General features: G+C 39.6%; 1 protein-coding gene across 6 annotated transcripts; it reads right to left on the reverse strand.

The window, feature by feature from the left end:
* Positions 1 to 2666: 2666 nt before the first annotated feature.
* On the reverse strand, positions 2667 to 41585 carry LOC118396710 (chromodomain-helicase-DNA-binding protein 2-like). Of its 6 annotated transcripts, none has more exons than XM_035791079.2 (42): positions 41346 to 41580; positions 39692 to 39755; positions 39485 to 39544; positions 37821 to 37873; positions 33319 to 35103; positions 32867 to 32978; positions 27613 to 27838; positions 27309 to 27395; positions 27026 to 27087; positions 21651 to 21758; positions 20800 to 20955; positions 20555 to 20688; positions 20075 to 20300; positions 19875 to 19975; positions 19687 to 19728; positions 19389 to 19570; positions 19116 to 19240; positions 18714 to 18930; positions 18524 to 18613; positions 18164 to 18354; positions 17845 to 18033; positions 17553 to 17712; positions 17172 to 17324; positions 16375 to 16446; positions 15795 to 15944; positions 15417 to 15565; positions 12749 to 12845; positions 12493 to 12585; positions 12198 to 12371; positions 11478 to 11656; positions 11210 to 11391; positions 10978 to 11116; positions 9930 to 10080; positions 9698 to 9814; positions 9393 to 9515; positions 9082 to 9213; positions 8747 to 8860; positions 6663 to 6841; positions 6386 to 6485; positions 5220 to 5424; positions 4825 to 5074; positions 2667 to 4665 (listed from the first exon to the last, which is right to left on the reverse strand). In XM_035791079.2, exons 6-42 carry the CDS (start codon positions 32923 to 32925, stop codon positions 4374 to 4376), a joined length of 5406 nt encoding a protein of 1801 aa, XP_035646972.1. In that variant the 5' UTR covers positions 32926 to 32978; positions 33319 to 35103; positions 37821 to 37873; positions 39485 to 39544; positions 39692 to 39755; positions 41346 to 41580; the 3' UTR covers positions 2667 to 4373. The 6 variants fall into 6 exon arrangements, 5 of the variants coding, with proteins under 5 accessions (XP_035646972.1, XP_035646973.1, XP_052321715.1 ...); XM_035791080.2 differs by having other exon boundaries at positions 11487 to 11656; positions 41346 to 41579; XM_052465755.1 differs by having other exon boundaries at positions 33319 to 36599; positions 41346 to 41578.
* Between the last annotated feature and the right edge of the window lie 19363 nt (positions 41586 to 60948).

Raw genomic sequence — 60948 nt, forward strand, 5'->3', positions numbered from 1 at the left:
CATTTCAAGAACTTAGATAGGTTCTTCAACTGCAGTCACAAAAACCATCAAGCGCTATGATGAAACTGGCTCTCATGAGGACTGCCACAGGAAAGGAAGACCTAGATTTACCTCATTAGAGTTAACTGCACCTCAGATTGCAGCCCAAATAAATGCTTCACAGAGTTCACACATCTCAACATCAACTGTTTAGAGGACACTGTGTGAATCAAGCCTTCATAGTTGAATTGCTGCAAAGAAACCACTACTAAAGGACACCAATAATAAGAAGAGACTTGCTTGGGCCAAGAAACACGAGCAACGGACAATAGACTGGTCAAAATCTGTCCTTTGGTCTGATGAGTCCAAATTTGAGATGTCTTTGTGAGATGCAGAGTAGGTGAACGGATGATTTCTGCATGCGTGGTTCCCATCGTGAAGCATGTGTGATGATGCTTTGCTGGTGACACTGTCAGTGATTTATTTAGAATTCCAGGCACTCTCAACCAGCATGGCTACCACAGCATTCTACAGCGATACTCCATCCCATCTGGTTTGTGCTCAGTGTTTTTGTTTTTCAACAGGACAATGACCCAACACAACAAGCTGTGTAAGGGCTATATGACCAAGGAGAGTGATGGAGTGCTGTATCAGATGACCTGCCCTTCACAATCAGCCGCCCTCAACCCAATTGAGATAGTTTGGGATGAATTGGACAGCAGAGTGAAGGAAAAGCATATGTGGGAACTTCAAGATAGTTGGAAAAGCATTCCAGGTGAAGCTGGTTAGAGCAGTGGGCAAAGCTGTCAAGGCAAAATATTTAGATTTGCTTAATACTTTTTTGTTACTACATAATTTCATATTTGTTATTTCATAGTGCTGTCTTCACTATTATTATACAATGTAGTAAATAGAGAAAATAAAGAAACTATTGAATGAGTAGGTGTCCAAAATGTTGACTGGTACACACAGTTGAAGTGGGAAGTTGACATACACCTTAGCCAAATACATTTAAACTCAGTTTCACAATTCCTGACATTTAATCCAAGTAAAAATTCTGTTTTAGGTCAGTTAGGATCACCACGTTATTTTAAGAATGTGAAATGTCAGAATAATAGTAGAGAGAATGATTTATTTCAGCTTTTATTTCTTTCATCACATTCTCAGTGGGTCAGAAGTTTACATACACTCAATTAATATTTGGTAGCATTGCCTTTAAATTGTTTAACTGGGTCAAACGTGTCAGGTAGCCCTCCACAAGCTTCCCACAATAAGTTGGGTGAATTTTGGCCCATTCCTCCTAACAGAGCTGGTGTAACTGAGTCAGGTTTGTAGGCCTCCTTGCTCGTACATGCTTTTTCAGTTCTGCCCACAAAATTTCCATAGGATTGAGGTCAGGGCTTTGTGATGGCAACTCCAATACCTTGACTTTGTTGTCCTTAAGCCCTTTTGCCACAACTTTGGAAGTGTGCTTGGGGTCATTGTCCATTTGGAAGACCCATTTGCAACCAAGCTTTAACTTCCTGACTGATGTCTTGAGATGTTGCTTCAATATATCCACTTTATTTCCCCCTCAGGATGCCATCTATTTTGTGAAGTACACCAGTCCCTCCTGCAGCAAAGCACCCCCACAACAGGATGTAGCCACTGACGTGCTTCACATTTGGGAAGGTGTTCTTCGGATTGCACGCCTCCCCCTTTTCCGACAAACATAATGGTCAATATGGCCAAACAGCTATTTTTGTTTCATCAGAACAGAGGACATTTCTCCAAAAAGTACAATCTTTGTCCCTATGTGTAGCTGCAAACCATAGTCTGGCTTTTTTTATGGCGGTTTTGGAGCAGTGGATTCTTCCTTGCTGCTCAGCCTTTCAGGTTATGGTGATATAGGCCTCATTTAACTGTGGATATAGATACTTTTGTACCCGTTTCCTCCAGCATTTTCACAAGCTCCTTTGCTGCTGTTTGGGATTGATTTGCACTTTTCGCACCAAAGTACGTTCATTTCTAGGAGAGAATGCGTCTCCTTCCTGAGCGGTATGACGGATGCGAGGTCCCATGGTGTTTATACTTGCCTACTATTGTTTGTACGGATGAACGTGGTACCTTCAGGTGTTTGGAAATTTCTCCCAAGGATGAACCAGACTTGTGGAGGTCTACAATTTTTTTTTCTGAAGTCTTGGCTGATTTCCCCATGATGTCAAGCAATGAGGCACTGAATTCAAAGGTAGGCCTTGAAATTCATCCAGAGGTACACCTCCAATTGACTCAAATATTGTCAATTAGCCTATCAGAAGCTTCTAAAGCCATGACCATTTTCTGGATTTTTCCCAAGCTGTTTAAAGGCAGTCGACTTAGTGTATATACATTTCTGACCCACTGGAATTGTGATACAGTGAATGTGAAATAATCTGTAAACATTGTTGGAAAAATTACGTGTCATGCACAAAGTAGTTGTCCTAACAGACTTGCCAAAACTACAGTTTGTTAACAAGACATTTGTGGAGTAGTTGAAAAATGAGTTTTAATGACTCCAACCTAAGTGTATGTAAACATCCGACTTCAACTGGACATACATACACAAACTTGTAATAATATAGGCAAGAACTGTCCAAGACGCGAAGCATGCGGATGGACGCCTTTAGGTCTTTGACTATACTGGATGAAAAAACAACAGTGAACATATGTTTTATAATGTAGCAAAGTTTAATACATATGTCTATAAACATATTGACAGTATATTTCACGTGGAGTGGCTTTCTCACAAATATAAATTATTTAGGCTTGTTTTCAAAAACACAACTCCAGGGACTGTAGTGTGGAGAAAAGGAAGGTGGTGTTGGTTGGCTATTCCTTCTATCAGATATGCCCACAGAGGACATAACACTGATTCATCATTTTTGATAAATCATTTTCCCAAGATCTTTTGGGGAGTTGCAGAAGAACATGACAAACAATATCATTTTGTTCCCACCACCAGTCTTCGCTTAACAAGCATGCCACGTTACACAATCATCCATTGAGAACAATCTCAAGAAATGACTGTTTAATACTGCATCATCTCTGTAGAAGAGTACAGTAAATGTCCATAACTCATCCCACTGGGTACACACATTGGTTAAATCAGTTGTTTCCATGTCATTTCAATTAAATGTGTCCAGTAGGATATACAGTATGAAAATATTCACAGAAATAAGGCACAAATGGAGAAGCACACCAGAAATCATAAGAACCACAGCAGGGCCAGTCTCTGGTTTGGCACTAAAACAGAATGACCAATAACAGCTTGTCATCAACCACATCTGTAAACACTCAAGTGTACCTTAGAAAATCGATCAGTGGTTACACTGCTGTCACTGTCACATAACTATAGAAAATGAAAAAATGATTTCCAGATTCTTCTCAAACATAGCGCAATACTTTTACGGGTTGACTAAGCCAGTAGAGTGCAGTACTAATTGTGCAATGTAAGATGCAAAAGTACCATTCATACATAGGATAGAGAGAAATATGGTTTAAATGACAAATTCTTTGCACACCTACAAATAAACGTGGTTAGGGATAACTTTAACAGTCAGTGTTCTTCTGAAGCTTTGCACAACTAATTACCTTAAATAATGTTTATAAACATGTCCTTCTCATTAGGTCCTTAACCACTGATCCGCTACTAAGTTATCATAAACAAAACAAAAAGACAATGAATGTCTTTACAGAAGAATGATTATCAACACTAATGACAAATGCTCATTAAAACACTTTAAATAGCAATTCTGAGAACTAGGTACTGGTGTGACTAACTTACTATTCGTCTTCAATTTAGACAGAAGGATGCACTTATTTTTATTTAGGGAAAGAATGAATCTCTATGAAATTATGATAGTTTCATAACCAGGTCAAGATGAATAAACATTACTTTTATTATAATGGCATAAAGCTAAACAAAAAAAAATCAAAGTATTTGGGAATAATCCCATACCGCTAACATTTAAAAGGCTAAATACTTCAGACACTTCAATGATTCCAGATCAGTCATCATCAATTTTTCCCCACATAATAGTCCATAGGACTAACTATCCATAGGCATTCTACAGACTCATCACTAACACTGACTGGTTGTCATTTCAACAACAAAAACATTGCTTAGTGTGATACATACTCCATAATGTTGAACACTTTTCTACATGGGCACAGACACAGATCGTTACCACAATCACACCTGGGGGAGGGATGTGGAGAGTTTGGTGTTTGCTGGTAAACAGAGTATTTGTCAATTCCGTTTCCGACTGAGGTTGTCTGGCCAAGCGAAACAGTGAGTCTAGCCAGCCCAGACCTGTCCTTCAGCAGCACCACTGTGTTCCTCACCTGGACAACACCTTTCCATTCAGTGACAGGCCTCATGTCTTCCTGTTGTTCCAGTTTAAATCAGCCCCTGCTGCTTTACGCTCTGCAGTCCGCTCTGCGTTTGGCGAGCGTGAGTCCTGGGGGGACTTCTGAGCCTGTGGGGAGCGTGGGTCCAGCAGGGGAGGGGGTTTGTTGTCTGGATAGGGCCGGGTGAAGTGTTCTTGCCCTGTTGGCCCCCTTTGCTCCAGCATCCTCCCCCTGAAGTCCTGGGGATGGCCTCCTCCACTCCTGAAGTCTTGGGGAGGACGGAAGTCATCGCCGCGTCTACGCTTGGCGTCTGGATGTCTGAAGTGAGAGGGATGATGTCTTACAAAGCTTACGACTACAGAGCTACAAGATACCACAACACTTATGGTTTTAGCATTACATTCCAATATTGACAAATAAATAATCTAGACATTATTGGGTTTGAAAAGATGAGACCTAATTGTGAGTGTTTCTCACCTGTCATAATAGGCCCGGCGGTCCCTGTGATCCTGGTCGTTGTCATACTGGTCATATGGCCTCTTCCGCGGGGAGTTGCTGCTGCCGCTACGGTAACTACTACAGCTACTGCGGTAGGAGTCTTCACGTGGATGACGGTCGCCATAGTGATGGTCCTTATATCGATGGGCGTCATATGGGTGATGTCGCTCACCTTGCCAGGATTGATTGCTATTTCCAGGGTAGTTGTATTTACGATCTCTCTGCCAATCTTCTCGATCGGTCATCATGAGATAAAATACAGTGGGCCATGAGATATGTTGTGCTCTTTTCTAAAATTAGAAATCCTCACAATTGCTGCCAAGTTGTAGAATTGTATACTTCAGATTTGATAAGACCAAATAAACAGCTCTTACCATCATTTCCAAAGTGTCTGTTGTTGGATTTGTTATAGCCTTCTCTGTGGTGACCTTGGGGGGATGTGGGAGAGGGGCGAGGCATGCCTGGATGAGACTTAGATGATGGCTGGGTGCCGGTGGAGTCTCGACTGGAATTAGACGCCTCTGCTCTGAAAGACTTCTTCTTGCCCGACGGGTCATCCCCCTTTTTTTTATGCTCCTTCTGAAAATGAGCAAAGGACAATGGAAGGGTTAAGCAGAGGACCGAGCAAAAATATCAGACAAATGATTGGCTGACTGTACTTGTTACAAAAACCTGAAAGTTTTGATTAGTGCTGAGCGATTAATTATTTGTGAGGACATTGTGATTCTTAAAAAGTAATCATGGTTTTCAGTTTCAATAAACATAAAAAAATGTATTATGAAATAATGACGGTATAATAATTTTAGACATTTTACTGGAAATTCCAAAGCAAAAAGTTGCAAACATTCAATTGGCAAAACATAGAAGATACTCCATTGTCTCCATCAGGTCCACATCGTATAGACATCAATAGAAAAATAGAAATTACTATGAAATAATAAAAAAATGTCAGTTGTGTATATTATTTCGTTTTTATTTAATGACTACTCTTTTTCATTCCTTAAAAGTAATCATCTCATCTCAGGCACTAACAGTCAGCCAGCCAGCCTGCTCATGCCGCAGAGCTGTTTTGGCAAAATAGTTTCACTATTTCTTCAAAGTGTCTCTGTCCCTCTTGTCGTTATGTTGTGTACATTGTGCTCACATGCGTTCTGTGTGAATCTAACGTAGCGGGTGTAAAAGTGTATCTGTCCAGAGATCTGTATACAATGACGAGATGCTCATGTCTATGCCCTAATAATGCTAGTCGTCATCCGAAAGGCAGGCTAAAAGTTCAGGTCCAAAATAAGTCCACAGAAACACATTGGGTTTATTTTGGACAGATTTGGCGAGAGTGTAACCCTCTGGCTTCGCCACTTTCTGTCTGATCTGTCTACGAGCTGGGCTAAACTAGGTTGAATATTTAGGCTCACAAAAAAAATGGAATTCAAATAAATGAACCGCTGCCGGGCAATTAGTTGTTTAATAACCAGAAAAAAGCGAACGATTGGTCTATCACTCAGCACTAGTTTTGATACTGGGAGAAAAGAGATCAGATCACCTCCTCCTCCTGAGACCGCTTCTTCTGAGCCATCTTGTACAGCTTGTGAAGTTTCCTCGCTCCGAACTCTGTGAACTTGGACACAAAAATCCAGAGATTCCTGCCAAACAAAGAGAGACATCTTAGTAAGAGTTACCCTTAATATGGAGAACGATTTTAATGAAACTCAAATGGTATCAGAATTAATAACATAAGACTGACCTAAATGACCACGGAGTAGGTTTCATAATCAAACCTTCAATGCAAACAACTATCTTGTGGTTGAATGAGGGCTTACCGACGCCATGTTTTGACATGCTCTGAGTCGCTGTAGGCTTTAAGGCACTCAGTGATGCGGTCTCCTATCTTCAGCAGGCAGGTGCGTGTGTGTTGGAGCTGCTCCTGAACAGACAGGCCCTCGTCAGGCTTATCCAGCTGCTTCAGAGCCTTCTTCACCGGCCTCATGCGCTCCTTACACTGGACAGACACACACAGTTTACTCAGCTAAGTAAAAGTGAGCTCTTAGTCAAAAATGATCCATATGTTTCAATTATCCTCCGCTGTACAGATGTAGGATCTGAATTTGATCCAATTTGCTACAGCAGGACAATAATCCTGCAGCAACAGTAAATGTGAATTATTATGTGGATTATAATTAATGGACATTTTTGTAGGGATTTAAAAATTTTTCGTGAGGTCAAATCAAGTCAGATTTCAAAATTGAAATTACAAACTTTAGAAGCCTTGTAAAAACTAAAAACACACTACAAGTTTGCATTTCCTGCTGTCCAGAACAATTCTCAACAACAAAAGAGTGATCAAATGAAGATCTTACATTTGTAACGGCACCTCCATTATGCTTGTCACGTTAAATGGCTTATGGTTGGCGGCAGGTAGCCTAGCGGTTCAGAGTGTTGCTCCAGAAACTGAAAGGTCACTTGTTCGAATCCCCAAGCCGACTAGGTGAAAATTCTGTTGTGTGTAATTGCTCTTATAAGTTGATCTGGATAAAAGAGTCTGCTAAATGACTAGTTTGGCTCCTGAAAGCCATGGTATGAGATACAATTTACCAACATTATGACGCAAAACTAATTGTTTACTGTTCTAATTTACATTGGTAACCAGTTTATAATAGCAACAAGGCACCTCGGGGGTTTGTGTTTTATGGCAGCCCTTAGTTGCCCTTTAGAACAGCCCTTAGTTGTGGTCATATAACCACACCCACTCCGGGCTTTATTGCTTAAAACCTGTTGCGACTTTTCATTTTTGGATAAAAAAACGTTTCCGTTTTAAACAAGATAGTTTGTCATGAAAAGATGCTCGACTATGCATATAATTGACAGCTTTGGATAGAAAACACTGACGTTTCCAAAACTGCAAAGATATTGTCTGTGAGTGCAACAGAACTGATGTTACAGGCGAAACCCAGATAAAAATCCAATCAGGAAGTGCCACATTTTTTGAAACCGCCTCATGCCATTGACTCCTTATATGGCTGTGAATGAGCTACAAATGAGCTTACGTTTTCTACGTATTGTATTCCCCAAGGTGTCTACAGCATTGTGACGTCTTTTTACACATTTATGTTGAAGAATAGCCGTAAGGGACCACATTTAGCAAGTGATGATGGCTCCCGCAGAAAATCTTGCATAAAGTACACAAGTAGCCATTTTTCCAATCGCTTCTTATGAGAAACCAATTGTCCTGACGGATATATTATCGAATAGATATGTGAAAAACACCTTGAGGATTGATTCTAAACAACGTTTGCCATGTTTCTGTCGTTATTATGGAGCTAATTTGGAAAAAAGTTCAGCGTTGTCGTGACTGCATTTTCCGATCGATTTCTCAGCCAAACGTGAAGACCAAACGGAGCTATTTCGCCTACAAAAAATAAGTTTTTGGGAAAAAAAGGAACATTTGCTATCTAACTGGGAGTCTCCTGAGTGAAAACATCCGAAGCTCTTCAAAGGTAAATTATTTAATTTGATTGCTTTTCTTATTTTCGTGAAAATGTTGCCTGCTGGTAGCAGAGCCTAGCCATAGCATTATGCCATGATAAACTTACACAAATGCTTGTCTAGCGTTGGCTGTAAAGCATATTTTGAAAATCTGAGATGACAGTGTGATTAACAAAAGGCTAAGCTGTGTCTCAATATATTTCATTTGTGATTTTCATGAATAGGAAGATTTTCTAGGAAGATTTATGTCCGCTGCGTTATGCTAATTAGTTTGAGGTTATGGTTACGCTTCCGCGTGCGGGTTTGAGAGTCATGAGAAGTTAAATGTAAAATGTTATTAACACCTACATTAGTCTTGTATGTAGTGAATAATATATCCTTATCCTGTCCATGTCAGTAGGGACATGGTGTAATGACTCACAATGCTGAAGGTCTCCTGGTCCAGCTCGTCGTCATCCTCTCCGATGGGAACAGGGTCACTTCCAGCAGTAATGTGGACCGGCCCCTGGGGCTTCTTCCCTTTGGCTCCTTTAGCCTGAAACAGACAAACAGACACCACTCAGCAGGGCAACACAGATCTTAACACCTGCACAGCAACACTTCAACCTGCTGGTCCAAGAACAATCTGATAACCTAATCTGTTCATCCACCCATCTAACAAAAGTTCCCCATTTGTTCAGACACAGGAAAGGTTAGTGGGTGTGAAATTGTATACTACCGCAGAACAATGCATAAAGTTCACGACTGCTAAAGTACCTTTTCTTTTTTTGTCTTGGGACGTTTGTCTTTTTCCACCTCTTTTTTAGGAGTTCCCTGTTTTTCTTTGTTCTCTTTGTTATCCTTTTTCTTCTGTCTCTTCTTTGAGGGAGTTTTTTCTGTCCTGTCATCCTGGTTAAATAAAGAGCAGAAAGGTAAATAAGTAAACCAGTTCTGGTGGATTACAAAGACTGCATCATGTTGCTATTGTGTTCTCTATCCCGGTATTCTGTAACCAACAGGGAATTCCCTTGTAAAAAGGCAGGTGGGTTTTATAGGCAGGTTGCGCTGGGTCTTTCGAGGTGACTTACCCTCACCTCCCCTTCCTCGGAGGGGTTGTCTGACAGGCGAGAGGGGGAAATGTAATTTCCCTGCTCATCTTTAGGGGCCTTGTTCTCTTTCTTCACCCGAGGCTTCCTCTGCTTCACTTTGACCTGGGGGGGATATGATCAGCCAAGGGGATATGTGCTCTATTGTGAAGAGACCAATACCAGACAGAATGTAAGGAAGAGCATTATTGAATGGATTTGCATATAGATAATCCAAGGGGATCAGATGCATAGGCATTACCATTCCCTATGGTCCTGATAAACAGAGCAGCGAGGTCTTTGCTTACCTCGTCCTTAGTGACTTCTTTACTCTCCACTTCTTTCTTCAACGTCTTCAGAAGATAGTCCACTCTGCCCTGCAACTGCTTCCCTTGGGGTTTCTTATCTGGGTCATCGGGGATAATCTGGAATACAGATTTTAATACAATTTGTTACCAGAAGAATAAAATGCACCCACACTGCTTTACTGAGTTCCACAGCTATCTGAGAAATATTTGATTCTGACATTCTGATGGTTACCTTGTCTGCAAGTTTGAGATCCGGATCGGTCTTCATCAGATCCCAGTTGCCGTAGCCATGCTCATAGACCCCCAGCAACAGTTGAGTGTCATCCTGCAGATCCCAGTCCACGTCAAAGTGTGGCACCTTCACTCTGCAAGTCAGTTGGAACCTATGGCAGGAAGAGGAGGAGAGGTGGTCAAACCCTCTGCTACTGCTGCCCATCAAGATAATGCTCTGGTGTCTGCATCAGTTGTTACAACTTTAACCCTTTACAGTCGTGGGAATTGGCCTATATGGATAGGGATACATTGAAATGTTTCTAACAGGAAAAAAATCTGGAAATGCATAACCATGGTAGAAATGAAAAGGGAACAGTTAGGAGATTATGGTAAATTATTAGACTAGAGGTACAGACAACAGTTCACCTGACAATCCAAACACTACACTAGTTTTTTGTGGATTTTACATTTACTGTATTAGACGTATTTGTTGATAACGAAATCTGAAAATACTCAGTCAGTAACATGGTAAGAATTTTCTTAGAAATTAGAAATAAGACAAAAAAGGGTTTGAATGAGAGATCCACACACCTCTCCAAAGTGTGCACAGTTCCTAAGTAATTTCAATGCACTTATGACTCAAAGAAAAGTCTTAAAAAAAAAAAAAAAAAAATTGAGCTCTCCTGGCTGTGCCGTTGATGAACTAGATAGAGTAAGCACACTTCTAATTGTTTTGAACACAGCCCCCCCCCCCTCCACATAATTACTGTTTACGCAATTCAAAATCTATTACAAAATCGCAATCTGCAAATTCAAGTTCAAGTTGCTTGTAGAGGCTCAAGTTCAGAACGGCTGTCAGTCAAAACCCATACAGAGCTGTGAAGCGGAGACCCTACGCTCTGTCGTCATGTATAGCATGTTACTGTACAGCCACTGTGTTTCGATTTACTCACTTATTAGTGTCCAAAGCTACCATTTTCAACCCGAATAGGAATATTTATTTTCTCTGCATATTCATCTGATAAAATGATTCATATGCCTCAGATATACCTGCAATGGTATCTTACTTGTTTCTCTCAGCAGGATTAGCTGGCACAACTTTGTGCAGTGGCTCAAACTCCTCCTCATGCTGAATGATGGACTTCGCATTGACCTGCACTCCTGAGATTTTTATGTTTATACCTCTGCGCTTCCCAGGACCTTTGGCTAAAGGAACAGGGTATACATGAGTAAAAACAACACACTTGTTAGCCATAATTCCCCCAAAACAGAGTCATGCAGACAGTCAGAATGTCACACCTTCACTGGGGTTCTCTCTGAGGTGCTCTTCGTGCTCTTGGACAGCCGTCACACAGCTGTTGTGGATCAGCTCTCCCAGTCTCTTCAGGTCTGCCTGGGATTTTTCCACCAGCTCAGAGTCCCGGGCAATGCACTCCAGCCTTTCAAGCGGAGCTGCAAATTTCTTGTAAGCCTTGATGAACCTGATAAAGGAAAGAGTAAAACATTAACCTTAACTATTTAATGAAACTTTGAAAAACCATTTGGTTTAATGTATAAAGACACCTACATACTGTACCTGCGGATCTCTGCATCAGTAAAACCCTCCACGTTGTTCTTGCGGGCTCTGGGCCTTCCTCTCCTCTTTGGCTTCTTGTCATCACCGCTGTCGTCCGTCTCGCTCTCAGAGCCTGAGGAACGGTGCTTCAGCTTGGAGCCAATGTCACTGTCACTGTCGTTAGCCTGGGGCTGCAAGACACAAGACAACCTTCAGACACAACAAGCAAAACCTAATTCCTACAGAATGTAGTTGCCAAGTTCCCTTTTGTGTTATGGATACTTCTAAATGCTTAAATTATGAGCTTTTACAATAATAAGAAATAAAATCATGATCAAATCTAATCGTCAATAATGATAATTTATCTCCATATTGAATCATTTTGAGATGACGCTTCCATGCATTTAGATCTTCAACAGGAGAGGATATTATCTGTGTGATAGAAAGACCCACTGAAATAAAACCTAATGATTTATTAAGGGAAGCTTCTTATGCGGTAGATTCACACACAGTGGAATCACCTACACAGGCAGTAAAAACCTCATTACTCATGACCACCCCATCATATCCCCCTGACTGAGATCAGTAGAGTACACAGCTCAGCAGCACACTAGGAAAGCCCCTTCACTCACACAGCCAACTGTGCTGCACCATGTAGCAGTCACATCGTGCTCCTGCTCTAGAGAGAAGACCTAATGTGAGATATGTGTATATGTGTTCTCTCCTGCTTACCCTCTTGTTGGAGCTCCTGCTCCTGGGCAGCATGTAGATGTCCTCCATCTCCTTCTGCTTCTGCTCTTCCTCCAGCTTCCGCCTTTGGTCCTCAGGGATGATGTCGTCCCAGTCAGGTACCGTCCGCTCCACCAGGTCTGGAGCACTCTCCTCCATGTTGGAGAAGTTGGCCACCTGGAGGAACACAGAACACATGTACTGTCAGACTGGGAGTAGAGTGGCTAGTGTAGTAGCTAAAGATATTCCTGCAGATTTGGTTCAAATCAGGCTCAGAGTTGGATCAACTTCTAGGTACCTTGAACTGAGAGAGAAGCTCATCTGTGGCACTGGATCCGTGGTCGCTTTCTCTGGTTTCAGCCAACCGCAAGATCTCATCGATATCCATCTCCTGCGAGGGCCAAAAGAGAACAGCACAAGGTAAATTACAAATAACACAGACATTTGGCAAATATGGAAATATGGAAGTATGAAAATCTGTCATTAATACTCTTACGAATTACCGGTTTCAACACTTTTCAAAGCACATAATCAATAGAAATGTGTCTATGTACCGTAGGTTCAGTCTCCTCTCCTTCTGCCTCTTTGAACAGATCTTCAGCTCCAAACTTCAGGATGGCAGTCAACTCATCTTTGTTGAATGGGTTGGAACTGGGAAAAGAAGTTGAGGTTGTTAACTTCACTAGGGTAGGGGGCAGCATTCGGAATTTTGGATGAAAAGCGTGCCCAAAATAAACTGCCTGCAACTCAGGCCCAGAAGCTAGGATATGCATATAATTAGGTAGAAAACACTAACCTTTCCAAAACTGTTAAAATAATGTCTGTAAGTATAACAGAACTGATATGGCAGACGAAAACCCGAGGAAAATCCAACCAGGAAGTACTATTATTTTGAAAGGCTGTTTTTCCATTGAAAGCCTATCCACCATACAAAGACTTAGGACCCAGTTCATAAGCTCTATGGCTTCTTATGCATGTGGCCAGTCTTTAGGCATTGTTTCAGACTTTTACTCTGAAAAATTAGGGAGATACAGCACTTTCAATCAGTGGCCAGTGGAAATTTCCAGACATCAGCCATGCTCCTGATGGGGAACTCGCCTTTCTTGTTTCTCTTTGTCTATTGACAAAGCTTTTGTCCGGTTTAAATATTATTGATTACTTATGACAAAAACAATTGGATGGTTGATTTTAAACATTGTTTGGCATGTTTCTAGTAACTTTTATTGTACATTTATTTTTACCTTTCGACTGGACTTAGCACACGCTCCTTAACTTCTCTAGGGTAGGGGGCAGCATTCGGAATTTTGGATGAAAAGCATGCCCAAATTAAACTGCCTGCTACTCGGGCCCAGAATATATGATATGCATACACCTGGTAGATTTGGATAGAAAACACTAAACTTTCCAAAACTGTTAAAATAGTGTCAGAGTATAACAGGACTGATTTGGCAGGCGAAAACCTGAGAAAAATCCATTCAGGGTTTTCTTTTTTTGTGTGTAGTTTTCTATTCAATTCCATTACAGTATCCATTGACGTAGGACTCAAATTGCAGTTCCTATGCCTTCCACTAGATGTCAACAGTCTTTAGAAATAGTTTCAGGCTTGTATTCTGAAAAAAATAGGGAGTAAGAGCAGTCGGAATGAGTGGACCTTGCCGTGTCACAGAGCTTTTCATGCGTGATACCGAGAGAGTGCCTTTCTTGTTTACCGTTTATATTGACGACGTTATTGTCCGGTTGAAATATTATCGATTATTTAGGCAAAAAAAACAACCTGAGGATTGAATATAAACATCGTTTGACATGTTTCTATGAACTTCACGGATACAATTTGGATTTTTTTGTCGGCGTGTGAACCTGTGATTTACTGAAGAAAACGCACGCACAAAACTGAGGTTTTTGGATATAAGAAGACTATCGAACAAAAGGAACATTTATTGAGTAAATTAATGTCTTCTGAGTACAACCATATGAAGATCATCAAAGGTAAGGGATTAATATTATCTCTATTTCTGACTTGTTTAACTCTTCTACTTCGCTGGTTACTGTTTGTAATGATTTGTCTGCTGGGCTATGTTCTCAAATAATTGTAAGGTATGCTTTCGCCATAAAGCATTTTAAAAATCTGACACCGTGGTTGGATTCACAAGAAGTTCATCTTTAAACCTATGTAAAATATGTTTTGTTTTCAAATTTTTTATAATGAATATTTCTGTATTTGAATTTGGAGCTCTGCAATCTCACTTGATGTTGGCCAGGTGGGACTCTAGCGTCCCACATACCCTAAAGGTTAAGCATTCAGATTACTGGACAAAAAGCTCAAACAAAAAATGAGTTTTTTTGGTCATAAAGAGAGACATTATCGAACAAAATGAACATGTATTGTCTAACATGGAGAGATGGGAGTGCCACCAGACACCAAAGGTAAGTGATTCATTTTAATGCCATTTCTGACTTTTGTGAGCACTCTCCTTGGCTGGAAAATGGCTGTATGGGTTTCTGTGGCTAAGTGCTGACCTAACATAATCGCAGTGTGCTTTCGCTGTAAAGCCTTTTTGAAATCTGACACAGCGGTTGCATTAAGGAGAAGTTTCTTTATTCGTATGTTTAACACTGCGTTGTATAATTTATCAATGTTTATGATGAGTATTTCTGTAATTTGATGTGGCTCTCTGCACTTTCACCGGAATTTTGTTTGAGACAATGCATTTCTGAACATAATGCGCCAATGTAAACTGCGATTTTTGGATATAAATATGAACTTTATCGAACAAAACATACATGTATTGTGTAACATGAAGTCCTATGACTGCCATCTGATGAAGATCAAAGGTTAATGATTAATTTAATCGCCATTTATGACTTTTGTGAGCCCTCTCCTTGGCTGGAAAATGGTTCTCTATGACTAGGTGCTGACCAAACAATCGCATGGTGTGCTTTCTCAGTAAAGCCTTTTTGAAATCGGTTAATGTGGTTGGATTTATAAGAAGTTTCTTTAAAATGGTGTATAATACTTGTATGTTTGAGGAATTTTAATTATGGGATTTCTGTTGTTTTGAATTTGGCGCCCTGCAATTTCACTGGCTGTTGTCATGGTGGGACGCTAGCGTCCTACTTGTACCAGAGAGGTTAAGAATATGAGGAATCTCATGTTTTCAGAAGTTACTCGTCAAACATGAAGCTATATCCAGACTAACAGATTCCATGTTAAAGTGTCCTTACTTAGAATTTCCAGAGTTGTTATCCAGTACAGTTCGACCAGTGGTGTCCATTCTCTGAATGACAAGATGGTCCAAAACCATCTTCTTCTTGGCTCGCTCAATAATGTCTTCCTCCACAGATCCCTTTGTGACCAAGCGATAGATATTCACCTGTTCATTGAGACAAGGAGATATTTCAATCAAATGTTAATTGGTCACATTCACATATATAGCAGATGTTATTGCAGGCGTAGCGATATGCTTGTGTCTTACTTGGAAAGTTGGCAAAGACCTACATTTCCATGACGACTCTGCTCAAGTTAGCAGAATCAAGTCAGCTTGTGCTTAGCCAAGCCTGCCCTCAATACTAATTAATCACTATGGGTCTAGTTGTGGTTACCTGTTTCTTCTGGCCAATCCTGTGAGCCCTGGACTGAGCCTGCAGGTCGTTCTGAGGATTCCAGTCAGAGTCAAAGATGACCACAGTGTCTGCAGATGCCAGGTTGATCCCCAGCCCTCCAGCCCTGGTGGACAGCAGGAAACAGAAGTCCTGGACAGAGAGGAGAAATTATTATATAAAAAAACGAACCACCTTACATAGTGCATCACAGCCGACCTGATGAACATCGCAAAGGGATTAAATGCTTGAAGTTGAAAAACATGTCAAGCGTGATAATTGTTAGTGTGGCTTTAATTGTATGGGTAATTAGATATGTTGTTATCACTTCTTAAAGAAACGTTTTTTTCTTAACAGAATATCAATACTTCGACGTGGAAAATCCTAACATTCAAAGAAAATGAGATTCTAGTATCAATATGGAAATCTTGACAATATATACATCTCCTTGCGCATAAACATTCACAGAGTAACTGAAACATAACAACTAAGCCCTGACGCAGATACAGAGCTGACAAACACTGAAATTATCAACCCCTCCAATCTGCAACAGCTAAAACATCACATAGTTCCGATTACATACCTCAGAGCCTTCAGCATTAAAGTGGTCAAGTGCCTGTTTTCGTATTTCTCCCTTTATGGAACCATCCAGGCGCTGAGAAGAGAGGGAAGGAGAGACCTCAAACCTTGCCGAAACTCCCTCCGCCCTAAGATGCCACTGAGCAACGCTCAGCTATACATGCCATTATACGATCCATCAGGCAAGCAGCATATTGTCAGAGAGCAATACAGCAGTAAAGCTATGTCTACAGTGACTTAACCATGCTAAAGCCCAGCATGAAGACAGTGGGCACTCTGGCTTTGGGGACCAGCGAGTCCCCATTAAAAATAACTTGAGGATAAAAATAACCATATACACTATCAGTCTGCCAGTGCATGTATGCTGCAAAACTTACACATGAGCCGGTTAACACCAGAGTTGACACCAACACTGCTCCAATATCTCAACAGCTCCTCTACTGTTAACACCTTCACTAAGTCAATATAATAAATATGGAATAACATTTTTTATTTATTTCACCTTTATTTAACCAGGTAGGCTAGTTGAGAACAAGTTCTCATTTGCAACTGCGACCTGGCCAAGATAAAGCATAGCAGTTCGACATATACAACAACACAGAGTTACACATGGAATAAACAAAACATATAATGGAGATGTAAAATAACTAACAAGGAGATGTCATACTAAATACAAGAACAACAGGAGGAAGACTACTCCAATTTGTAAGTCGCTCTGGATAAGAGCGTCTGCTAAATGACTTAAATGTAAATGAAGGTTTGGACCTGCCTTGCCATCCCCTGGGCTGTGTTATACCCTACCTGGAATGGGTAGCGCTTCAGGGCCAGGTACTCAGCCAGAATGTCCAACATCCGCACCATCTGGGAGAAGATGAGGACTCGGTTGCCCCTCTCCCGAAGTCTGGTCAGCAGCTTGTCTAGTAGCACCAGCTTCCCACTGCCCCTCACCAATGCCTGAGATTCACACAAGGTAAGAGGTCAAATCTGTTCTCCACCGCTAAACAAACCAATATATTAGTGTGGGTTGCATGGAACCATGCTATTTTAAATCTAAGTATTTCTCAAAATTCAAAACAGCAAAAACAGAGGAGATAATAAGTTCACAGTCATTTGCAAGGTAAAGACTAATTCACATAACACACCTTTTAATGCGTTGAGCTGAGCTCTTATTGCTGGTCCTACCTGCAGGTGCTCCTGTTGAGTGTCACACTCCTCCTCGGGCTGCCTGATGAGGAAACCATGGTTAGTGCACTTCTTCAGCTCCATGACAATGTTGAGGAAACCAGATGAGCTGCCTCGGGTGCCTTTCTGCAAGGCTCTGAAGTTCCTGGTCAGAATCCACCTGAAACAATCACAAAACACATCACCAGTTAACTTCAATGACAAGGAGTAAGACCGTTTAGATACTGCTCAAATCATCTGTCCAGACTGGCAAACATTGATAGAGAGAAAAGCTACATATGAGGGAACATACTTGTAGTACTGCTTCTGCACAGCGGACATGTCCACACGGAGGATCTGTTCTACCTTGGCAGGCAGGGATTTCTCCACATCCTTCTTGACACGCCTAAGGAGGAAGGGCTCAAGGACTTTGTGGAGGCTCTGGTAGCCATTGTCAGTCCCTTTACCATGGTCGCATTCAAAATCTTCCCAATTCTCAAACCTTCAGGAGGGGGAAAAGTACAATTGGATTGGGATTACTGTAAATTAATATAAATGTATAGGCTGTTCTTCTCAAAGTCAGAATTTGCCAAAGTTTATCTGATGTATTTAATAATAAAATAAGTACATACTTGTCAGGCATGAGGAAGTGCAGAAGGGACCACAGCTCTTTGAGAGAGTTCTGCAGTGGTGTCCCTGTGATTAGAAGTCTGTGGTTGGACCGGAACTCGATCAGGGTTTTGTACAACAGGGAGTCATCATTCTTCAGCCTGTGAGCTTCGTCCACACCCAGGAAGGCCCAGTTTATGTTCCCCAACACTGCCTATGGACAGATCACACCAATAGAGTCAGCGGAGAGTTGCATTCAATCAAAGAATTCACTTTTTATTTCCATAAAAATAAAAATGTGTACTATTTTGGCAAGTACAAATCCAAGCTCATTTCTAAACATATCTGTATGAAAATACTTCCAAGCAATACTGATGCCTTACCTTGTCTTTCAGTAGAATTTCATACGTGGTTATAAGTGCATTGAACTTTATTCTCTTCGTCTGATGGCATACCCACTCATAGTCACGGATCTGTCCAACACAAAAGCAAAGCATTGGGGAACATTTACTTTTGGTTGGGCACAAGATCAAAACGCTTCTTTAGAGTTCTGTAAAGAGCAGATTTCCATACCGATTTCCTGCTCATCACATCTCCCAGGTAGACCACCACATTCATGTCGGGGGCCCAGGTGTCAAACTCTCTCTGCCAGGAGGTGAGGGTGGACAAGGGCACCACCACCAGAGAGGGCCCATACAGCTGGTGCTGGTGGAACAGGTAGGAAAGGAATGAGATGGTTTGGATGGTTTTCCCCAGACCCATCTCATCAGCCAGGATCACACTATTGCACCTGAAAAACACCGACCAGAGTCTTAGTGTACATTTGTGTTTTTACAAAAATGACATTCAAACTATCTAAATGGCAGGTAATTGACAATACACCTCAGTAAAGCATCAGTATAACCACTGAATGTGATGTTCCAAACCATAATAATCTGTTTCTCAATACAGCCTTCCTCGTGACTTGACGTGTACCTGCACCAGGAGTGAGCCAGCCAGTTCAGTCCATCTAGTTGGTAATCTCTCAGCAGCAGGTTCTCATCCCCAATGTACAATGGCTGGTTCTTCAGTGCAACAAATCTGGGCCTCTGTTTCAGCACCTGAAATTAGAGTAAGGAAATCACTGCACTGTTCTAAAATGACTATAGCTGTAGCGCTTGTGTTCTAGCTGATAGTCAACTTTAAATAAAACATTTGTGATAGGATACCATGTGCAATCCATCTAGTTAGGACACTTTCCTCACTCACTTTGCAGTCTTTGGAGGGGACTGTTTTGCTGGAGTTCCTGTTGGTGAAGCTGTCTATACAGTGCTGGAACTTCTTCCCCAGCAGAGCTCCATCCTCCCAGCTGCACTCTGAATAGGGCAGGCCCATCCACTTACACAGGTACTCCGGCTCATTGGACGACGACGCATTCTTGTGGCTGTGAGCTGATACACATTGAAAACAACATCTTTAGTTGAAGTGCTTTTCAGAATCAAAATGTGCTGTGTATGATAATGATGACGATATGATCATGATAATGTTGAGGATATGAGGAACTTACAAGGGAAATCAGACGGTCCCTGTGTCTTCCCTATTTTAGTCGCTGAAAATAAATATTTTTGATAAGCAAGAGGTTAAGTCTTGTAATAATCACACTTTGTCAAACAAATCTAATTTAATTGTTGAACCATTTCTGCAAGTCAATGAAGACTAATTTAAAAAGGAGTTTATTTTTATTTATTTTTTTACCAATGACTCTTTCCAAAATTTGGAACTGCTTATTTAAGTCAGTGGTTAGCTCTTGTTGGCAGTTGTAGTATTCTGAATCCTCGGGGGATGCTTTGTTCAACCTTTGGAAGACAATCAGTGTCAGTAAGTAACAGAACTCATCAACAGTGAAAGGTAAAACGTCAGTGGTGTGTAGCTATGTGTACAAAACAAACCCTCACCAAGCATTGAGCTCATTGTTTTTCTTCTTGAAGTTCTCTAGTTTCTTCAGTCCCTTGACCTTCTGTTGAGTGAGGGAGTCGATGCTCTCCCAGGTGTTGTGGATATAGGACCAGCCTTTCCACTTGATCAGGTAATGGGTCTCTCCTTCATCCTTCTCAGAGTCAAAGTCTGCTCCGGGGTCCCCGTTTTCCTCCACAGCATACTGGGTAGTGGAAGCCCCACAGGCTAAAATAGATACACGCACAACATTCTGACATAAATATTTTCAATATCTGATTTTTATTCACAGTTTAAATTCCTAACCAGGCAGCAGCCTCTAGTAAACATGTCTCGTCTATCAGGGTAATATCATCACCTCTTCTGTGAGCCACAAGATTTTTTGCCTTCTCTTTCAACACCTGCTGGCAATGTCTAACTAGATGGGTTAACACAATACAGGTGAGATACCGACAATAAGATACCAAGTGAGGATGCATCACCTCCTTTTTTCCCTGTTCTGGTGTCCATGATCTTCTCAATGGTCTCGCTGTCATCTTCCGGCTCCACCTCAGCTCCCTCCATCTCTATCAGGTCGTCAGAATCTGTCTCAAAGTCATTCAGGTCCTCCTTGTAACTGGAACAAACCAACACTACGCATGTAATGCAAAGTAATGTGACAGAAGCAATGTGGAACAGCAACACTTTCCTTCATATTTCAGATTGAACTAGTGAAACAATGACATACCTGACTTTGGCCGCCACCCTTCGCCGGGTTTGTCTCTTTGGGGTATCTTCATCATCGTCATCATCATCATCTTCCTCCACAGATGACTCTTGTTTCCTGGTTTTCCTTCCCTTTGGAGGCTGCTGTTTTTTGACTGTAGATGATTTGGTCTGTGGTCTAAAATATTGAGTCAAATACACACATGAATCCCACTTCTAAACACTCTGCAAGACACCCTACTTACTAGTTTTTCCACTAGCAGCTCTCGCTGACTATAATCCCTCCTAACAACCTTACTCACACCAATGGCCTTGAGACAGCTTCTAAACCTCCGACCTCAGCAATATGAATAATATTGGTGATAAGGTTACAGGTCGTTACAGAACGTCTTCATTAAATGCCTTTAGAGCACTAAGTGCTCAATTGGGGGAAATTATAAAGTCAACCCACAAAAGTGACACTGCAAAAACACTAATAAGACATTGCCCGATTTTTGGGGCATGTAGCTGGTATGTTAGCGAGCTTTCATCAGAACATAATTTTGGTTGACTTTGGGATTTTGACCAAGTATTTTTTTGTCATTCTTCTAGAGTCTAAATTCAAATATTCACAGCAATATAGAATAGTAGAATGCATATCATAGTTGATACAACATTAAATGCTCAGTAATAAAGACATAGAAAGGTTCACAATTATCAGATTTGAATTTACAGATTTCATATTTTGTTAGTGACTAAGGCTAAAAAGAAGCCCAGTCATACAGTACTTTGAAAGCCAAAAAAACACTAATATCGCTAGTTTCTGATTTCACACAATGGAAATGAAAGTGTACAGATTAGTTGTCTGAAGACCAGACTTCACTACATCCTTACCTTCTAGCAGGAAGTCGTCTGGATCTAACTTTCTCTTCCTGCTCACTGCCTGCACTGCTGGCATCCTCCTCCTGCTCCTCCTCCGAGTCATCACTCTTCCAGGTATTTCTTACAACACAGAAATACCACAGGTTCACCCTTTGGGCTTATTATGGGTCTACACCTTGCTTAGGGTGATCTGGTTAGCCAGGTTTGATGAGATATCTAAACAAACTCAAGTTCTGAAGACCACCTCAGTCTGGCTAGAACTCCTAATGACCCACGTTAGACGAGCACAAACGCATGAAAATAGAAAGGACACAATACTGACAGCACAGAAAATAATTTGGCAACATAATGACAAATACAAAAACCACTGAATTGAACGATACAACTAAATAAATGGCATGCAATTACATCCAAATAGTCATGGGATACTAATTAGGTGTGACCAATTTATCGACTGGTCGATTGTTTGGTCAACAGGCTGTTGATCAACAAAAAAATGTTTTGTCGAGCAGTAGAAAATATACACACACACTATTATTTTATGGCACACGAGACACCCGTCGTAATCGCGCCCATCTCAGTGAACTAATCCATTGCGGAGGCTGCGGGGGTGCGGACGCCTCTGATGGGTCGGGAATTTGTTATGTCCCCCCCACTTCGAAAACCAGTGGCGCCCCTGCCTTTAGATAACCACTCAGCGTGAAAAAGGGAAAAATGCCATGCTCTGATCCAGTGTAAACTTCAGAAAATAGGCATGCCTACCTGATTACTTCTTATCCCTTGCACAAATAGCCTATAGCTGTGTCTGTCCCGAGCTCACTGGCTGTTGCAAGGAGATTCAGGCTGGACCCAAGTTATTAGTTGTTTCAAGTTTGTTGCAGACAGGCCATGCATAGCCACTGTGATTTATAGGATAATAATTTTTTTAAATCTGGATATTTTCTACCTGCAGGCTGCAATGTTTTTATTTGTTGGCTTTATTGGCTGGTTTTACATAGTTGGCAATAGAAGTTACTTTTTAGGTTCGTATTATTTTCATTACTTGGATAGAATTTGATCTATATGGATAGAATCTTTGGATACGAAGATGTTATTATAAGTTAAATGTAACTGCTCCAGGACAATTTGCATATGAAAACCATGACTGGCACACAGATCAGTAGAAATGGTAAGATAAATTGGCATTCCACATGAGAAGGTTTACAGACTCCCCGTGTAGCTTATTACCGGCAATTTCAGGAGCGTAACGGCAGAATCTGCAAAAGCCAGTAGGAGTGGGAGGAGGATGGTCGGGAAAGCTTAAGTTTTTTGTTCTTCTGGTTCTTGATCTCTGTCTCCCACTTGAGTCATTTGTGTCTTATTTTATCAAACAATGAGCTTAAAGCATCAGACAAGCTCAATGCATATATAGTTGATTTTATTAAAACACATAGGGTGTGTCTATATTTGGAAAAATACATGTTTAAAAACTTAGACCAATCGATTGGTCGAAAGAACAGACAACTTTTGGTTGACCAAGATTTGTTTTAGTCGGGGACAGCTTGGGCTGTTGCGGTGACCGTATTACTGCCACACTGGCGGTCACAAGTCATGACCGTTTAGTCACTAATTAGGCTTCTCCAAGCTATGCTGCTGCTGCTGGTCATTGGTAGCCTACCAAACTTGCTACTAAACTTGGTACTAAGCACTCCATTGTCCCTCTAATCACTCTGACATCAATGCAAATGTATTAGAAAATCTAATAAAACACGTCTCATTTTGCACAACATTTCTAAAGGCTGTGTAATTGTGGGGAAAACAGAGTGATGGCCGTTAATAAAAAGAGGAGGATCCCATAAGCTTTCTATAGGCTAGGCCTACTAAATTAATTTATCAACTTCCTAATAGTTAGAACATTGCATTTATTTACTAAAGGATTATAGCCTACCTGGCTGGATTAAAAATAAAAGCATCCTCCATTCGCTATTTAAGTGCCTGTTTCGATACAGGTGCATGATAATGGTCCATTCAAATCATAAAATGTCACATATATTACTTAGTATATGTAAAGACAAGATTGAATCAAGAATAGTCTGATGGGTAACAATATTAGTCAATCACTTGTGAATTATACATTATCACTTGTGAATGATGCCCAGCATAAGAAACAATGCCATTATTTTGCGATTTGTTCTAATCATAGTCAACGATTTTATGTAGCCTAGCCCATAGGTCGAAATGTTTTGATAAGCTTTGTATCACAACTAAAGTGGCCACTTCTTAAAATTAAACACATTAATGCACATTACAAGGGGTGTAGAGCCTAAAAGAGAATATGTAAAAATCCAAATAACTTCAGATCTTCATTGTAAAGGGTTTAAACACTGTTTCCCATGCTTATTCAATGAACCATAAACAATTAATGAACATGCACCTGTGGAATAGTCACTAAGACATTAACAGGCCATTAAGGTCACAGTTATGAAAACGCAGGACACTAAAGAGGCCTTTCTACTGACTTTGAAAAACACCAAAAGAAAGATGCCTAGGGTTCCTGCTCATCTGCATGAACATGCCTTATGCATGCTGCAAGGAGGCATGAGGACTGCAGATGAGGCCAGTGCAATACATTGCAATGTTCGTACTGTGAGACGCCTAAGACAGCACTACAGGGAGACAGGACGGACAGCTGATTGTCCTCACAGCGGCAGACCATGTTTAACACTTGCATAGGATCGGTACATCCGAACATCACACCTGAGGGACAGGTACAGGATGGCAACAACAACTGCCTGAGTTACACCAGGAACGCACAATCCCTCCATCAGTGCTCAGACCGTCCGCAATAGGCTGAGAGAGGCTGGACTGAGGGCTTGTAGGCCTGTTGTAAGGCAGGTCCTCACCAGACATCACCAGCAACAACGTCACCTATGGGCACAAACCAACCTTCACTGGACCAGACAGGACTGGCAAAAAGTCCTCTTCACTGACGAGTCGTGGTTTTGTCTCACCAGGGGTGATGGTCGGATTCGGGTTTATCGTCGAGGGAATAAGAGTTACACCGAAGCCTGCACTCTGGAGCGGGATCGATTTGGTGGTGGAGGGTCCTTCATGGTCTGGGGCAGTATTTCACAGCATCATCGGACTGAGCTTGTTGTCATCACAGGCAATCTCAACGCTGTGCGTTACAGGGAAGACACCCTCCTCCCTCATGTGGTACCCTTCCTGCAGGCTCATCCTTTCATGACCCTCCAGCATGACAATGCCTCCAGCCATACTGCTCGTTCTGTGCGTGATTTCATGAAAGACAGGAATGTCAGTGTTCTGTAATGGCCAGCGAAGAGCCCGGATCTCAATCCCATTGAGCACGCCTGGGACCTGTTGGATCGGCGGGTGAGGGTTGGAGCCATTCCCCCCAGAAATGTCCAGGAACTTGCAGATGCCTTGATGGAAGAGTGAGGTAACATCTCACAGCAAGAACTGGAAAATCTGTTGCAGTCCATGAGGAGATGCACTGCAGTACTTAATGCAGCTGGTGGCCACACCAGATACTGACTAACTTTTGATTTTGACTAGGGACACATTAGTCCATTTGTTAGTCACATGTCTGTGGAACTTGTTCAGTTCATGTCTCAGTTGTTCAATCTTGTTTTGTTCATACAAATATTTACACATGTTGTTTGCTGAAATTAAATGCAGTTGACAGTGAGAGGACATTTATTTTTTTGCTGAGTTTATGAGCAGCGCGTGAGATTCAAGTTTGAGGAAAAGATAAATTTGCACCTTTATAATAAAAGCATTACATGCATAATTGCATTTGCGGTCACTTTTGATAATGGTGCTTTCCGCTAATGGAACAGTTGCGCTTATAGCTCAATACCATGTGTGCAATGCTGAGCTTATAATGTGAAGAAATAGCCTAATATTTTATCAACAGTTTGAGTTAAATGTTCTGATCTGTTGCGTCAGCCAGATTGCATAAAACATGTTTTTTTTATGCTAGTGGTTGTATTAACTTGGGATCTATTGCATCCCACAACTGTCCCAGATTGTTTGGAATATTTATTTCTCGCACAGAATAGGTCAACTTTTGTACTATGGGGGAATAGTAGATTGACATAGGCTAGTGCTTTTGCTGTGAACAGTTCATCCAATATGTTCAATATGCACCTTGGAGTTGGATAAGGATATGTGCAGTTGTGTCCCCGATGTGTCTGTCTTAACTTGTAGCCTGTAAGAAAGACCCGATCACGTGACTGAAAGCCGTGTGATTGAGAGACACTTCAGATTGTGCAGCATACTCTGGTAGAAGGGCAGAACGCAGCACTCCAGGCCACAAAATACAGATTTTTTTAGGGTGCATTACGGCCACAAAGGGGATGCCAGCATGAAGTTTTACGCATGATCAAGAGCGTGTCAAATTGTGAATGCGAGACCGCCAAATTATGTACAAGCTGAACAAAAAAACAAAGCAGAGGCCACGCCTTTCAAGTGGCTTTAAAAAAGTCAATCAAGTCTAGTCATGCAGCCTTACAATGTATTAAAAATCAAACATGTAGCCCAATGTTAGTAGAACAACTAAGTTACATTAATAAATTAAGCATATATGAGTACCCATTTCTTTGTTAACCGCTCAACACAGAATAGCCATGCTCACTCCCTCAAATCGTTGAGAAAATGTATATTTTATTCAGCTTTGTTCAATTGTATTCTTCATTCAATAAAATAATGCCACGGAATTATAAGCAAATCTTGTCTGCTAAATGAACTAGTGTAGCCCACAGCCATTTGGCATAGCTACATCAGGGCCTAACAAAGACAACTCAGAGTATGCTATTCTTTTCTTCTGAAATAAGACTACATTTTCTTCATATCATGCTTCTTTAGACCTGACAAAAATAAATAATGGATTTAATGTGAACGTTTAGGCTATTTTGCATGGATTTATTATACTTTTTAAGATGGAAGCAAGGAGATGCTGTATGTGTTTATGTTAATTAATGGTCAATTACCGTGAGACCGATAGTTATTTGCTTGACAATGACAAGCTGACAAAAATGTGACTGCCACAGTCCTAGATACTATACATGTACATGATATCAAACAACAATGTGAGTCAAGACTAAAGCAGAGAGTCTAATTGGATGACAGCAAGTGTATTTTGGGATAGCCAGTAAGGCAAACATATGCTATAGACAACTGCCCACTTCCAATTGCGTTGACGATTAGCCTACATCATGATTCAAATGATTTCTTGTGTTATTATAAATGGCATAACTTTGAGCAGCATTTGACACAATATAGTACATTTATCTCTTGACATGATAGATTTTAGTTGATAAGAATAATCAAAATACAGAAGAAACTGAAATGAAAAGAAATAAACATCAAATAATCTCAATACTCACTCTTTCCTTTTTTGTCGTGTTGCTTTTCTTTTAGGACTTTCACCTTCTGAGTCACTGCTACCCTGCAAATGTGTTGAAATTGATTACATCTCAATGAGATATTAGGCTTTGCCGTTAGGGGTTGCAGCTACAGTGAATGAGACACCAATAAATCCACATCATATACACTAGATGATGCAACTTCTGCATGTGCAAACCCCTTTTGAGGAAAAAATACATTTTTAGTGGGGTCGGACTTTTAGTACATGGACATTTTCAGTATATTTCATGTTGCACTTCTTACCCCGGCTCCAATATTGAGACGAGCAGGTTCTTGCCTGCTGCGATTTGATCGCCTGACCCCATAGACATCTGGATGCTCTTCCCACATCTGGAATCAAAAACCAAATTGGATTATTGCATCTTTGCCTCCACTTTCTCCTTGACATTTTCAGTCTCCATCTGAATTGAGGCATTACTCCCTTTCTAAATATGCACAGTGTCCATGCATCAACGCTGTTGTGTAATATATTTGTTTCCAAAACGTCAAGGGCCTTTCAGCCCTACATAATACAACCAGTTTGGAGTACAGGCCCTGCTTTGTTTACCTTCTTTACATCTGCCAGATTGTCTCTCTTTTTAACTGGTGGTTTGTCGTTGACCTCCGCTGAGGCTTGCTGGGATTCACTCTGAGACCCAGACTGGCTCCCAGATTCAGAGGAACTGTTGGACTCTCCAGAGTGGTGCGATCTTCTCCTCTCCTTGCCCTGTTCACTCTCCGACTGACTCCCAGACTCCGACCCAGAGTGGTTTGATTCTTCAGAGGCCGAATTGCTATAGTATAAAAAAAATATGGAGTTTGTGTAAATAAAACATTCCTGCACTACTTATACTAAAGAAAAAATATGTAAAAAATGATATTCAATTCTCTGGCAGCAGCTCTGATGGACATTCCAGCTGTGTAATGATCATGCTTATTAATCAGCTTATTGATATGCCACACCTGTCAGGTGGATGGATTACCAAGGAGAAATGTTCACTTACTAGATGTAAACAAATTTGTGCACAATGAGAAAAACAAGTTTTTTGTGTGTATGGAAAAATTGTGGGATTTTTTTATTTAATCTCATGAAACATTGGACCAACACTTGTTGCACTAATATTTTTGTTCAGTATAGTATCAACCTTTTATAGTGGTGGATTTTAATTTGGGAATCTATACAATAATTTCCTTGTCAATAAAAATCAAATTTTATGAACAGTTTCTCTGACCTCCGACCTATTGTTAAACACTGATTTGGCTCAACAAATTAGGATCACTTTATTAATCCAATTGTACACAAGGCCTAATGGAAATGTGACTCTCACTTCATCCCAACCCCTATGAAAGACACACATACAGGTTGACGAGATCAGAGCAGGGGGCTGCCACACTGGGTACCCATGGAGCAGTTGTGGTGGGTTAAGTGCCTTTGCTCAAGGGTACAGCAGCAGGCAATGGAATCTAGGTTTAGTATGTAGGACATGTTAACCTAGGCCAGGGGTATTCAACTATTACCCTACAAGATACAGAACCTGCTGGTTGTCTGTTCAACCTGATAATTAACAGCACCCACCTGGTGTCCAGGGTCTAAATCAGTCCCTGATTAGAGGGGAACAATGAAAAAAAAACAGAGTGGAACCTGAGTTCGAGGTACAGAGTTGAGTTTGCGGGACCTTGACCTATACCACAAAGTAGAAAAAGCTGCGGAATGTGTAACATGTTAAATATAGAGTTCCTGTAGTACTGAAAAGACTACACACAACGCTAATGCCTTTAGTGGAGAGGAAACCGAAGACTCATAGCACCATAGTGTGCTCAGAGTAACTTTGTAATAACAAGCCCATTCTCTCCACCTCAAACCAATCCTCTTACACGGATCTTTAAAAATACTAAACCCCATGCAAGAGAACCTGCTGGAGGTCACCTAGAACAGTGGTGCATATTATTATTGTCATGCTGAAAGACCTTTCCACAATATTTAAAAAGTTTCCTAGACTAAAATTCTCTTTACATTCATTCAATTCCTAAAATAGCCTACAAATCTTCACAAACAACTATAACCTGTTGTAAAACAGTAGAGGGCGCCAAATAAGTCCTGTGTGCCAATGCCACACGAGGGCTGCGATCAGCACGTTTTTACGTTCTGGGACGTTCAATTTCAGAAATGGTGCTGTACTTTACGATCAGTTGAAAAACGGGGCGGGGTTGTGGTTTGGGGAACGCTATCAGTATGGCCACTGCCCTTTAAAGACATCACTCATTGCTTCAAGCCACACCCACCAAACGGGAGCAAACGTACCTCAAAAGTCTGTTCAAGACAGTTTTGGTAAACGTGTCGTTCAGTACAAACCTTTCAGCAAACGTCCAAGCGAACTGAACGCACCTCAGTACACAGGGCCAACAGTGACTCAACCGAACAACATGAAGCACCTACTGAGATTCCGTCAAACAACCAATTATAACATTTAGATCTGAAATAATATTCACCTCAAGAGCACATCACAACCTATACAATTTGTCAGTCCAAGCATAATTTAACTAATGTATGTAAACAATGACAAAACCATGCCCTGATTCATTGAAAACACTCCACATTATTAGTGATCTAACCAAATATTCCATATTCATGCTGTACTTTAGCTTGAAAGTTACATGCAACTGAAAAAAGATTATTCAATTTAAATTGAATTTCATAAGGAAACCAGAACAAATCACTGCAACGTGTATTTATTTAACTGTAATTCTTACATCATAAACACAGCAAATTACACAAGGGAGTAAACCGGTCTATGCCCCACATTGCATTAGTTAAATTTGCCATGATGGAATGTGCAGTACCCTGAATAGACTATAGGGGGTACCTAATTCCAGATCAAATCCAGTCAAGACGACCTTGAATGGTTCAGACATGGAGTCGGCTGCTAGAATAGAACGAAGGAACACAATTTCTTCATTTGAAGCCATGCTTTAATACCATTGTTTAGTCACTTATGATACATAATTTCTGTAGTTAAATGAATACAATTAATAACTACAGGGTAAATTAGGAAAGCCTATAATAAATATTATATATCTTATTAACAATGAAATGTTTATATAAACATTCAGATAAGAAAAAAGGGGGGAAGGATTTGAATAAGTTCTTATTGTGATATCAAAAGGTATTGGATTGTGATATTAAAAAGGTATTGTAATGTTTCCACCAATCAGTCACCCAGCAACAAATGCTCAAACCCCTTCCTCTAGTGAGAATGTAGCTGCTGCTGACTAAGCAAGCGCATGAGTGGGTGACTCCCTCCATTTAGTTAGGTCACACATGGGCGGGACAAAAAATGTAACTGAACTACTACAGGCTGGTGGGTCGCTAGGTGAGGAATGAGCCAATCCCAGCTCAAAAGACAATCCCCTGACCTTTGAAACACTTCCTGTTCCCGTTCCTGTAGTCCTGAGCATACAGTTCTAATGCAGAAAGTCAGTCTATGCAGCACAAAGCAAGAGCCATTTTGTGATTTAAAGTGGACTCCACTTCATGCAACACATTTTAAAAGAACATTTAATAGTGATCTGCTCTCACAGTGCATCTTGCTTCTATGTGCTTGAAAATAATATTCTATCAGGACAAGAGCAGTCAAAAGTGTGGTAGATTAGGATTTTTTAGGACAGACAAACTGTGCATGTTACTAAAATGGCTGCCAACAGGACAGCAAATGCACTTGCACAGCATTTCTTGGTTGACAGCATGCCTTCATGTCATGTTTTTCTGACCCATTATCAATTACATTCAGGACTAGGGGCAGTTAGCTGAAAAGTTTGCATTTGACAAAATCTATAACAAATGTAATGCTTATCTCTTGAGCAACCCAACCAGGCCTGTAGTTGAAGCATTCATGAAAGCCTATGGTTGTAGTAGATGTCAGTGACATCTGACAAGTTACAAAAACTGGCCCAAATGTCAAAATATAGGCCATGTAATAGATGACAAATATGAGGTTGGCCCTATTAGGCTTTAATTATGATATGCAGTCACCAGTTAGTTATACATTGGCCTACACATGACATTAGTAACTTCCATGACTTAAGTCTAAAACTATCATTGGTAGACCAGAGGTGTGAGCAATGTGCACTTACCATCCCCCAGTGTATGAAATTATTTAAATATAATGGAAAACTATATTGTCAGAGCTCATGTTAAACTCAAGACTACCATTAGATTATGCAAGCAAGAATGATTATTTGACAGTACAGACATGACTATCTCCCACATGGCATCAAAATAAACTGAGCACATGAGGTCCTTTAAGAAGATGTAGCACTTTTTATTGATGATGAAATTACATTGTTTTGTGTTCCTTCTGTTTCCAACACAGAGATAATACATTTCAAACATTTGAATCCCAACTTTAGATTATACCTTTATCTGTAAAATAAAATAAATTCTTAAGTCCATGAGACCATGAAAACATCTGCAATACATGATGTTTACCATCTTGGCACTTAGCCTCTGATACCATGGAACAGCTATTAGCCTAAGAGGAACTCATAATCACCAACACAGTTGATGTTGTACAAACTTCTAGTGCACAAGCACAGCTGAATTAAAAGGGTTATTGAGCATTGAGGACGTCACTCAATTTAAATCAGAATAAGCTGTCCTATAAGATCTAAAATGTAGTTGGAGCATTACCACATAGTTCATAGTCAACATAAATCAATTAGTGAACACCTAAGGTGTGCAAAATTCAACATGTCAATGGTTAGTCAGATGTGTGGACATGATGATCCCTTCAGAAAAATAGAGATTCATTGATGCCAATAATAATCCTGAATTAAATGGAAAAAGGCATCAAAAACAATTGTTTCCCCATATAAGTTAACGTGAATAGACACTTTCAGTATAAACCTAATTGAATAACTATTTGAAATGGCTATACATAACAAACATGTTGTAAAAGTGAAATAAAACATTAAATGTACAAGAGGACTGACTATCAGTGAAACTAATATTGAGCTTCCCTTTCTTGCTGAGAAACACATGAAGTTCTGAGAACAAGATATCCAGGAGGTAAATAGATCAACAGGCCAAATAGAAACTAAAATATTGTGAACATTCAGTCAAGAGTGATTGTATGGCCTACTATACATTAAACAGTTCTCATCAAAACAATAGTTTATGATTTAGGCTACCAAAATGTCTAAGTTAACATTTGCTTTAGTAGTCAACTGTCTTAAATGAAGACAAAGGTGTCTTTAAAACTTAAACTGCATAACGTTAGTTGTCTATGCAGATGAAACAAATGATAATGCGCATAAGATATTAATTTGAATATTCCCCTCAGCCCCATATGTTAACATTAGTAAATTAGAGGTTTCAAATGTTTAAAAAAGAATAAGGATTGTATGTTCAAATGGTGCAATGCAGTATCGACTAATAAGACAAGGTCATATTACAATGTAACGATGGAACAACACATATTGATATCATGCATTTGTTCTTGGGGAAGAAGCCATAAACTTCTAGTTTGTATACATGTGGGTAAAGATGTAATTCAAAGAGCCTGAAAGTTCAGTATTTAGTGTAACAAATGCTAAGAAAAATTAGGGTGTGGCTATTAAAAACCAAGGTCATTGATTTGAAACGGGTACAAATCGGGACAACTTAAGTAGCAAATATGTTCACAGTAGATCAACCATGCTTGTCAAGGTAAACAATCAAGACAGATGTCAAAAACCAATTTGTAAGTCGCTCTGGATAAGAGCGTCTGCTAAATGACTTAAATGTAAATGTAAATGTAAAAAAGTGAAAATATAGAAGATCGTACCTTGATGCGTTGCTTTGAGTCGAACCTTCATCTTCTTGCTTTTTATTCTTATTCTTCATCGTCGTTTTATCTTGAACACGTTTGATTTGATGATCTTATGTCCTGGTATTGACTGTCAAAAGTTAGAGGGATGGACCATTATAAAACTCCCATAAGATTGTTTTTGCTCAGAGGACAGTAAAAACCTTCACGTTATGAAATAAGCCATCAGCATTGTGTCTGACGTTTAAAACTGGCATTATTTATATTACTATATACATTATCGATTAATAAATGACAATTGATGACATCCTGTGATAACAAAAAGCAAAGTGTTGAGTGTATTTCAATTAGATTCACCGATCGAGCCACATGCACAAAATCTAACTGCGTCACCAAACAAAGAACGCCTAAACTGTGATAAATGAAAAAAGAATCGATTTGTAGGTAGGTATTATAAAACGTAAACATACCTATTCCATGTACAGGAAGGTATAATGAAGTTAGATTCACATCCGCAAAAGCAGACTTTAATACTTATGACACTAAAATGAAAATAAATGCAATTTAAAAAGGTTGAATGAAAATAAACAGGCACAAAAAAACTAAATGTTGATAATAGGATAATGAACCCTCACAAAAGTGATACTGAGACGAAATGCTAGAGCTCTTCACAGAGCACACTAAAAATGGAGGGGCGCCATGGCTGCCAAACCTAGGCAGAGAAAACAACGACTCGCGCATACACGCTGCAAAACGGATCTACACGACGAAAAACGCATTAAATACCGGAGAAAACCTAATTCACTGTTCACTATAGTAACGTTTTATTTTAAGTAAAACAAATATTAATAGCGCGTCATATTCGAGCTTGATTTCATGAAAAAGAAAAGGTCTGACGAAAGCCCAGTTAATTGTTCCCTTTCCCAAGGCTCATCCGCCATCTAGAGCTCCTTCCTAGCTCTGAAAGCTTTGCCTTTGATTGACGTTATTTCCATTTACCCCACACTCAGGTGATGTCCAAAAGTCCCACCCCCTTAATTTTGTATAAAAACGGCAAAACTATATTACATTTTTATATTTTTTTTTTTATTTAGTTTCTTCACGTCAAGAGGATATCATTTGACAAATGTAGATACATATTGAAACAAAAATGGGTTTAAAGTAGAACAATAATATTTAAAACACTGAGACCCATCACTTCCTGTTCAGACAGGAAATAAGACTTCAGGAGCCATTTTAGACGCAAAGAACCTTGGACACCATTTCAGTTCTTGCCAAAAGCTCTGTTTTAAGTCTTTGTATTATGTAGAGCTGCAGTGTATAACTTTTATTGGTTTAATTAATAGTCTAGATTAGCCAGCCACTTCACCATGGACTGCATCAATCACAATAAGCCATACACTTTAACTTGACTTCAGTATAAAAACAAATCTAATCACGCAAATCAGATTTTGTGGACAGAAGTCCTACCTAGAGTGTATAAATGGTACCCAAAGTGTATGATGTCATTAATTTGAAAGGAAATTATCCCACCAGGGATGTAGTGTTACACAAAGGTAAGTTGCTAAGCAATGCTTGAGATGGAGACAAGTAAATGTAAACACTTCAGCAAAAAAAAAAAAAAAAAAAAAAACTTTAGCGTAATAGGTGTGTGAAGATTCCCCAAATAAAAAGTTGCGTAAACTGAGTTACTTGCGTTTACCTTCTACTACATCCCTCGATCCTACGTAAAGGTAGTAATTACTAGCTAGCACTATTTATGCAATTTAAAATTGTATCCCTTCCACTGACTGGAGGCATTAAGAAGCCCAAGAAAATACCAGACAGGTCATTACATTTTTGTGAAATTGATTCGAATTTTGTATTTAGAATTTTCACATTTAGAAAATAGACAATATAGTCTGGTAACAATCTTGGGTAGCATATTGACCAATGAAAGAGTCAGAATTGTGAAAACAACATTGTTTTATTTAATATAAATAACAGCGCATTAGGAAATCACAGAAGTAGAAAAGTACTCTAATTGAATGCAGTAAAAGCAACTATTACAATAGCCTATTCAAACAACTGAGTCCAAAAAATCCCCAGCACAAGAGTCCATGTGAAAGTTTAAGTAATTCCAATTGACACAGTCAAATAAAATCCAGAAAAATCCAAGCAGTCAGCTTTTCAAAAATACAATTAGCTCCCAAATCCCAGTCGCCATCTTGATGACAAAGCAGTTGTCTCCACTTCAATGTCCAGTAGAATTGGGTCTTTAATGGAATTAAGAAAAAGATGAAATGAGTAAAAAAAATATATATATATTTATTATATTACATTTAATTAATAATGAACTATTGTCCAAACCCATCAGGTGGATTTTTTTGGGTCCAAAATAGCATCAATAACTCAAAGATTCCAATTCTGAATAGCTAGCTAAAAGTCAAGTTGGTAATGAAACCCAGAAGTTTAAAATGTCTGTACATTACTGCAGTATGCGGTAACAAATATCGCAATTCGAATCAATGAAAAAAATATTATAATAATAAAAATATATCTATGAGCATTAAGGGCTGAATCCTTGCTCCCATACATATAACATGTAATTTGCAAACAGATTGGACAAAATATAAATATTTCAGAATTCTGACCTATTTGCCCAAATGGCATTGTGTGCCTTTTATCACTTTTAAAACAGTACTCTAATTAAATGCAGAGATGCTCATGCTTTTCAAACATGAACCGAAGACAATGAAGTGAATAAATATATGGAATACTAAAAGTAATGCAAGTGTTCTAGTATGAACCTCAAAACTATCTGAACTGGGAAAGTCGGGAGTACAACGACTATTTCCTACGTGGGAGATTGTTGTGATCGGTTTTGGATGTCGGAAACACGTAATGATGGCGATTCAGGGAGCTTTACAGAAGTATCCCAATCCTGAGTTTCCGATAATTCCGAGAGCACATGAACGTAGCATTATGCAATTCAATAGCAACCATTCAACACATTTTAGAGTTGAACAATTGGAAACAAAAGACAAAACAGGAAATACAACAAAATTGCATGCACAATTAAAAGCTAAGCAAATGGAATGTTCTAACACATCTGTTAATTGAAACATATGACCATTCACTATAACTTATATTTGAATGTGGATCATGTAAATTAGTTATTTCTCAAAATTAGCAGAAAAACGAATTATGCCATTGTTTGTGATCTATTTCTGGAATTGCACCATGCTCTTTAGATGTTACCAATTAATTTGATAACATTAACTTGATACGGTTTATTATTATTTTGCTGTCAGGCTAGGCAAAACTACTTAAACTGTCCATTAGGGGGCCCACCAGAATCACATTGAGTACACGTTGGCATGAGTTAATCTCATAATCTTGCAAAATTCCTTTTCCAACACTTTTGGACAACTGACATTGCTGAACCATTACGGTTGATTCTAAACTATTGCAGCTTGATTTGTAAACAAAACACAAAACTACAAAAATAATAATCATGCATGAGCTAAACTGCACAAAATATGCTAAATGTGCTTCCTCTGCATGCACCCTGCCTCCAGAATTTCCAAACATGACCAGCAGAGACTCACCAAGGAAGAGATAAAATCTACATGTGGTATGAGAATAAAAGCATATTTTTCTCAAAATGGATTACACATTCATATGAACCAAGAAAAACAAGGGGCAGGTTCCGACCCAAGATGTCAGTTCTTGACCAGCAGGTGACAACAAAGTTAGTTTTTGGAGGATCCTGCCAAGAAAACGGAGTTTCCGTTGAACATTTAGTTTGACATTATCATTCAGTGGACAGTAGGGCCATGCACAGAAATCCATTAGTAGAGGTGGGTTGGGTCTAATTAATACAGGCTTAGTCCCCGTTTCATATTTTACTAAAGAAAGAGACTGAATTTTTTTATTATTTAACTAGGCAAGTCAGTTAAGAACAAATTCTTATTTACAATGGCGGCCTACCAGGGAACAGTGCCGCTGATCTGCCTTTTCAGGGGCAGAATGACAAGATTTTTACCTTGAAAGCTCGGGGATTCGATCCAGCAACCTTTTGTTACTGGCCCAATACTCTAACCACTAGGCTACCTGCCGCCCCAAATGTATCACAGAAGACAGTGTGGCCTAAGTGTAACAGTTTCACTATTTTCTAACATTGTTGGAAAAGTCAAACATAATGGTAGTAGTATCTAGGTTACTTTATTATACCAGATGAGACAATAAGAGTACTATAGATTAATAGTCTATGCATTGTCAGAATACACTGACCTTACCATAGAGATGAAGTGAATTTTTTTTTAATGATTAAGTTTGTTAAAAGAAAAAGAGACTAAAGGATAGATTTGGGCAGTTGTGAATAATCATAGTACATGATGGGCTGGCATATGTCACAGGCATGAAAATAATCCGGGAATATTTGAAAGATGGAGGAACTCTTAAAGAAGCTATCAGGAATGTCAAGAATGAATGGAAACTTTCAGCTACTAGGGAAAATATGCTGCTTCTAGGGGGAGTATGGGCATATTTTATGCAAATGTTTTTTTTTAAAGGGGAGGAGTCTGTCTTGAATTATTGTGATACGATAAAATACCCTTTACAAGGCTTCTTATACCAAAAGGGAGAGATGAGCAACTTTAAACTGATTTAGCTAAAGTGTTCTAACTTTCACCGGAATACACATCTTTCAATAATACTGGAAGATGAGGTACAATTCCAAGGTGGGAGATCTCTGTTGATCTCAATTGGTTACAATCATTGCTCTAAATTATATATAACTGGGAACCCTACTATCATTACCAATAAATAGACCTACCTATTTGCGCTAAAGATCACAACCTTTACTTAAATATTATGCAACAGAGGTAAAAAAAAATGTAATTGATTTAGTACAGTATTGAAAGTGTTATAGCAGATATTTGAAGAAACATTCCATTTGTTACAGCACAGATAAAAAGACATGACTTACACATAGCTGTCTTCTTATTTCATTGGGAGGGAATGACAGTTCAGGCCTTGATTCTGTTAGGGATAAGAGGTGAAATTAGGTGACCAACAAATACAACAGACCATGAGTTGTGGTCAACTCTGGAATTAAGTCCAAATCTAGCTTGGATTAAGTCAATGCAAACCAAAGATATGTTCCCCAAAATGTCACCTCTGAAATTATCAGGTTTATTGGAGCTATGCTGTATATGCCGGTCAAGCAGTGTCAGCTAGCAAAAAAATATTGGTTTCCAACTTTTTATTATTTTACATTTAGATGACTCGCCAAGATGAAATGACTAAATTCTGCAACCCCAGTTTACGAGTTATGACATATTACTTTTCACCTTTTGAAACACAATTTAAAGATTCATAAAATATACGAATTTTGTGTATTATCACAATAATTATGATAAACATGTATTGTTATGGACAGAATACTAAAATGGCATCTTCTTGATTGTTAATGTAGCTAATTTGACCATCTGTCAACATTAGCAAGCTAGCTACTTTTTATAGCAATTTTAGCTAGCTTATTTGCTAGCATCTTAGTATAAAACTTACTACATAAACTCATCTCATTCATCCCGACTTCTAAAGAACATCAGGCTTAAGTCATATAGCAACTTCAACAACTTGTAAATACTAGTTTCCAAGGAGCACTTGAACGGAGACTTTCATGATCATACGTTTTAGGCCTAGGCATGATTGAGTTGAGCCAGACGAATAGGCATATTTTAAAAATACCTGTAATTTGCTGTGTTCTTTAATTGTCTGAGATCATACATTTACCCATTACCTAGCTACCTATTTTTCCCTTCTGATGTATGGATGTCAGTTAGTTATCCCCAAAAGGATAAACAGCACATTTTGCAAGCACTTAACAGAGACCTTGTGCACTGCAATGTAACCATATGCATCCAGAATCAAATTTCGAAAATAAGTCACAAATCGCAAACGTAACAGGAACCCTCTCAGCTTTGAAGCAACGTCATGTTAGCATCACGAGCTAAACGTAAGTGAATTATGTTGCCCTCTTGTGGTCGCAACGAGCATAACAGTACCGGCAAGTGTACACTTATACATATTTTAAAAACTTTGACAAATCATATTAACTCTTTCTTGTTATATTGTCACGATACCATTATAAGAAAGTAACAAAGCAAAGGAAATAAAAACATGAAGCAGACTACATTTCTTGAGGAAAATGACTGACGCCACCCAGAGTCACATTAGTTTATTTTGCAAGCTATAGAACACAATATTTGTCAAAAGTAGGTTAAGGAGCTTAGCGTTAAGTCTGCATTGTGTTTTCATTTTTGCCAAGGAAAATCTGGTATTGTAGTATCGAGATACTGGTATCGTGACTACTTTCTTGTGTTTATTTTGTTCTTCTTTCAAATATTGAACGGGCGCAGAATAATGCCAAGTGTGTACATAATGCAAATGTTTTGTTACAATGTACTCGTTTTAGGATACAAGGTTTATTAAACACTTCCATATCATCTTTCACATTAAACATTTTATTTCCATCTTTTTCCCTCTTTTTTTGTTATTGTGCGTCATGCATTTAATGTTAAATGTGTCATGCAGTCTGGTTTTATTATCTGCTCAGGCTTTAATTAAAAGGTAACATTTTATACTTACAAGTCTTGGTCATTCCAATCCCCCTAGTCATAAATATGGTTGACCATCCGGATGACAAACCTTCAAAAATACAAATACAAAAGTGAAAACAGGCCAACAGCCCAACCTATTGGTAAGTCTTATATGACAGTAAGGAGAATCATACTCGCTTAATTAAACACTCATGGTTAAATCATTAATATGCATAAAATACCCTCACAAACTTACATTTTTTCAAATATCAAAACATTGGTATTCTTCTTTCAGCCCATTTTTCTAACTTCAATGGTTCCTGAAATAAATCAAATAGGAGAATGGATTATCATAACATGTCAGATTAAAACAATTATATAATGACACTAAATATGGCAGAATGCCATCAAATTATCTGATAGAGATTCTACACATCTTTACAGAATTGTATATTCAAATATGTTACTACAAATGCTACAGAGGCAACCATCTACATGACTTTAAGTGGGTAAAAAATAAAATCTACTATCTACCCATAATTAATTGTTGATATAAAACCATTTGTATTAAGGCAACTGATCTGCATTTACACATTTCAAATGCATGCATGTCAAAAAAAAATACTATACATTCATCATGAAAAACATAAATATGCATTGTGGCCATTGATCCAATTACTTGTGTGTGTATCAAAATCGAGACAATTTGTAAGAATTGTTATTGGAATACTATCATATAGACGATATCTATACATCTTTTTTTTTTAATCTAGTATCTCTAAACAGTAAGACTTTTAGACTTTCTCAGCCCCAGAGACATTTATGTTAAGCTTTAATTAAGGTGATAACACAGCCTCAATTTGATTACATTAAATATCTATGAAACCAATCTCATCCTCACTGTATGAACATATTTCAATAATCTGGCCAGGACAGCATAAACTTTTGTGTCTTGGAAAAGGGTGCATTTATAAATAATTATTCTATGAATTGTGATAAAGTGAATAGTTTTGTATTTGTCAAGTGTGAAAAAAACTAAAGTTACTCCCAAATCTCATCTTCATAACAGCTAGAAACAATAACCTTTAAAAACGATGTATGACATTTTCAGTGGCTTTTATTTCCATCCTGTACCACAACGAGTTAAAAGGCAACACCCTATTTTACATTTTCGAAAAATAGCTTATATGCTCCTCAAGACATGGCAGTTTCATTTGAACATAATAAACCTTTTGTGTTATATGTATAGAAAGTACATACAGAACATTATCGAACATATTGATTTACCTTAATTTTAATTAATTATTAATTGCTGTTCAAATTAACCAAAATATTACGTTATGCCTAACTACCTGTCTGGAATGTTTTTCAACAAGTAACTACTAAACCTGGCAATAAAGCCTTTTTTAATATATATATTTTTTAAATTAATTGTATGGAAAAACATCGACATTCACTCATAATATATTATCTATTGAAATCACAATAAAATGATTCATACTTTCATCTTACTCTCGACCCACTCAAATAAAACATGTATTTTAAGGTGTACTCAATTTAGTTAAATTTTCCTCTGTCCATTTCAGACAAGGGCATATGCCCTTTCAAGGACAAAGCACATTTTAAATGCGTAGGTTCTAGAACTCGAAAGTGTACCCAATCATATTAGGTTTCTTTATATTTGACTTAGGCTAACACAACACATTTTTTTCTACTCATCCCACGAATTAGAATTTCAACCGCACCGACATCCAGTCTGAAAATCGTTTTTCCTTTTCATTCTTGGCAGGGGACCCCACCATGGCCATTTTTACAACAGACTATCGAACCCTCGCTCTTACCACCATATTGCCACATCTTCTAACCGCGCCTTTACAGGGGAAAACTGTGTTTTTCTTTCAGATACTTACCCCTATGTGAGACGGGCGCTATCCCTTGTCTTCTACCACGCGGCCGCCGCATTTCTTTCTGATTTTCGTATTTTATCGGGAACTTCTCCCTGACAGTTGTGCTTCTCTCTGCCATGCTGTGCTGTGGGCTCGTCTCTTCGGTCTGTCCTTCCCACTACGTCTGCCTGAACTGTTATCCTGTTCAATACAGCTCTGCCCCCTCTTTTTCAACATAAGCGCATACAACTTCCTCTGAAACACACCAGCATCCTGGGTAGCAGAGCCTCTGCGCGGAAGGTTTACATTATTACAATTAATTGAAGTCAATATGCAACATTGTGCTCAACGTTTTGAAATGCATCTAATGTTAGTTACAAGGAGGAAGGATACATTGTTGCAAGATTCCCCTACATTACCCAAATATGTATTCTCAAAGGGTTATTTGTGTATGTTATGCATTTAAATACACATTTTGTGTGCCTCCTAAGAAATGTGTTTATGAAGACCATTTAAAGGCAAGATATAAACAAACTTCAGTAGTGAAATAATTTGTAGTTTTGAATATCAAACACAGTTTTGTTTTAATTCCTCCTGTCCTGTATATTTCACTAAACATTTCAGCAGACACTTATTACATCACGTGTTGCATAGCCCTATATTCACCTCAATAATTATTGAACAGTGCATTGACCATGTTATCTCTTGCATACAGATATAACTGAATAATTCATGGATAGACTGTAACTGCATTGCTTTGCAAGAAGCAGCAATAACATAAACGCCATTTTGAATGTCCTGTTCAGTGTTCAGTCCTTGGTACTCCACCCCCATCACCAACCAATAAGATGAAAGCCAGAATAGCTCTTGCTGTTTTGCAGTGGAAGATTTTCTTTAAAAAGAACCACAGCCTAGCAACAAGCGCTGTAAGCCCTCCCTGCTTGGGAGGATCACTGATCTCGCCAGACTGAATAACCCCCAAAACATGATTTATACAAAAACATTGTATAAATCATGCTTTATACTATTAGATAGTGATCATCCCAAAGAGAGGAGGAGTAGATAGGGTGTGCAGGTCAATAGTATTGTAATCAGACCAGAATTATCTTTGCAATGGAAAAACAAAAGGGTGCCAGATGAGCTTGAGGTAGAAGTTACACGTTGCTACAAATCTTGGATCAGATTACCCTACCAAACCCTAACCTTAATAACTAGGGGAAGAACAATCAGATCCTGTATCAGTGGTTAAGGATAGTAGCGGTGCGTTGGTGAAATCACTTGGGAAGCCAGAAAAAAAGGCATATTACAACATTTGGGTTGCAATAATTGCGTTGTTTGCTCTATTACCTGGTAATTCATATGCCTTGCGACCATGATTTTTAAGTGATAATGCCAGAGAAGCCAGGGTTTGGAGGATATATTGACACAGGTGTTGTTAGGCCCAAGACAAAGTTGGCTACGAGGACAGTATCACTTTTATACAACGGGTTACCAACATATTCTAATAACGATTTACATATTTTCAAGAAAAACATTATTTTTATTCATTCTATTTCATCCTTACACAAGATAAAGTCTTGACACAAAACTAGAGTTGCTACCCAAGCCGGCTGGTCGTTCGTTCTATCGGTTTGGTTGCCAGAGACACGACCAAGTCTTTTTGTTCTGCATCTATGGACGCAACCCTGTCATTCGTTCTAAATGTTCTATTGCCATACTGGCTAGCAACAATCGCCTCCCTTGCTTGCTAGCTAGCCAACTAACAGTGCAGCCAGAATAACAACAAAGTAGCTGCATTTGCATAAGGTGTTTTCTAGTGACATTTATTTGGATACATCCATAACAATCAGCTAATGAGGCGCTATTTCACCTGGCATAGAAAATGTGCTCTCTCGTCAAGACACTGTTGTTTAGAGGAGCTAGCCAACAACACAGCTAACACAATCACTTCTGAAGCTGGAAAGACTGCAAACTAGCTGCACTTTGTTTAGTTTGATCTGTTTTCTATCCATAAAAATGTATGCTGATTCGTGATTTTGACTGGCTGAGAAAAGCTGCCTGCCTGTCTCATCCCAACTACCCACATTTTCACTACTATTCGACAGCTGGAGATCGAATTTGAATATTGAAACAATGTTGCAAATGTCAGAGAGACATACAGCAAGGTTTATATAAATCTCCGCTGTTGAAAACTAAATGTAAAAAAAGAAATGTGAGATAATATCTAGATGCTTTTTATAGTGGTGATCAAGTTTATAAATTGCCTGGCTGAGCTGAAGACATAGCGGATTGGCAGACAAATGGAACAGAGTAAAAGGGCATTTTAATGTCATAGATGTAGCCAGAGTTAATGTGGTTTAACCAATCAGCATCAGACCCACCCGTTGTATAAATAGGCTTAAAGGCCGAGACAATAAGATGACAGTGGCAGAATAAATTCAACCACACCTTTGTTTTATAACAAATCGGAAAGCAACCTCTGTCCGGTTTAGTTCACAAAGCATATTGCATGTAACAGACAGTTACATGACATAAAGCATGGTCAAGCAAATGTTTCTGACATTTTCGGACCACATAACAAGTATTGATTTAGAACCACAGAGTTACCGCAAGTCGCCAAAAAAACAAGAGCAAGAAAACAGGAGCTGCCTCCACTATTCCAGCATAATTTCAACATCATTAAACATCATTAAATCTAATACAGTGACAAGTAAAATATAGCAAAAACAATTTAGTCCAATCAACATAAGCTACATAGGATGTGGCTGCGGTTCTGACTTCTGTGTCCATGCCAGGGGCACAGTAAAGGATGAATTAATGGTTGGATCAGAATCACTGTTATATTCATTCACGAGTATAGAGAATGAAGTAAAGTCACAAGTCCAAATCCCTATCTCCATTCATGTTTTTTTTAGGAAACGGACAATTTTAGCTAGCTAGCTAGCCACCAGAGGGTAACAACACAACCAGATGCAACAATTCAAGTTGTTTCTGTCAATTGACTTATAACCCTAAGTTGGCTTCCCTTGACACTTTTTTTTAGTGCACCAGGACCATTCACAGTTGAGCTTGCTCAGTTTAGCTCAACGCTGAATGGCAAATGTTTTATACTTTTGTTGATCAAGGGAGGCCAATTGCTCACTGGCTTCCCTTTCATTCTATTCAATGCTACGTTCGGCAACAATGTCATACTTGTTTGGACCAGACAGCATCAGATAGATGACCTAAACCTAGAGAGACAGAGGGGCGCTGTTTCACTCGCTCAGAAGCTTTCTCCGGTGAGTTAAATTCAGCCTCTTATGAATTGAATGAAAATTCTGAAACACAGAGAGATGAAAGATAAATTATTTTATTTGGTTTTTTTTTGGGAAGTCTGGCTTCTCTTGACATCTACACTGGTTAGGGGTCAGCTCTACTGCTGAAATCTAGAAGGACACCGCACATTGTAATGGACAGAGGAGATATGAATGCAACATTGATCAAACTTATTTTGTTAGACATTAAAAATATAGCTTACAGTTTTTACAGTGGCCTATAAAATCACGATGGTACCTGATTATAAGTACTTGTTTACACATGCTTTAGAAATTAAGAATTGCTCATCAATATGCCTATTTATGTAGATTTGGATTATTATTGTAACTGTAATGCTTGTCTTGTATTAGACTAGGCCCCAGTTCCCTGTCAGTTGTTGTTGCTGAAGCCCTCATTAACTGTTTTGAATACCAGGTGTCCAGGAAACAGTAACCAGATTGATTCGTTTTCAGCCTTGGTGTCCGACTTAGAATTAATTCCAAACGGACAGCAGATCTGATAAAAACAAATATGCAGACATTTTATTTTGATAAAACCAATAGTGTCAAACAAAGCTATAGGGCAGCCTAGTGGTTAGAGCATTGGACTAGTAACCGAAAGGTTGCAAGTTCAAATCCCCGAGCTGACAAGGTACAAAATCTGTCGTTCTGCCCCTGAACAGGCAGTTAACCCACTGTTCCTAGGCCGTCATTGAAAATAAGAATTTGTTCTTAACTGACTTGCCTAGTAAAATAAAGGTAAAATAAATAAATAAAATAAAAATTATATTTCTGTAAAATTCAGAAATAGATCTAAAAGCAGCATTTGACAGCCCATAGTCATCACCATTCCACAATTCAAAGTACACAGAAAGCCTACAGGCATGTTGTAATGTAACCGGGCACCTAGAAAACATTGGTACATCTATATTTTGCCAGCATTAAATTATATTTTACAAAAACAACCTGGTAATCACCTTTATGGTCTGATATTTAAGGGTTATTCTACAAGTCACAATGCAGGACATTATTCTTATAAACTTACTTAGTGCTTCAGCACATCCCAGAGTGAAATTCCACCCCTTGAACAGTTGGGAAGCAAAGGGCTACGCACCTCCCAGTGTCATGGTGAATAAATGCCGCCATCTAGTGTCTATTAGAGCGCAATTGGTTATAGATTTTCTTATTTAATATGTTTGTTCAATAACCTTCAACTTTTGTGGAACCTTACAAAATGTATCAGCTTGTAAACAATATATACTCTTCTTTGTGTTGCAAATGAATGCGTAACATGTAGTGTTTTCTTCATTCCGGCCTGCTATGACCTGCTGGTTAAGGTTTGCAGGATCCAGCTAGAGGCAATGTAAGTGGGATTAAACAGGAGCGCTCGTTCAGTACTGACAACAAATATAAAAGCATAGGATTGGTGTAGGCATGTGCTAGGCATGTGCTAGAGCTAGTCATTTCCTTTCAAATATTAATGTTTTTACTCCTGAATTGATTTAAACTTGCCATAAAAGGGGTTAAATACTTATTGACTCAAGACATTTCAGCTTTTCATTTTGAATGAATTTGTAAAAATGTCTAAAAACACAATTCCACTTCGACATTATGGGGTATTGTGTGTAGGCAATTGGTTAAAGAACATCTCAATTTAATCCATTTTAAATTCAGGCTGTAACACAACAAATCGTGGAAAAAGTCAAGAGGTGTGAATACTTTCTGAAGGCACTGTAACAGTGTGCTAACACTGCACTAACCCTTGCTTATGTAGCACATGGGGATGCGTGAAACTTAGTCCTCAGCCTGAAGTGTCCCCACTTGTGCCGGCGAATAGCTAGCTGTTCGGGTGGTGCCGACTGGTAAAAAAAAAATTCAGGAGGACGGTCATGTGTGCTAGCAAGTCAGAAGTCCCGAGTTCGCACCAGGTATGGGCCGAATCGGAAAGAAGCTGTACTCGCTAAGCAAGCAGCGAAAACGTCCTTCACAGTGGTGCCGTGACCCAATCTACATTTGCGCTCAACGCTGGGATCACTGTTGAGTATGTTTGAGGGGTGAATGTGTGAAACTTACTCCTCCGCCTGAAGTGTCCCCACTGACGTGGGGGTGTCCCCACTGCTCCAGTTCACAGCTAGTCATTTATGAACATTTGAACATCTTGGCCACGTTCTGTTATAATCCCACCCGGCACAGCCAAAAGAGGACTCCACCCCACATATGCATTTCTCTTTCTTTCTCTCTCTCGCCTGAGCCCTCAGTGCCCCAGGACTACCTGCATGGGATCACCTGACTTGCTGCTCCAGTTTCATGTTTGAGGGCTGGTCATTTATGAATTTGAACATCTTGGTCATGTTCTGTTATAACTTACCCGGCACAGCCAGAAGAGGACTCCTCCCTCTCTAGGTTTCTTCTAGGTTTTGGCCTTTCTAAGTTTTTCCTAGTCCCCTGCATTGTTTGCTGTTTGGGGTTTTAGGCTGGGTTTCTGTACAGCACTTTGAGATATCAGCTGATACACCTGTCAAAACATCTCAGATCTCCACAAGTGCATAGGGCGTAGGGTTTAGGCCTATGGGTCGATTTGGGATTAGGACGAGTAATCAAAATTGCAAGAGAGGAAGAGGCGAAATGAGAGGATCCATGCCTATCAAAATCTATTGACTTGGTAATACAGCGATAAGCAGACCGCGTGCCTTCCTGCCTTTGTTAGGGAGGAGACAAGACAATCTTGTCAATATATACAGTATCTCTGGCCATGCTCTGGGCAAACAGGAAACAACCATACCTCTGGACTGCGTCACTTCCTGTCTGTGGCAGCACCTCAAACAAAAAGAAAAGAGTTCATAAATCAACTAGAGCCCATTTCCATTTCTCCCCATCCCCAAAGTGTTAACTTGTGCACAGTGTACTCCACTTCAATGATTTGTAATTATTTAAAGCATTTGATTGTTCGAAGTATAGGCTAGCTAGGGACTTTCCCACCATAAAGACCAATCATTTATTTTTTATGCACTAGGGGGGCGTGAGAGTGGACTCACAGAGAAGGGGGAGAAACAGAATTGGGCTCCCCCTTCTAAAGAAGCCAATGAGATCTCTTGGTTATTTACAATTGGTTCCACCTGTGACAATAATCTGTTCCAAATAAGCAGCCCACTGACTTGTTTCTAAGAAAAGCTCAATTCTAGGTAAATACTTGATAAAATGAATAGGATGTAGAGATTGCTAGAATAATGTGGGCCCATTTTAACAGATATCAGATGACAGCTACATGCTCCAGCTGACGCTTGGCATTGCGCATGGTGATCATAGGCTTGTGTGCGGCAGCTCGGCCATGGAATCCCATTTCTTGTGCTGATGTTGCTTCCAGAGGCAGATTGGAAAGCGGTAGTGAGTGTTGCAACCAAGAACAAACTCCCTCAAACCACTCTCATCAGCATAGCTTTCCAACTGTCCAACCAAAACCACTGTCTTGTCTACTAGCATATTCCCTACCATCATCTAGAACAGTAGCAGTAGGATGCTCAACCTCACAGTTTTTCAACCGAATTACACTTTTTTTTAGCCATTTATCCAAAGGCATCTCACCTGCCTCCACTAGTAAGGCACATGCATATCCTTAAAGCTATATACGGGATTCTGTCCAGCTTCTGAAGCCAAGTCTTCGCCGCAGTTCCATAAACTATACACCCGTAATCAATTGTCGTCCTGATCAGAGCTCTATAAATATCCATCAACAATTCACCACCTTCTTACACTTTGTTTCAACATTTATGACATGATCTTTCCATGTATATTGCTCATTGAACCATAGACCCATATATTTGTACTTAGAAACCCTCCCCATAGCCTGTCCAAACAGAAACAACAATATATTATCAGTAACTTTCTCCTTCGAGAAAAGCATACAAGACTTTGCCACTGACAATTTAAAATCCCAGTCAATCGACCATCTTTCAACATCCACTATAGCTTGTTGAAAAGATTTGATCACGAGAAACATTCCTTCCCCTCTTCCAAATAGCTCCATTATCAGCATATAGGGAAGCCCGAACACACCTACCTACATTCAAAAACACATAGTTAATTATAATGTTGAACAAAATAGGACTGATAGTATTGCCTTGTGGAATACCATTGTCATCTCCACTTTGACATCGACTCAATAAACCTCTAAGTTCAAGGAAATATGACAACCTATTGACTATAATATTCTCCATGAGTTAGTGGGCAGTGCTATTGGTCTATAACTATCAGCACATGAAGGGTCTTTACCAGGCTTTACAAAAGGTAATATTACTGCACGTTTCCTACCAGAAGGTATAACCCCCTCACTCCAAATCATATTAAATTATACCAGTAGAACATGTATGACTTCATCAGGTAGATAGTTAAACATTACATAGCACAACTGATCATGACCTGGGGCTGTATATCCACAGCCTATTACAGCTGAATGAATTTCACGCATGGTAAAATCAGCATCCAAAGAAGAGTCAACAGTATCACTTTTCTTATACACATTAACATGAGCATTTAAAATCTCACACCTGCATTGTTTATATACAGTAGCAGTCAAAAGTTTGGACACACTCATTCAATATATATATTTTTTTAATTCTCCATTTGTAGAATAATAGTGAAGACATCAACACTATGAAATAACACATATGGAATCATGTCGTAACCAAAAAAGTGATAAGCAAATAGCCACCCTTTGCCTTGATGACAACTTTGCACACTCTTGGCATTCTTTCAAGCAGCTTCAGGAGGTAGTCACCTGGAATAGATTTTAATTAACAGATGTGCCTTGTTAATTTGTGGAATTTCTTTCCTTCTTCATGCGTTTGAGCCACTTAATTGTGTTGTGGCAAGGTAGAGAAGATAACCCTATTTGGTAAAAGACCAAGTCCATATTATGGCAAGAACACCTCAAATAAGCAAACAAAAATTAAAGTCCACCATTACTTTAGGACATGAAGGTAAGTCAATCCGTAAAATGTCAAGAACTTTGAAAGTTTCTTCAAGTTCAGTCACAAAAACCATCAAGCGCTATGATGAAATTGGCTCTCACGAGGACCGCCACAGGAAAGGAAACCCAGAGTTACCTCTGCTGCAGAGGATAAGTTCATTAGAGTTACCAGCCTCAGAAATTGCAGCCCAATTAAATGCTTCACAGAGTTCAAGTAACAGACACATCAACTGTTCAGAGGAGACTACGTGAATCAGGCCTTCATGGTCAAATTGCTGCAAAGAAACCACTACTAAATGACACCAATAAGAAGAAGAGACTTGCTTGGACCAAGAAACAGGAGCAATGGACATTAAACCGGTGGAAATCTGTCCTTAGGTCTGATGAGTCCAAATGTTTGATTTTTTGTTCCAACCACCGTGTCTTTGTAAAATGCAGAGTAGGTAAATGGATGATCTCCGTATGTGTGGTTCCCACCGTGAAGCATGGAGGAGGAGGTGTGATGGTGTCGGGGTGCTTTGCTGGCGACACGGTCAGTGATTTATTTAGAATTCAAGGCACACTTAACCAGCATGGCTACCACAGCATTATGCAGCAATACGCCTTCCCATCTGGTTTGTGCTTAGTGGGACTATCATTTGTTTTCAACAGGACAATGACCCCACACACCTCCAGGCTGTGTAAGTGCTATTTGACTAAGAGGCAGAGTGATGGATTGCTGCATCAGATGACCTTGCCTCCACAATCACCCGACCTCAACCCAATGGAGATGGTTTGGGATGAATTGGACCGCAGAGTGAAGGAAAAGCAGCCAACAAGTGCTCAGCATATTTGGGAACTCCTTCAAGGCTGATGGAAAAGCATTCCAGGTGAAGCTGCTTGAAAGAATGCCAAGAGTGTGCAAAGCTGTCATCAAGGCAAAAGGTGTCTACTTTGAAGTATCTCAAATATAAAATATATTATTCTACAATTGTAGAAAAGAGTAAAAATTAAGAAAACCCCTTGAATGAGCAGGTATGTCCAAACTTTTGACTGGTACTGTACTTCATCCAAAGTCACCCCACTATGTACCCTAGCAAATGTCTTCCCCAACAAGTCAGCTTTTTCTTTATTAGTTACAACCATTTTTCGACCCACAACCAAAACTGGAATTCGAGTGGACTTGCTTCTTCCACATAGACCATACATCCCCCAGCTCAGAACCCCTGTCTATTGTAGAGCATAACTGTCTCCATGCATTTCTCTTGACGTACTTAATGACTCTACATACTAAAACTCTATTTCTTTGGAAATCAACCAGATCCTCATGAGTCATTCCTACGCAACACTCTGTAAGCCCTATTACTTTTTCAAATAGCCGCAGTGCACTCTTCAGTCCACCCACTTTACTCACTGGTACATATTAATTCACAGCACTCAAAATCAGAGGTCACAGAGGCAGCACATACATCACCCAGCCTCTCAAAAGACAACTGTCCAACAGACTTTAAGCAATGATCACCAAATGTTTCCTAGTCTGCTTTATGAAAGCCCCAACTTCTGAATGGTACTCTACCTGGAAGAGTAATATCACAGTTCACGGTACACAAAATCTGGAAATTATCACATCCAACAGTAGAATCATTGATTCCATTCACACATACAGTTGAAGTAGGACGTTTACATACACCTTAGCCAAATACATTTAAACTCAGTTTCACAAATCCTGAAATTTAATCCTAGTAAAAATTCCCTGTCTTAGGTCAGTTAGGATCACCATGTTATTTTAAGAATCTGAAATGTCAGAATAATAGTAGAGAGTGATGTATTTCAGATTTTTATTTCTTTCATCACATTCCCAGTGGGTCAGAAGTTTACCTACACTCAATTAGTATTTGGTAGCATTGCCTTTAAATTATTAACTTGGGTCAAACATTTCGGGTAGCCTTCCACAAGTTTCCCACAATAAGTTGGGTGAATTTTGGCCCATTCCTCCTGACAGAGCTGGTGTAACTGAGTCAGGTTTGTAGGCCTCCTTGCTCGCATACGCGTTTTCAGTTCTGCAAAAAAAAAAATCTATAGAATTGAGGTCAGGGCTTTGTGATGGCCACTCCAATACCTTGACTTTGTTGTCCTTAAGCCATTTTGCCACACCTTTGGAAGTATGCTTGGGGTCATTGTCCATTTGGAAGACCCATTTGCGACCAAGCTTTAACTTCCTGACTGATGTCTTGAGATGTTGCTTCAATATATCCACATAATTTTCATTCCTCATGAAGCCATCTATTTTGTGAAGTGCACCAGTCCCTCCTGCAGCAAAGCACCCCCACAACATAATGCTGCCACACCTGTGCTTCACGGTTGGGATGGTGTTCTTCGGCTTACAAGCCTCCCCATTTATCCTCCAAACATAACGACGGTCATTATGGCCAAACAGTTCTATTTTTGTTTCATCAGAAGTACGATCTTTGTCCCCATGTGCAGTTGCAAACAGTAGTCTGTTTTTTTATGGCGGTTTTGGAGCAGTGGCTTCTTCCTTGCTGAGCGGCCTTTCAGGTTATGTCGATATAGGACTCGTTTTACTGTGGATATAGACCCTTTTGTACCTGTGTCCTCCAGCATCTTCACAAGCTCCTTTGCTGTTGTTTTGGGATTGATTTGCACTTTTCACACCAAAGTACGTTCATCTCTAGGAGACAGAACTCGTCTCCTTCCTGAGCGGTATGACGGCTGCGTGGTCCCATGGTGTTTGTACTTGCGTACTATTGTTTGTACAGATGAACGTGGTACCTTCAGGTGTTTGGAAATTGCTCCCAAGGATGAACCAGACTTGTGGAGGTCTACAATTTTTTTCTGGGTCTTGGCTGATTTCTTTTGATTTTCCCATGATGTCAAGCAAAGAGGCAATGAGTTTGAAGGTAGGCCTTGAAATACATCCAAAGGTACACCTCCAATTGACTCAAATGGTGTCAATTAGCCTATCAGAAGCTTCTAAAGCCATGACATAATTTTCTGGAATTGTTTAAAGGCACAGTCAACTTACTGTATGTAAACTTCTGACCCACTGGAATTGTGATACAGTGAATTATAAGTGAAATAATCTGTCTGTAAACAATTGTTGTAAAATGACTTGTGTCATGCACAAAGTAGATGTCCTAACCGACTTGCCAAAACTATAGTTTGTTTACAAGAAATTTGTGGAGTGGTTTAAAAACAAGTTTTAATGACTCCAACATAAGTGCATGTAAACTTCCGACTGTAGATGCAGAGTTAGAAGCCATTGCGAGGTCCAGGCAGGATGTAACCCCTCTAACATCAACTTTTGTACCACATCTGTCATTAAGATATACTAATGCTTGTTTCCATCATATCTTCCACAATATTAACATTAGTAACTACATGTGTGCTTTCCCATAAACTATTATGAGTATTAAAGTCACCACACCATATCTCTCTAGAGCCCAATTATCTTGATATTTCATCAAGCATCGCTACAGATAGTTGACGACAAGGGTTGTACAAATTGTGTAACTTAATATTTCTACCTGCACTGTAGATTTCCACCATCACACATTCAGTTATATTATAATATTGTAGCGACCCGCACAGTGTTATGTGTTAGGCTAGTAGGTGGTTGTGTTGTACGTACCAGTAACCAGTGTTCGCGGGGTCCGACATGCCAATCAACCTGCTTTTTGCCAATCACGGGAATGCCTGGAAGGTTCTGATGCCGGGCATCCTGGCGGTTGGTGGAGTGGCGTGGAGGGGGGTTGGGCAGGGGGATGGAGCATTGGAAGTTAAGACCAGGTTTATCCTTTGTTCTCTCTTTGACGTCTGGGCTTCACAAGAGAAGGTCACGATTGGCTTGTGGGTTTCATTTATTTGGCGTGGGCTACGGCCAAACAGTAGCCTGTGTATAGTTGGTTTAATAAACCGTCAATTCGTAAACTCAATCGTCTGTCTGGACAATTGTTCCTTTATGATCTAGTCAGGTCATTACAATATACAACACCTTCTCTTATGAACATAGCACAACCACCACCTTGTCCGAATTGATATATCACATCTGACTGAACAATTACCAGAAATAATCAAATCAAGATGTAGTCTAAGCCATGTTTCTAAAACACATCTCACTTCAGGTTTGATCTCTAAATCTATGACATATTTCTTAAACTCCTGACTGTTAGCAATAAGGCTTCTGGCATTCCACTGAAGGATAAGAAAAACCATAACTCTACTTATCATACTGAGACATTCCATCATTAGTATTATTACCAGTCAACATATCAATAATCATGGCGACAGTAACATCTGTTACTCCTAAAAAACTGTTGCTGCTTCCACAATGATCTTCCACTTCACAGTTATTCTGTCCACAAACGCAGTCAGGTTGATAACCTTTCCAATGAAGGCTATAAAGTAAATCTGACTAACTATTAAGGTGTCCTTTGAAACGACACATTTGTGAGAGCAAATTTTCTGAGCAGGTCTCGTATCCGCGTCTGGATCTGCACCTGGCATCCACCAAAGGCTGCACTGTGCCCCCCCGCACAGTTTATACACTGCTCAAAAAAATAAAGGGAACACTTAAACAACACAATGTAACTCCAAGTCAATCACACTTCCGTGAAATCAAACTGTCCACTTAGGAAGCAACACTGATTGACAAATTTCACATTGTGTTGTGCAAATGGAATAGACAACAGGTGTAAATTATAGGCATTTAGCAAGACAGCCCCAATAAAGGAGTGGTTCTGCAGGTGGGGACCACAGACCGCTTCTCAGTTCCTATGCTTCCTGGCTGATGTTTTGGTCACTTTTGAATGCTGGCGGTGCTTTCACTCTAGTGGCAGCATGAGACGGAGTCTACAACCCACACAAGTGGCTCAGGTAGTGCAGCTCATCCAGGATGACACATCAATGTGAGCTGTGGCAAGAAGGTTTGCTGTGTCTGTCAGCATAGTGTCCAGAGCATGGAGACGCTACCAGGAGACAGGCCAGTACATCAGGAGACATGGGGGAGGCCGTAGGAGGGCAACAACCCAGCAGCAGGACCGCTACCTCCGCCTTTGTGCAAGGAGGAGCAGGAGGAGCACTGCCAGAGCCCTGCAAAATGACCTCCAGCAGGCCACAAATGTGCATGTGTCTGCTCAAACGGTCAGAAACAGACTCCATGAGGGTGGTAAATGAGGGCCCGGCGTCCACAGGTGGGGGTTGTGCTTTACAGCCCAACACCGTGCAGGACGTTTGGCATTTGCCAGAGAACACCAAGATTGGCAAATTCACCACTGGCGCCCTGTGCTCTTCACAGATGAAAGCAGGTTCACACTGAGCACATGTGACAGACGTGACAGAGTCTGGAGACGCCGTGGAGAACGTTCTGCTGCCTGCAACATCCTCCAGCATGACCGGTTTGGCGGTGGGTCAGTCATGGTGTGGGGTGGCATTTCTTTGGGGGGCTCGCCAGAGGTAGCCTGACTGCCATTAGGTACCGAGATGAGATCCTCAGACCCCTTGTGAGACCATATTCTGGTGCGGTTGGCCCTGGGTTCCTCCTAATGCAAGACAATGCTAGACCTCATGTGGCTGGAGTGTGTCAGCAGTTCCTGCAAGAGGAAGGCATTGATGCTATGGACTGGCCCGCCCGTTCCCCAGACCTGAATCCAATTGAGCACATCTGGGACATCATGTCTCGCTCCATCCACCAACGCCACGTTGCACCACAGACTGTCCAGGAGTTGGCGGATGCTTTAGTCGAGGTGTGGGAGGAGATCCCTCAGGAGACCATCCGCCACCTCATCAGGAGCATGCCCAGGCGTTGTAGGGAGGTCATACAGGCACGTGGAGGCCACACACACTACTGAGCCTCATTTTGACTTGTTAAGGACATTACATCAAAGTTGGATCAGCCTGTAGTGTGGTTTTCCACTTTCATTTTGAGTGTGACTCCAAATCCAGACCTCCATGGGTTGATAGATTTGATTTCCATTGATAATTTGTGTGTGATTTTGTTGTCAGCACATTCAACTATGTAAAGAAAAAAGTATTTAATAAGAATATTTCATTCATTCAGATCTAGGATGTGTTATTTTAGTGTTCCCTTTCTTTTTTTGAGCAGTGTATAATCTATGGACATAGAAAGTGAAACCACAGAAATGACCCCCCTCAGCATAGCTGGATGTTCCAGGGACATGACTTGTGATTTTCTTCCCTATGAGTTTTCATTTTCAGAATCTTCCCTTGCTGAACATGGTCAGCACATAATATTTTAACAGTCTACCATTACCAATAAATCGGGGTAATGTGACTTCCCCTATCTCTTTCTTAACGGCATTGGTTTGTCGAATAGGGTGTAAATGAGACCCCTTGGTCGCATCAAACATGATTACAACTTTCCATTAAGAGACATCATGTATTTAGTTTTTCGCTACCATTACCCTCTTCACGGACGCAACACTAGAACTGTCACGTGCCATTCTTTTTTATTTTACTTTTCACAACAGACCATCCCGGACTTTCATCATCCCCAACCATACCATCAGAACTATCATCCATGTCGACCACAGTCCAGCACAGCTGTCTCTAAAACCGCCTACCATATAGACCGATGGATTCTATTCCGCTTCCTTGTTTGAAGTCGAACCTCACGCGTCCAAATTTAGAGGCTTTAAAATTACCCATGACATCACGTGCCCTGCGTATCTTCAAAATGATTCAGTAAAAAAAACGTTTCCATTATTTGTCGCAATAAAGTTCGACAAAATAAAAATCAACCCGTTGAACAAATAAAAATGTTGTCGATATTTAGAAAGTTTCTCCTATATCTGCCGTTTTCATTACACATATCGCAAATGTTTTTTATTGCGACATTGCTTTTGTCGAATAAACCCGGGGTCAATGGACAATGGGCTGATACCCCATTTCATGGGTGCACAATCCATAGGTCAGGCTGTACAGTGCATATAAGTAGCCAATGCCCCCAATGCTATTCTGAATTCAAACACATCTACAGTACGATTTTAACTGATGTTTACATTTTGTTTTTCAAATTAACTTAGAATGTAATAGGAAAGTTGGCAACTTAGGAACGTCTTTTGTTTGATTTCTATAACACTATTCCAACCTTGTTTAGCACTTTCGAGTCCAATTGTGGCATGATTCCACTATTTTTATCCGTTTGCATCAGTTTCAATTAGGAACTTTTATTTTGAAGGCGATCCGCTGATTCCACAATTATTGCTCACGCGTATGTTGTTCACGACACACACGTATGAACAGTGGCCTACACACACAGGGCTCTTCCGGCTGTAGATAATCCTGTTCCCTTTTCCCTGCACGCATTCCAAATGAAATCATGAAGAGATTGTAGGCTACTAGAAGCAACGGGCTTTGACAGCAGCTAGGAAAAACTGCGAGCAGCGACCATTCAGGAGATATTTATTCAGGAGATAATTGTGAGGTTATACAGATGGATGGGCTATTTACACCGTTTTAAGGAACCGGTTCGTTTGACGAGTGGATGCGCAATTTTAAACACTTCCTTGAAATGTCACAGAATGTCATCATCGCCAATCTTGAATCATCTTGAATCGCATATCTTCATTTGCTTCGTGAAAGAAATTTAGAGAGAAAGAAACGAAGACTATTTTCACAATCAATTTACTCTTATTCTTTCAAGCAGGATGGTTTCATACAGTTTAATATTCACTTTGGTTATTGCTGCGGCATGGAAAGTTATAGGTGAACCACAAACTGTGTCTTCATCCGCAACGCATTTAAATTCAACACCAACCCCCCATGGAGGGGATTTGTCAAATAATATCACAGATCATGCACAGACCGAATCAAGAATTTATTCAATATTACAATATCTTCCGACTCTTAAAAATATTGTAATTATTATCTGCGTGCTAACAGCTGTTCTCATCACGTGCTTGGTCATCAAAGTGATCAGGTAAGCTGATTTATGTTTACACCATACCAATAACTATAGCCAACTGAATTATCCTAATTAAATAGTCCTTGTGTAATATGCTATACTATTCTTATAAGACAACTAATTTGAGCATTCATTGATTATGTCATGCAGCATGTAATAGGAAAGTTGGCAAGTGGGGAATGTGCTCTCTCTATTGCAGCAACTATCATATTGTGTCAGTAATTGCTGTTGGGAATATCTAAATGTTAAAATATCTAATGTTAAACACCACTACATTAGGCTACATCAGCAATGCCATAATCACTTCCCACACCAGGTGGGCAGTAGGCCTAGCTCCTAGAGTGTGCAATGTGTGTGGCAGGTGGGCAGTAGCTCCTAGAGTGTGCGCCTCTCCTTTATTTTCAAGTTTTCTACTCCGCTAGCCAGCACCTCGCCTAAATAGGTGTGTGTTTCTTTTTCTTCTAGATTGGGCAGTAGGCCTTAACCACAATACACTGCATTAATCCTGTCCATATGGCAAAACAGCCATGTCAGGTTCTGCTTGGTTCAAGGTGAGAAACTACTCCACACCTATTTTCTCATTATCACAACCCTTCTCTGGTTTGTCATAGATCTGGAAGGAGAATAAGGAAAACACGAAAGTATGACATAATCACTACACCAGCAGAGCGAGTAGAGATGGCTCCTTTGAATGAAGAGAATGAGGAAGAAGAGGACTCCACCCTCTTTGATGTCAAGTACAGGTAGGTAGGTTTGTTACGGGTCTACTCGTATCAGTTCCAGGCGTCCTAATCCCAACGTGACCATGCTATCCAATCCCTGGATAGCAGGGCCTCTGATTTTTGAATAGATTAAAACCTAAACATCCCTTATCTATCATCAATGTTTAATACTATTATATTTTCTTATATAGGGTGGAATTTGAGACAAAATATCCAAAGGAACTTATCAGAGAGGAAGTAGGTCTACAATCTACTTTTGATATTTTGTCTCCAATTCTGCCCTGTATAAGAACCCACACCACATACATTTATTTCAGTGTAATTGATTAACTCATTAGATTAAAGTTATAGATCTGTTTTTGTCCCATCCATGAATGTGCAACTTCCTCAGAGGCATGTTCTGTTTCTAATGCAAAAAGGATGTGTACTTAGGCCCTTCTTCATACCATCTCAGTTTAAAAACATAAGGACAAAATTAGAGCATACAGAAATGTGTTATATTGGTTTTTTTGTGTAATCTCCACTACTTTCATTGCCAGTGCTTAAGCGTAATTAAACATTTTACAAGGTTACAATAATTGTTTTCCCTTATATGTTTCATCATTAAAGGTTTTCTGTGCGGAACAGCCACACACGTTGCTTTTGCCATAATTGCACATTTAGAAAATGTTTGAACCTGGGATATTTAGATTTTAGACTGTCTGCTTAATAAATACTAAATTACGATGAACATGAAAGTGGGGAACTGTTTGAGATCAAATGTATCTGTTCAATATCATCCATCTGACATGGTTTGGGAAGTTCTTAACGTTGACTAAACCTATGGTGTTATTTCAGGGTAACGTAATTACTAGCTATAAGCTAAGAAATAACATGCAACAATTGTAATTACATAGTAATAACACAAATTACATGTCTGTTTCATTGTGATTCAATAATACAAGAACCACTATGTAATATTTAGTACCAGCTAGCCTAGAACCATGTTTCCAAATTCTTTGAAGTACTACAAAGTATCCATTGTTACTAAAATACCAGGGGAAATGGAAACAGTACTGTACAATAAAGTCACATGCTTTCATGTGTTGCAACATTTCAGGTGTTAACATTAGGGTTCTCCCTTCCGTCCTTTCAATTGTTCTTTGACACGGTCACAACTTCCTGTGATGAAGATATGGGCTCCTGTTTACCTGACATTCTATGCTTATAAGTCAAACTCTCCCATACCCAGTGGACAGTAGACTTACAAAAGCAAACAGCAGAGTGGTAAATCAATAGCTAGTATTTATAAACATTGTTTTTCTCCTGTAAGAAAGTTTATTTGAAACCTGGTAGCTTGTGTTGATTGAATAGGAAGCCAGGTCTGTCTACACTATTCACAATTTAGCACCATTTCACACCAACCTATAAATGCACATTTCTATGTAGACTACTGTAATTATGTATTGTCATTTGTTTTTTAGGTGAAAGCCAGCATTAAACAGAGGATGTTGGATTTTAATCCCACCATTTTCTCCAGTGGGAACACAACCCAAGGATATGTGGCCTAATGCAGTCTCCTGATGTCTTCAGTGTTTGGTAACTTTTGTCTAGTCAAGTTTCCGATCTCACCGATATTTGCAGAAAAGGTTACCTCTGTGGTCTGGTATTCTAGAATGTATTCTGATTGTTAACATGCTGTATTTACAATCCTTTTGTACACATCAGACACTTCCAATGCAGAAGGTTCCTCTTCAGAGGGATGTTGCCAATAGATTGTGAATTGGGGCGAGCTCAGTAAATTTGAATCTTCTTTAAGCAAAAATAAAATACATAGAGAACATTTGATGGCGTTTGCTGTCTGCAAGGCAATCCCTTTGCCGTCCTGTAATGCTTATGGTATATTATTCACTGTAATAATATAAGATACAATCCTCAGAATAATATTTTATATAAATACTTATTTACTCGTCTTACTATTCTTATTCCAAATATTACACTAACCACTCAAATGTGCATACACTGTATACTGTCTGAGGCTTTCTGTCCTCTGTCTCATAGTTTGTTTGGGTGCATATTTTTACTGTATGAGTTTGAGAGTCTCCTATTTTGCTGCTATCTCTAACCTGGGGTTGGACAAGGTTTCTAGTGCATATGTTTGGTCACAATGACAAACAAGTATATTGAAGAACAGGTCATAGAATATACTTTGTAGGATTTTGGAAATACATGTACGTTTCTCAAAGTTGGATTGTAAAATATATCAATGTATATTTGAATATACAAACAGTATCTCATCTTTTTTTTTTACCATTATTACCTTGCCAGACATGTTCCCGAGACCGGGTCATTGGCGTGTTCTAGTGAATGTAATTACACATAACAGGCAAATCCTGGTATTGCTTACACAGGCTTATTAAAAATGGTAACCGTAACCCAGGACTTTCGTGGCATGTTCCACATTTACTCAGAACTTGTGGAATTAATTATTTGATTGGTTCCATGCCACAATGATTGGCTTTGTGACTAGACTGATGTGTGATAGATATTTATTTTAAGTGAAGGAATAATCATGGATAACTAACTACTCTTACAAAATGAATGCTTTTAAGCTGTTGATAGAAGAAAGTGTGAGAAGAGGGGGTTATGACTGTTGTAATATAAATGTATGCAGATTTCTTTCAAATGAAATTGGCACCTACTTCTTTCCTGTAATAATTAAGAAAGTTGAATCCCCAAACAACGT

The sequence above is a fragment of the Oncorhynchus keta genome, chromosome 17 (assembly GCF_023373465.1).
Source record: "Oncorhynchus keta strain PuntledgeMale-10-30-2019 chromosome 17, Oket_V2, whole genome shotgun sequence".
In the NCBI taxonomy this organism is placed as follows: domain Eukaryota; kingdom Metazoa; phylum Chordata; class Actinopteri; order Salmoniformes; family Salmonidae; genus Oncorhynchus; species Oncorhynchus keta.

Excerpts from the sequence above, each read along its gene's own strand:
- LOC118396710 (XM_035791079.2), bottom strand. The coding sequence starts at position 32,925 with ATGAAGAATAAGAATAAAAAGCAAGAAGATGAAGGTTCGACTCAAAGC. Across the intron at positions 20,956-21,650 it reads AGACGACTTCCTGCTAGAAG|ACCACAGACCAAATCATCTA; the intron begins GTAAGGATGTAG and ends TCAATATTTTAG. Across the intron at positions 12,586-12,748 it reads GAGAGGAGACTGAACCTACG|GAGATGGATATCGATGAGAT; the intron begins GTACATAGACAC and ends TGGCCCTCGCAG.